This window comes from Tachyglossus aculeatus, chromosome 3 (genome assembly GCF_015852505.1).
Source record: "Tachyglossus aculeatus isolate mTacAcu1 chromosome 3, mTacAcu1.pri, whole genome shotgun sequence".
In the NCBI taxonomy this organism is placed as follows: domain Eukaryota; kingdom Metazoa; phylum Chordata; class Mammalia; order Monotremata; family Tachyglossidae; genus Tachyglossus; species Tachyglossus aculeatus.
Genome location: NC_052068.1, coordinates 93,868,404 through 93,940,492, shown reverse-complemented (window position 1 = coordinate 93,940,492; position 72,089 = coordinate 93,868,404). Strand labels below are relative to the sequence as shown.

At 41.1% G+C, this 72,089-nt stretch overlaps 1 non-coding gene across 1 annotated transcript; it reads right to left on the bottom strand.

Moving 5' to 3' along the window:
• Positions 1-27,718: 27,718 nt before the first annotated feature.
• LOC119925928 lies at positions 27,719-27,841 on the bottom strand. The gene has a single exon (XR_005449855.1). It is a non-coding gene; the product is annotated as a small nucleolar RNA SNORA17 (small nucleolar RNA).
• Positions 27,842-72,089: the final 44,248 nt, after the last annotated feature.

Genomic DNA, 72,089 nt, shown 5'->3' with positions numbered 1-72,089 from the left:
CACCCAAAAATCAGCACCTCCAAAGGCAAGTCTAAGAATTTGAGCCACTGTATAGGTAATTTGGTCCAAAAATCCACTTTTGCCTTTCTCAGAATTGAGATGCCTGTGCTACATAGTGACCTGTACTCTCTCTTTGATCGTTCTTTCCCAAGCACTTAATACAGTGTTCTGCACCCATAAATATGATTGATTTATTGATTCCTAGTCTATGAACCTTTTCCTTGTTACCAAATACCAGGTACAGGTTGCAGGTACTTGCCTGGAGCAACTATCGTTCAGGTAATAGCATGGAAGAGAAGAATAACTTCAGGTAATAGCGTGGAAGAGAAGAATAACTTCTCGCGCTGTTTTTGTGTTTCTCTGCTATCAATCAAATCTTCTCTAACGTTGCGTCATTTATGGATTATTTCAAAAACACAGGAACACTGTGCAATGTTAATGTGATAAAGTCCCAGAAATGAAATTGCAAAGAGTAACCCATTTCTCACTGTTGTTCCCAAGGACCCCTATACTGTGAGTCGCAGCATTGTTTAAGCCTCAGTTCTATATAGGAAAGCTAATCAAATGACACTCAGGAAAATTGACTTGGGTTTTCAATCTAGTTTCAGATCTCTACTGTACTTATTTCAAATGGCATTTGTTATTCTCTGCATATCCTTAGGAACATGCCCTGTCAAGAAATGCCATACAACTTCAAACCATGTTTTTTCTCACCTCTATAACTTTTTACGTATTCCTTTTTTATATTTTATTACAGCATAACATCTAAAAATGAAATAAAGATTATAGGCAATGCTCCAGGACCTGTAGTTCTCCGCCTTACCCTGAATATAAAATCTTGTTGATAGGAACGGCTGTTATACCTCTAAATTGCTCAAATCTCTCTGCTGACCATCACTGTAATTATTTCTGCTTGGAAATGAAAGGTTTGATTGGCAGGGAGGTTATTTTTGTATGTCTACCTTTTTTTTTCCATTCACCTGAACTGCACATTTCGACTTGATGGTGGTTTGGGCAGATTAAATCTGTATTTGTTTACAATTCTTAGCTCTGGAAAAAAAAATATCACACAGAAAGAGGGACAAATAAACAAGCAGTTCCATAACTTTTTGAGTTAGGGTGAGAGCTTGCTGTGTGCAGGGACATTCAAATAAAAGCACTAAGTCAACCCTTCTGTAATTTCCAAATCCACCGGTTTCTGATGCGATGGATCATTTATACCAAGAAGAAACTTTAAAGGATAAAGAATGCTATTTCAACCTCTTTCTCAAGTGAATGCATCATCCACTGACATGATCTGAAGGAGAGGTGATTAAACGGTAATTTCTACCACTTTCTACTGGTTCCAGACTGTACCTAAGAATGGCAACTGCTATCTGCAATCCACCCTGCCCTACATCCAAGATTGCTGTCTTTACCCCTTTTCTCTTAGCTCCCTCTTCCCTTCTCCCAGTTCTCCATTATTGTTCTGTGCAATAGGCTCCAGAGAGGAGATGGTTTCTCTCAGTCACCCGATCTCTGCATTCCCTGAAGAGCTGATTGTTCCTTTCTCTCACCTTCAAGACCTCCTTTTCTCTTTAGCCTCTCCTGTCTGATTATGTCAGTCCCTCATTTGGGGACTGACATTGTTTCTTATTGCAAAACAAAAAGCTTACAAAAAAACAAAGAGCCTTAAGAGGAAAACAGTTCATTATTTTTTTTGTTGTGGTTTTTTTCACAGATCCAACGTATCTACTATCTGCACTAAATCCTTTTAAGGAGGTGCTCAAAAGGGGCAGGGGATGAAAAGGAAATAGAAAGATATTTGGGGAAAAAAGGGTAATAAGGAAGGTTCATTCCATTTTATTTAACAAGGAAAAGGCACTGCTTTATAAAGGTGATTTTGTAAGTTGTTATTTCACATAACCCTCCAAAAAGCCTTATAGGTCAAAAGAAATGTCTCTTTATTTCTTCCCTTTCCTAAACTGGGTTTAATGAGCCCCATCCAGGGGTTTTGACCTCAGAATAACTTTTTTTTTCCAGAGGGTAATGTTTTATGAGTGTGGGGGCCCAAAGACTAATGAGCCCAAGCCTGCAATTGTGGAAGGAGATATTCACTAGAATTTGAATCCCTGAAAAAGAGTTAACTACAATTCTATCAATAGCGTTACTTGTTTTTAAAGAAAAAAAGAATGGAAAGGCTGAAATGGAAGTCTTAGAAGGACATATATTCCCCTGAAACCGAAAATGTATGGGATTTCTCCTGGCTATTAACTGAAAAAAAGAAGAAATCCTATATAATGCAAAAAAGCTTCAGCCAGGATCATTTGACCTGTAAATCCACAGTCTGGGTCTACACAGACAATGAATTGAGAAAAATAGATCAGTAATTTAGAGAGTTTTGTTTTAAAAATGTCTATTAGAGGAAAAAAATGGGGAAGGGAGCATCCCAAATCAATCAATCAATCAATCGTATTTATTGAGCGCTTACTGTGTGCACAGCACTGTACTAAGCGCTTGGAAAGTACAAGCTGGCAACATATAGAGACAGTCCCTACCCAACAGTGGGCTGATACAGATGGTATATCTGTTTATCTCAAATTCATCAATAAATGCACTATGGCAGTGTGCAAATATGTTTGGCTAGTCTAAATAAGAAACAGGTTAAAAAAAAAACTGGTCTAAACTCTGTTTTCTATTTATGCTCTAATTCATTATTATTTTGGGCTATGGAAAAATAATGGATACTGGCATACGTTTCACCGCTAATACGCTATAAAGATTGATGCAGATAAACATCCTGCATTGAAATACTCTTGATGCCTATTCCTAAAGGAGAAAGACTTGTTATCGGGTAAACACTTGGATCTCTAGGAGGAATTATGGGAAAAAAATCCTTCCCTTCATTTCCTTTCCCAAGAGTTAATTTGAATTCAATTTAATTTCATCAGGCCGCGAGGTTGAGGGTCTCAGGGGAGTGAAGTTTGCAGCTTCTATGGAATTGGGTGACCAGATTCAGAAGTCACCAAGTTGGGGTTCAGCAGCTTCCTTCCACAGTCTTGAAGGTGTTTGCCAATCTTATTATGAATGTGAGCTGTGGCTGAGTGACCTAGGGTTTGTATTTTTCTTTCCCCCAAGACTTTACTGTTTAACTGCCATTAGCATTAGATTATTATGGAGTCTAGGGGTGAGGAAAGTGAAGAAAGACAGAGAGTTGGGGATGAATATTAAAGAACAAACCTGTTATTTTATCCTACTGAAATAATAGTAACAATAAATAATAACAATAATAATAATTATGGCATTTGTTAAGCGCTTACTATGTGCAGAACACTATTCTAAGGGCTGGGGGGGCAGGGATACAAAGTCATCACATTGTCCCACGTGGAGCTCACAGTCTTAATCCCCATTTTACAGATGAGGTAGCCGAGGCTCAGAGAAGTTAAGTGACTTGCCCAAGGTCACACAGCAGCCATGTGGAGGAGTTGGGATTAGAACCCATGATCTCTGACTCCCAGCCCAGGCTCTTGCCACTGAGCCACGCTGCTTCTCTCAAAAACCCCATGGCCTCGTGTATAAAGCATGGGCCCGGGACTCAGAAGACCTGGGTTCTAATCCAGCTGTCACTTGCCTGCTGTGTGACCTTGAGCGTTGAACTTCTCTGTGCCTCAGTTTCCTCAACTGCAAAATGGGGATTAAATGCCTATTCTCACTCCTTCTTAAACTGTGAGCCCCATGTGGGACTGTGACTTGATTAACTGGTATTTTCCCCAGCACTTAGAAGGGTGCTGGATGCATAGTAAGCATGTAACAAATACCACATAATAATAATAACCCCGGGAACCAGCTAGCATTTCCCAGATGAAAGGAATCCATACTCACATAAGCACAGTATCACTGCATCACACCGAGCTTAATTGCTCTGGAACAGCACATTTCTCATTTAAGATCATCTCAGTGAAATTCTCCCAGCTGACAGACATCTCTATAGCTGTCCAGGATTTGAAGATGGTGCTACTGATGGTGAGATTTTTTTCATTAGTAGAGGGGTAGTTGATGCAACCAATATTTAACTGATTATTCCTTTCACATCATGAGTCTGAAAAGGTGGGCCTTGCCGTGCTGTTGCATCTGTTGCCCTGTTTCACTTGACACCATTTTCATTTCAGGTTTTTGCAGGGGCAGCTGCTTTTGAAAGCAGAATGGCTTAGTGGATAGAGCAAGGGCCTGAGAGACAGAAGATCGTTGGTTCTGATCACAGCTATGCCACTTGTCTGCTGTGTGACCTTGGGCAAGTCACTTAACTTCCCTGTGCCTCAGTTCCCTCATCTGTAAAATGGGGATTGAGACTGTGAGCCCCACGTGGGACAGGGACTGTGTCCAACCCAATTATCATGCATAGAGCAGCAGCGTGGCTCAGCGGAAAGAGCATGGGCTTGGGAGTCAGAAGTCATGGGTTCTAATTCTGCTTTGGCCACATGTCTACTATGTGACCTTGGGGCAAGTCACTTAACTTCTCTAAGCCTCAGTTCCCTCATCTGTAAAATGGGGATTAAGACTGTGAGCCCCACGTGGGACAACCTGGTCACCTTGTATCCCCCCAGTGCTTAGAACAGTGTTTTGCACATAGTAAACACTTAACAAATGTCATCATTATTATTATCTAACCCAGCACTTAGAACAGGGCCTGGCACCTAGTAAGTGCTTAACAAAATACAGAATTATTATCAGTATATTATTTTGAGAAGCAGCATGTCCTGGTGAATAGAGCATGGACCTGGGGTCAGAAGGACCTGGATTCTTCCATTTACCTGCTGTGTGATCTTGGGCAAGTCACTTCACTTCTCTGGGCCTCAGTTACCTCATCTGTAAAATGGGGACTAAGAGTGTGAGCCCCATTTGGAAGAGGGACTGTGTCGAAGCTGATTTACTCGTAATTTCTCTAGTGCCTAGATCAGTGCTTGGCACATAGTAAGTGTTTAACAAGTACCATTATTATTATTATTATTACAGGTTCATAATTTGATTGAAAAATATTCACTAGGTCCAAATAAGCTTGGGGCAGACCAGGTGTTAGATGACTGTGGTCTGTCCCCATGGAGGAGGGGTGTGTATATAGCTGTGGGGTTGTGTACCATCCATGGTCTTGCCAGGCAAGGGAAAAATGGACCCCATAGAGATCCCAGAACTGGATCTGAACACCCAGAAAAGCCCCTGTTAACATCTGGGGAAGGCCTCACAGGCCACTGCTGAGGGGAGCCCCTTCCAGAGAGCTGAGAGTCATCCGGCGGCTGACGACTTTTAGACTGTGAGCCCACTGTTGGGTAGGGACTGTCTCTATATGTTGACAATTTGTACTTCCCAAGCGCTTAGTACAGTGCTCTGCACATAGTAAGCGCTCAATAAATACGATTGATGATGATGATGATGACTCAATCAGCTCCTCCGTGGGCACAGGGAAAGCCTAGACTGTTCTTCTCCCAGAAAAATCTGGATTACTACCTCAATCAGGAGCAACCCTTGAAGCCATTTAGACTTTCCTGCAAAGACCTGAAACCATAATAGGCAAACAATCAATGGTATTTAACTGGCTGCTTACTGTGTGCAGAGCACTTAGCAATTACGAGGTGTGAATGTGAAGGGTGAGTGCTTCCCTATAAAGGAGGGAAGCAAAGCCAATCATGCTCCCTTGCTCCATCTCCGCCTCCCAAATCCTAGCTGCCCATAGTCCACCAAGGGAGCAGTGGGTCTCTAGCCATGAGACCCACTATCTGGCAACCATCCCTACTTTATACCATCTTTGACAAACTACTAAGTCTGAGTGTTGTGGATCCTCAAATAAATGATGATATGGATGTGTTTTACAGACAGGACATCACTGTTGGAGCTGTGAATCGGTACTCCCACTTTCAAGTCTATCCTAAGTAGCGAAGACAAGCAGTATGAACTGGTGGAAAGAGCACTAGTCTGGGAGCGGCAATACGGGGGTTTGAATCGTGGCTTTGCACTTTCCAGCTCTGTAATCTTGGGATCTCACTTAGTAACAATAATAGTTAATTATTATGATATTTGTTAAGTGCTTACTATGTTCCAAGCACCGTTCTAAGCACTGGGATAGATACAAGGTAATCAAGTTGTCCCAAGTGGGGCTCACCGTCTTATTCCCCATTTTACAGATGAGGTAACTGAGGCACAGAAAAGTTAAGTGGATTGTCTAAGGTCACACAGCAGACAAGCCGCAGAGCTGGGATTAGAACCCACGTCCTCGGACTCTCAAGCCGTGCTCTTTCCACTAAGTCACGCTGCTTCTCCTGACTTCTCTGTGCTTCAGTTCCGTCACTGGAAAGTGGGGATTAAGGTCCTACTCAGACTGTGAGACTCATATGTTGGACAGGGATCAGGGATTGTGATCCATCAAGGTTTTTTTGCTTTTTTGTTTTAAGATCTTTATAAAGTGCTTACTATGTGCCAGGCACTGTACTAAGGGCTGAGGTGCTGAACTAAGGTTACCTGGTATCTATCTACGCCAGCACTTAGTACAGTGCTTGACCCAAAAAAAAAGCCCTTGACAAATATCACAATTATTATTATTAACTTCACAGCAGCAAATCCTTCTTTCTGACAAAGAGCCAGTTGCAGTTCCATCCAATTCCATTGTCAAAATGGGTGACTCCAGGAAAATCTGTGAGTTCAATTTAAACCGCAGTGTAAATTCTGGAATGCCAGTAAATCAGGAAGTAGCTGTCAATGGGCTGGTCATCAGGCCAAATTAGCTCTGGTATTTATTAAACATTTATCACGTGCTCAGCACTGTGTTGAGTCCTACAGTTGATGCGAACATATAAGATCTGACACAGTACCTGTCCCACAAGGGGCTCATAACCAAGGTGTGGAGGGAGCACTTACGAGCACGTGACCCTTCTCCAGACCTCTTCTGCTTACACTATATAATTGGTCCATTTTACTTTCACATATCTATGTTTGTCATTGATTTAGTTGTGTGTACTTCCACTCCTAGCTATGGTCAATGTCTGTTTTCTGATTCTCCCATTAGGCTGTGAACACCCTTTACTTCTGTTCCCAAGGCATTTAGTTCAGTGTTTTGCAATGTATTAGACACTCAAGAAATAATTTTGACGTTCTTTTCCTGCCTTTTTCTGCTGGGTTTCCACAAAAAATACAAAAAAATGTATTTTTTTTAAGTGATTACGATGTGGGAAGTACTGTTCTAAATCTTGGGACACAGTCCCTATCCCACATGGAGTTCACCGTCAGTGAGAGAAAGAACAGGTGAGGAAACTGAGCCACAGAAAAGTTAGTGATTTGCCAAGGTAGCCAGCAGGCAAGTGGAGGATCATCATCAATCATATTTATTGAGCGCTTACTGTGTGCAGAGCACTGTACTAAGCGCTTAATTCTAGGATTAAATCTAGGATTAGAACCCAGATTCTCTGGTTCCCAGGGCCCATGTTCTTTCCACTAAGCCACAATGTATCCACCCCAGCGCTTAGTACAGTTCCCGGCACACAGTGAGTGCTTAACAGATACCGTGATGATTATTATTACAATGATTATTACAGTGAGTGCTTAACAAATACCATGATGATTATTATTACAATGATTACAGAGCAAGCAATGAACAAAATGCTGTTTCCCCCGGGCTTCGCTGCTCATGTGCCACTAGGCCACAATGATCCTAACCCTTGGGGCTGCCCAGCAATGAGTCAGGTACCATTAGTGCCATAAAGACGCAACTTGAATCTGTGATCTTTCTGCAACCTGCTAAGTTTGCCTTGTGTAGACTCAAACTATGAGAAGCCAAGGGCTGACTTTCTTATCTCGTGCTGTAACTACCAGGCTGAAAGCCAAGCGCTTAGCTGAAAACAAGGACATTTAAAAGGGAACAATCTACACTGTAAGCGAGAATACCTGCCAGCACATTGATTTTACTTTGCTTTAGTTAACTTGTGGCGTAAGAATTGTTTTTGATATGCATATCACTACTTCTTGTTCAAGTTAATTTGTTTAAACATTCATGAAGGGGAAGATTTTTTAATAGAAATGTGCCAAATGTTTTTCAATTACAGGCAAACTGGGGTGTTTGCTGATCCATGAACGATGGAAGTATTCTGTTGTGGAGATTTTTACTACTCAGAAGCAAAGTTTTTTCTTCATGTAAAATGCCAAAAAAAAAAAAAGGGAGAATGACAAAGAAATGTGTCCATGTCAGCTTATATGTGAATGAGTCATTTCCAAAAGGTTGCTCTTTTCATTTTCTTGTACTGGAGAGGCAAGAGAGGAGGGTATAAAAGAGGGTTGAGTGGACAACAACACCTAGAAAGAATAATTCTGGCTATTGATCAATTGCAGAGTATACCATGAAATTGGGATATTGTGGACTTTTTTGTGCCTAATGTCAGAGTAGTAACAGGCAAGCATTGGCAAGATGTTCTTTATGAAAACATAGCACAGAAAGCAGCCGTAAGAAGTCACCAGTCCATTCCCCTGCCTCCAGGCAGGATAGCAAAATCTTTCACAGGCTCACACACTCACCTTCAACAGAACCCCTTTCAACCCTCCTTCTTAAGAAAAACCCAACAAAATAAAAAGCCTAAGAATGATCAAAAACTGAACAGTTAGGGGATGTTGTACAGGATATATGTTTGTTTTGTTCTCGTGCTTTCCCAAGCTGTAAAGTGAAGCAGTTGCCTAGTGGATAGAGCACAGACCTGGGAGTTGGAAGAAGTTGGATTTTAATCCCGGCTCTGCCCCTTGTCTGCTGTATGACGTTGGACAAGTCATTTCACTTCTCTGTGCTTCAGTTACCTCATCTGTAAAATGGGAGTTAAGAATGTGAGTCCCATGTGGGACCTGGACTGTGTCCAAAACCTGTATCTACCCCAGCACTTAGTACAGTGCCTGGCGCATAGGAAGCACTTAAATACCATAAAAAGAAGCTGTTGGGCCACAGCATAGAGTAGTTTTCTTGGAATTAGGAAATCTGGGTTCCAGTGCCAGCTTTATCTATAGCTGTCAGCTGTGAACAGAGATCATACATGAACTTCGCTACGCAGTGCATATATGCTTGCTGCACTCATTGTCCAAAGGAAAAACATAGCTGCGATAGATAATAGAATGTGATGGTGCCAACCCACTAATACTACAATTAATTCCTCTGTGTAGGTTTCAGGAATGAATCTCATTTCTGCTCCAAATGGGAGGGTCTATGATTTCATCTTTTTCTCTGCAGTCCCGTATTCCCCCCGCTTTCATAACATCTCTTCCTGAATATCCTGCCAACACCTGAAACCTAACATGTTCAACACATAACTCCTCATCTTCTCCCCCAATCCCTTCCTTCCTCTGACTTTACAATCACTGTAGACAATACTTCCATCTTCCCTATGTCACAAGCCCATAACCTTGGCATGATCTTCAACTCAACTCTATCATTCAACCCACTTAATCTGTCACCAAATCCTGTAGATTCAATGTTTACAACATTAACCATCTACCCTCTCCTCTCTTCCTAAACTGCTACCACATTAATAAAAGAAATTATCCTATCCCACCTTGATCACTGCATCAGCATCCCTGCCTCCTGTCACTCCCCATTCCAATCCATATTTCATTCTGCTGCCTGGATCATTTTTCTACAGAACCATTCAGTCCATGTTTCTCCACTCCTCCAGAACTCCCAGGGGTTCCCCATCCACCTCTGTATCAAACAGAAACTCCTCACCATTGGCTTTAAAGCACTCAGACACCTTGCTCCCTCCAATTTTAACTCTCTGATTTCCTACTACACCCCAGCCTGTACACTTCACTCCTCTACTGCTAACCTACTCAAAGTATCTCAATCTCATCTACTCACTGCTGACATCTTGCCCACATCCTGCCTCTGGCCTAGAACTTCCTCCCATTTCATATCCAATAGACCATCACTCTCCCCACCTTTTTTTTTTCTGATGGCATTTATTAAGTGCTTTCTATGTGCAAAGCACTGTTCTAAGCATTGGGGAGGTTACAAGGTGATCAGGTTGTCCCACGGGGAGCTCACAGTCTTCACCCCCATTTTACAGATGAGGGAACTGAGGCGCAGAGAAGTTAAGTGACTTGCCCAAAGTCACACAGCTGACAGTTAGTGGAGTCGGGATTTGAACCCATGACCTCTGACTCCAAAGCCCATGCTCTTTCCACTGAGCCACGCTGCACCTTCAAAGCCTTGTTAAAAAAATCTCTTTCAAGAGGCCTTCTCTGAATGAAGCCCTCGTTTCTTCTTCTCCCTTTCCCATCATTGTCACCTTTACACTTGGATTTGCACCCTGTATTCACCCTTCCCACAGCCCCACAGCTTTTGTGTACATATCCATAATGTATTCATTAATATTAATGCCTGTCTTCCTCTCCAGGCTATAATTACCTTGTGGGCAGGGAATGTGTCTACCAGCCCTGCTATATTGTACTCTCCCAATCATTTAGTAAATACTTTGACCATAGTATGCACTCAATAAAATACAACTGACTGACTGATCATCACTTTCTTAGGTGTTTTGTGCCGTTCACTGCACTCCGTAGGCATTCAGTAAATACCATTACTAGTCTCCGAGTTCCTGGTGAGTTTTCAACTAGAGAGCCATCTGTTCTTCATTATTTGCTACATTAGTCTACCTCAAAAGATGGAAGGGTGAACCAAATGAATTGAATTTTTTTCAGTTTATCTGACTATTTCTGGGCCGATTTCACTATTCACTAATTCACTATTTCAGTCAATTTCTAGATTCACTGCACAGATAGCCTAGTGGAAAAAGCCTGGGCCTAAGAGTCATAAGACTTTGTTCTAATCCCTGGCCTGCCACTTATTTTTTTCTTAAGGTATTTGTTAAGTACTTACAATGTGCCAGGTACTGTAGTAAGAGCTGGGGTAGATACAAATTAATCAGGTTGGACACAGTTCCTGTCCCTCATGGGGCTCACAGTCTTAATCCCCATTTTACAGATGAAGTAATGAAGCTTAGAGAAGTGAAGTGACTTGCCCAAGGTGACACAGAAGACAAACGGCAGAGCCGGGATTAGAACTCAGCTCCTACTGATTCCCAGGCCTGTGTTCTATCTACTAGGCCATGCTGCTTCTGACCACTTGCCTGCTGTGTGATATTGGGCTAGTTACTTAACTTCTCTGTGCCTCAGTTTCTCATCTGTAAAGTGGGGCTTCAGTTCCTTTCCTCCCTCCTATTTCGACTGTTAGCCCCATCTGAATCAGAGACTGTGTCTGACTTGATTACCACAGTACTTAGCTTAGTGTTTGACACATAATCAGCACTCAACAAATGCCTAATATTATCATTATTATTTTCATTGTTACTTATTGATAAGTTGTATTCTCAAGGAAAGAACCATTAGAGGGAATGGCAGTTACATGAGAAACTCAGAGAAGTGACTCTGGAGCCTTCTATTTAATAAAAATCCCTAAAAATTCAGAGACAATGCCAATTAAAAAAAACAGACTTGCCTTCCCACCCCCACACCCGATTTTTCAGGGAGTCATTTTTGCTATCACCCACCACCCTGGTAGCTGCAATTACTTTACCTGAATGATAAACTTTATCTTTATCTCTTGGGATTAGCAGCAGCTCTGTATTTCAGTCCATTGTACTAAGAAGTTTGAAGTGACAGATGGACTGACCATAAAATCAGTCTTTTTTCCCCCTCCATCCCTGTATTTTTGCTGGCTCTTTAGATGAGATGAGAAAACCTTGATTCCTCACATTCTCATTCTCTCTTCCTTTCTGCTTTTTTTCCCCGGTGCTATAATGTAATGCCAATTATTAGAAAATATAATTCACTATGTCTCACACCATAATTTGTAATATACTGGAGGTTTTTCTTCACATTCTTCACATCCACTGTGTCTGTGAGAATTATAGCCAGAGTGTAGAATACAGGCCTCAGAGTAACTAGAGGTGATAAGAACATTGTTCTTACAGATGCTTTTTGGTTGTGTAGCCATGGGTTTTCGTGATTTCTCTACGATGGTTAGAAAGTTAGTAGTGTAGTTAAGGTTATTTAGACAAGAAATTAATACTAGGCTACTCTAAAGGTTTTCTTTGCCCCTCCCTCCAGTCTGTGTGAGCACAAACTTTCATCAATTCACACTGTAAAGACCAAAGGAAAGGCAATATATATTTTACTGTTCAGAAATGATAACTGGGATACACAGTCAGTTCATAATTCCTCTTTAGATTTGGTTTGTGACCTTGGGCAGATTTGTCCATTTTGTTTATTTTTATTGCAGTGCTTAACCCCCTAGACTTAAATCTTTTTCTAAACACACAAAAGCACCTCTGCACACAAATACACACCTTCTTCAAGAGAGGTAGTTAATGGGAAATTTGAAAAGATAGGTATCAAACCATCCTTCCCTGTCTAACCTCCATATTAGACATCTTGATTCTCTAAGAGTTTTGGATAGAATTTAAGCATATGGAACAAGAAGTGTACCATGGGAAAGGAAGGATGATTAATAGGGAAGGCAAAAAAAACCCCAACAACAAGGAAGAGAGAGACCAAGAGTGAGAGATGAGAAAGAGGAGGGAGTGGAGAAGAAAGAAGAAGCAAAAAAGAGTACTGAATGTAATAGTGGGGATTAAAGTGGAGAAGAAAAGGGAAAGAAAACATGACTGGGAAATATAAGATGGTGGAGCAGGGAGGACAAATTAAGTGGGAGGGGATAACATGAAATTACAAAGAGTTGTTGAGAATGAGGTAATTGTTTCTCCAGGCTACATAATAAGATGAAATGAAAACAGATACAAAACCCCCATGCTTCAGCTGCAACTTCAAAAAGAGTAATGATTCTCCTTTTTATTTTTCTGCATGCTCCACCTATAGTTTGGATCCTTTAATAATTGTGGTATTTGTTAAACACTTTCTATATTCCAAGGACTGCACTAATTACAAAGTGTTTTTTAATGACACTCTCTGTAGAGAGAGAGCTCTTATACAGGAGGGAAGAGAATTCATTCAATAACATTTATGAAGGTTGGAAGTTGTCAAATCAAGAGAAAAGTTGCCTGATTTTGACCTGACTTTGGGATACACAAAACATTTTCATTTGAAAATATTTGTCTTGATTCCGAGTTAACTGAGTATTTAAACTCAAAGAGGATTAAGGCCATTTATAACATCCAGATTCGCACACTGGCATGATGGAAAGATAGGAATAAAGGGCTGGGAGGATACAAAAAGTGAGTGCATCAAAGTAAAAAAAAAAATCTATGCAAGCAGCATTAGATCAGTTGCAAGAAATACTATTAAAGGAAAGAGCAAACTACTGAAGTTTGTGAGGCGAGAAGGAAAAGCCATATAAAAGAAAGAGAGCAAATTAGATAGCAGAATTGTCTCACAAGCGAAGTGGTGGCAGCTTTTTCACTTGAGCTATTTAAACCTGGACAGGAAAAAGGGTAACTGATGGTGGTTCACTAAAATTCACTAAGTCTCCGGTCTTTCCACCATTGACCTTTTGGAAGGTATAAACAGAGTCAATAAATGGATCAATTCTCTTAGTAAAGGTAAGTGAAAACTGAACTAAAGACACAAAACAGGAGTCTTTCCAAGGACTCTGATACTCTGACTTCTGGTGGAGTCTACTTAAAAACAGTGAGAAATCTATTCTCTTTAAACCAGCTGAAATATTCTGATAATAATAATAATAATGATAGCATTTATGAAGCACTTACTATGTGAAAAGCACTGTTCTAAGCATTGGGGAGGTTACAAGGTGATCAGGTTGTCCCACGGGGGGCTCACAGTCTTCATCCCCATTTTACAGATGAGGTAACTGAGGCCCAGAGAAGTTAAGTGACTCACCCAAAGTCACACAGCTGACAATTGGCGGAGCTGGGATTTGAACCCATGACCTCTGACTCCAAAGCCCACGCTCTTTCCACTGAGCCATGCTGCTTCTCCATTCTGATCCTCAAAATCATTGAAATCTTGGATGGAATTTCATTGAAATTACCAATTGATTGTGAACCAATGTGAGATACCTAGAGGATGCCATTCACACTGGTTATGTTGAATATGGTTGAATATGGTTGAATATGGTTGCACTAGAAACTGAGCAATGAAATATTGGGTGAAATTGCAAAATGCCCAATTTGCATCATTCTTTCTTCAACAAATGCACGTCCCTGTTCTGTCCTAGACATCACTTAATCCATAGTGCATTCATAAAATCTTTCATTCTTACTTTCAAAACCCAATACTTTCACACCATATACTGCATTGCACAATTGACTCGGTGCATTATGGGGTGTTCTGCTATCCTCTGGTGCCTCATGTATCACCTTGTGCCTGAGGCAGTCGAAATGCAATGTTGATGGACCAATGGTCTGATCCAATATGGCAAATCCTACCCTCTTGTTTTGGTACAGATGAACAACCTCCGACAGCTTTGCAGACATTCAACAGAATGATAAAAAAAAATACAAATGGAATTTCCTGATCATTGCATTCCATTTTATTTCTGTGTCTCAACTGTAGCAGTGAATTCAATGAATCTAAGAGGCGATTGATAGCTCTGAAACGTTAAAGCCCCAAGTCCATAATTTAAATATCCTATGGACCACTGACTCCTCCTCTGATTACAGACCTGGACTAATATATCTCTAGTTGCACATCATGTGGGGACCCGATGACACTTTTGGGTCTCTATTCACAGAGTCTACACCTGAAAATTATCAGGAAGCCCATCAGTGAAGTGGAAAATTTACACCCTTTTGCCCAAAACATCTGAATAAAAGAACACAATACCTATCTGAGGGTTTGAATACACCAGAGCATTTGTGAATGAAGGGACAGCCATTAGCTCTTCATATATTACCTGCAGCCCTACGACATCTAGCCATGGTTCTAGTTTATGTCACTGTCAGAGTGGCGAAACTGAAATTTCTCTTCAGGAATCATTCAGGAGGCAATAGTCTATCTATCATCATCACTGATAGTATATCATTGATAGCATATCATCATCATCATCATCAGAGAAGCAGTGTGCCTCAGCGGAAAGAGTACGGACTTTGGAGTCAGAAGTCATGGGTTCAAATCCCAGCTCTGCCACTTGTCAGCTTTGTGACTTTGGGTAAGTCACTTAACTTCTCTGCACCTCAGTTACCTCATCTGTAAAATGGGGATTAAGGCTGTGAGACCCCCGTGGGACAACCTGATCACCGTGTAATCTCCCCAGTGCTTAGAACAGTGCTTTGCACATAGCAAACACTTACTAAATGCTATCATTATTATTTATGTTATTGTCATCATGAACCTTATCCTTGTCCATAGAATCTAACAAGAAATCTCATGCCCAAGATTCTGTACAGTGCAGTATTCAAGGATGGTTATAATTCAGTAATTCCTCTCCACTGCAAGCTTGCTTCAATTGAAAATAGACAACATTGACATGGACAGACATATCAAAGCCCAAACAGGGATGCAACCTTGTGCTGATGTACAGAGAGGAGTTGCAGAAGCAATAAACTAAACTAGCTGAATATTAATAGAGCAGACAGATCCTGGAAGGATTCAAACACTGACCTTGGGGTGAAAAGGCTGCTTAGCCCACAACCAATCATTCTATTCTGAAGGGATTAAGTCTCAGAAAATCACTCTCTTTATTCTCATTCATGTTTAACTTACTTTGTAGTGCTGCACATAAAAAATGCAGATAGCTCAGGAGCTTTTTCTCCCATTTTTCATTTCCCTTTACAGATCCATCTATAGTGGTCTTACACAAATCAGGGCTAGGTGAGCTATTTTCACCTTTTGATTATTATGTTTTGTAATAGTCAATACCAGGTTAGTAAGTTTTTAAATGTAAATTACCGGTGAGCAAAAAAGTTATAAAGCAATCTGCTTTAGATAGAAGCACAAGGCTCTAGAAGCCCTGTTCATCTTTTCTACAGCTCAGTATGATTATAAGACCAAATTTAATAAACTTTTTGATACAATTTGTGATATAATGCACACTGAGCTGAGAGCTGAAAGGCATGAGGTGCTCAGTGCTGGCAATGAGGCAAAATGGTCGAAGAGAGGATAACAGAGACTGAGTAGGGATTGCTCTAATATGGATACAGTATTAGAATCTGAGGCCAGATGAATAGTTCCCTGTGGGACTTCAAAGTTTGATTTTCTTCTCCCTTGACAATGGACTGTTATGATTACAAATCCCAAAATGATTGAGAGAAAAAGCTATTATACATAATGGCTATTATGTAGCCCATTTATGCATGCATGTCTGTCTATGTGCACCTCTGTTATCATTAACATATATATAAAAGAGATAGAAAGATTTTATAGGGGTATGGATAGAATTTTCACAGCAAAACCAGTAGCTGATAGGCTATTTGCCACGGAAATATTTCAATATATGTTTGGAAAGTGAAATTGAAATTTGGAGAAAAATAATTGGGCAACATGGGATTGGTAAATTAAACAACAAGGACTTATTTATTGCAACATCAGGTTGCAATCATCAACACAGTTTTCCATTACACGGTAAGAGGAAGACAGTCCTCTAGACTGTAAGTTCTTTGTGGACAGGCATCACGTCTACCCGTTGTGTTGTATTGTACTTTCCCAAGGGCTTAGTGCAGTGCTCTGCACACAGTAAGTGCTCAATCAGCACCCTTGATTGATCAATGTCATAGATGCACAAAAGATATAAGCAGTAGTGTTTGCTGATTATATCATTGTACAACAGAGAGCTGAAGGGGATTTCTATTAATGCTAGTATATTTGATGTCAAATGTTGATGCGATGTGTTCCAAACTTTAACAGTATACCCAGTTTTTCACAGAGTAGCACCCAATTTAAGCATGGAGCTGTAAATCAAACTTCTCAGAAGCAAAAAAAAAGAATACTAAACTTTGTGGGAAAACTGAAACAGCCCCTCTAGAACAAGAAACCCTATTTACCTTCAGCAGGATGTTAAAAGTTTTGTTGTCTCTAAGGACACTATATACTAGTTAACCTTTGATCCTGTGGAGAATTCTAGGAGAAAGTATCAGGAATGGTTGGATTATCATATCAATCAATCAGTGGTACATATTGAGTCCTTATTGTGTGCAATTGCTTGGGAGAGTACATGAGACTGATTCCTGAAATAAATCAAAAAAAGATACCTGTAGCAAAACAACTTCTGTGACAAATGGCATGGATGCTGAAGCCAACACTGGGGAATATAGCACAAATTATGAAGTATTGTGACAAGCAATGAGATGTCAAGGCTGAAGAGATACAAGGCTACACAGACCTAAGTCAATCCAAGTACATGCTCCTGTCATCCTTTGGGAGACTGTTAAGCAGGATATTGTGGCACTGGGTCACTGGGCTTCAGTCCAAACTAGACATCTACCAAGCTGTATTTTTGTCTAGATTTCTCTACAACTTTGAGAACTTCCCCACTCAGGTACCACATCCGGCTCATTGAGCACTTCCAACAGAGTTATTTATTGGCCACACACAATATCAAATGGCCAAAATGGTCATGAAAAATGAAGTTCTGCAATGCCTCCTGATAGATGTGCTCACCTCGAGAGGGATATGCTCGATGGCATATTGGAGGAGAATAAACAGCAGGGTACCCAAAAAGATGTTGTAATTTCAGCTAAAATGGACAGACCAAAAGCAAGGAAGGGAGTGGAAACATTTTAAGGACACAGTGAAACAAAGATTCAATCAATGTCGCATCCCAGCTGAAAACTGGGGTTCAGTAAATGAAGACAGACTAGCATGATGAACTGCAATCAAGAAAGGCGTGACTATTTTCAAGCAGAAACTTCACTGGGAACAATAAGCAAGGAGAAAAGAGAGGAAACAGCACCATGCGCTGCAAATATTAATCAATTGTATTTATTGGATGCTTACTATGTGCAGAGAACTGCACCAAGTGCTTGGGAGAGTACAATAAAACAGAATTAGCAGACATGTTCCCTGCCTATAATGAGCTTAGAAGACAACAAGGGACACAGCAAGACAATATTTATCATTATCATAATCATTATGATCATCAGAATATATCAAGAATCTCCATGCCTACAGAGGATTCTAAACAATGTAGTCATGGAGCACAGTGCGACCACCAGCACTGAAGCAACGTCGCACTTTTTCTGGGTGAATCATATCAGGAAAATGGATGATGATGATGACGTTTATTAAGTGCTTACTATGTGCAAAGCACTGTCCTAAGCTCTGGGGATGTTACAAGGTGATCAGGTTGCCCCACGGGGGGCTCACAGTCTTCAATCCCCATTTTACAGATGAGGTAACTGAGGCCTAGTGAAGTTAAGTGACTTGCCCAAAGCCACACAGCTGACAGCTGACGGAGCTGGGATTTGAACCTGTGACCTCTGACTCCAAAACCCAGGCTCTTTCCATTGAGCCATGCTGCTTCTTTGTGGAAGCAGCAGGATAAGCAAACTGGATAACAATTCATGATGGCTGAAATGGGGTAACCATAGAAATAGTGGCAGATAACATACTTTTAATAAATGAAGAGTAAAATACAAAAGAATGTGGTATGACAGCAAACAGTTGGGACATAACCACAGAAGGCAAGATCAACCTGACATGCTGCTTTCTGAAATCGAGTGTCCATCTTGGAGCAAAGAGAAGAAGCATGACCTAGTGGATAGAGAACAGGCCTGGCAGCCAGAAGAACCTGGGTTCTAATCCCAGCTCTGCCCCTTATCTGCTTTGTGACCTTGGGCAAGTCACTTGATTTCTCTGGGCCTCAGTTACCTCATCTGTAAAATAGGGATTATGACTGCGAACCCCATGTGGGACATGGACTGTGTACAACCTAACGTGTGTCTACCCCAGTGCAGGTCCAGCCAAAGGCAATCTTACAATACATGCGGTGTGGAAGGGATTTCCAGTGACACATTAGCTTTATCAGTCATATCCACACACACTGATACAATCTTCTCGGCAGTAGTATCATCTTCAAAGCTGGAGGGTCATGTATACATTTATACATAGTAAAACATAGCTTAAAAATCAATATTTGCCAAGTTTGAACCTTGAAAGTATTAATGCAAAACTAAAAACAGAAAAGAATGAATTCAAAAGTGAGCAGCCAGTTTTCCTGAAGTCAAAAATGTCCCAGAAGGAAAACAATCAGAGCAGTAATATTCTAGAGCGTATGTTTACTGACGACTTTGTATTGAGGAACTTTCTAAGGGCAGACTATGAAAATGTTTGCATCCAGAAAAAAATGGCAAATTCACCTTTCAAATTCCCAAGCAATTTATGCGTCTCTTTCTAAATATCTAATTAGCAAGTACAGATGCTGGCTTGTGTGCAAAAATGTGGGATTTTACAATCAGAAACCAGATGTGCTCATCAAAGTAGTCCATCTGCAGAGGCCTGCCATGAGTTTGGTTTTGTATACATACAACACACACACACACACACAGGGAAAGTAAAATTTGGTTATGAGTTTTGAGTACTGGCTTTTGAGAATTCTGAGGTTGTACATGTCTGTGTACATCTTTACATTATCATGTATTTTGTAATTGATTCTTATTGAGAGTAGAGGGAACTTCTCAGGCCAGGTCACCCTATGCCCGAAGAATTTTGCTACCTACTTCTGTTGGTAATGGTGACTTCTTATCTCAATGTAGTGCACATTTTCTTTTTTTTTCTTCCTCAGCAGCAAACATCCATCCCAAAATGGAATGTAGGCCAAATTATAGAAACATCTGACAACGTAACAGAAAGGAATAGTTTCTGTAGTTGAGTGATTGATGTAAAGGAAGGGATTTGCTCAGTGGAGCTTTGTGAATGGGGAAGGAAGGAGACTAATCACTCTTGTCCAAAAGAAATAGGAGAGTTTTCAGTTAGTAGAAAACTTTGACTTTGGGAATGGAATGTTCTCATTTGGCAGTCTACTGATGCAAAATCTCCTCTCACCTTTGGGTACTGTAGTCCCATCCAAAGTCTTAGAAAACTCAAAGGGATTTCAGATCTTGAAGATATGATAAGTTCGGGAAAATTATAAAGCTAATGAAGTCAATGTTATACTATTCGATCTCATCTAACTTACCACCAACCCCTTGTCCTTATCCTCCCTCTGGTCTGAAACCTCCTTACCCTTCATATATAACAGACCAACAATTTCACCACCTTCAAAGCCTTCTTCACATTTCTTCCAAAAGACCTTCCACAACTAAGCCCTCATTTCCCCTTCTCCCTCTCCCTTTGGCATCCTGTATGTACCTGAAACTATAGACTGTATTGAAGTTTGAAGGCTCAAAAAGTGTTTAAAGAACTCCAAGAGAAAGGTTAAGAATTTGGAAGATCAAGCAGTGGCTATGAGAAAGGGAGTAAGGATCATCATCATCATCAATAGTTTTTACTGAATATTTACTGTGGGTAGAGTATTGTACTAGGAGAGTACAATATAGCAGAGTTGGTAGATGTGTTCCTTGACCACAGTTCATTCATTCATTAATTCAGTCACATTTATTAAGCACTTAGTGTGCCAAGCACTGTCCTAGTGCTTGGTAAAATACAATACATTAATAAACAGTGACATTCCCTGCCCACAACAAGCTCACAGTCTAGAGGAGGGGAGACAGATATCAATAAAATAAATAAAATTACAGATTTATACATAAGTGCTGTGGGGCTGGGAGTGGGCAAGGGGAAGAACAAAGGGAGCAAGTCAGGGTGACACAGGGAAGAAAGGCATTACTCTAAACAATTTATTAATCAATCCATGGCATTTTTTAAGCACTTACTGTGTGAAGAGCATCATATTTAGTGCTTGGAAGAGGCAGTGCAATAGAGTGGTAGATTCGTTATCACACTGTTTCTCTAAGCATTTTTTGGAAATATACTTGGAAATGGAACCCTGGGCTGAATCACTGCTGGGCTCACCCAGAATGGCAATACTCATGTCCTTATGTTACTATGTTCTTGGGAAGGGAAGATGTTTGTCTTATGGGGACATGGGAAGGCATTCCAGTCAAAGGAAATGTAATGAGTGAAAAAGCTAGGGAACATCAAGTGACTTTCAAGTACCAGGAATAAATGTGTCCAAGGAACACAACACAATTAGAAGACTGGAAAATTGCCAAGAGAGCTGGGTTCAATAACCCCACGATGGTTGAAAGACTGTTTAGTGAATGGGATTCGAGACTGTTTGGAAAGTCTTCTCTCTCTCCTTTTTTTCTAAGCCATCATTAAAATGTGTCTCTGGTACACCATGTGCCTACTATTATGGGTTTTTGAGAGCAACTGTATTGTAGTTTGTTATGTCTGAAGAGTGTTTTGCACAGAAATAAATTACATGCAGTACTGACAGTAGGCAGTCAACTGTGACTGCTATTGTGCACTCAGTAACATGCTTTATGTGGCTCTGAACATTTACATTAGGGTCAATTAGGTTGCCAGAATTCAGTATGGTAGCTGAAAGATGCTTATTGGAGTGCATTTATGTTTCTGCCGACCTCTCACCTGCATCCTGCCTCTGGTCTGGAAAGCCTTCCCTCTTCATAGCCAACAGATAATTACTCTCTCCATTTTCCAAGCTCTATCAAAGGCACCCCCTCTCCTAGAGGCCTTTCCTAAGCCCTCATTTCCTCTTTTCCCACTCCCTTCTGCATCACTGCTATTTGCTCTGTATATTCAACCCTCCCTCAGCCCCACAGCACTGATGTACAAATCCATAATTTATTTAGTTACATCAATGTCTGGCTCCCCCTCTAGACTATGAGCTCATTGTGAACAGGGAATATGTCTACTAACTCTGTTACACTGTACTCTGGCCAAGCATTTAGTAGTGTTCTGCACACACTAAGTGCTCAATAAATACCCTGATAAATAGTAGTTTTGAGTGTCTGTTGCATGCATAACGCTGTACTAAGCACTTGTGAAAGTACAGTATAATAGAGTTGGTAGATGCAATCCCTGTCCACACGGAGCTTACAGTCTACATTAAAATGAATTACAGAAGTGAGTAAAGAGTAGAGTTAAAAGATATGTACGTAAGGGCTTTGGGGCTGGGGTGGGCATCAAAGATGGGGGAAAAAAGGGAATAAGTGTACCAATGGTATCCAGGGAGACACTGGGAATCCAGTGAAAGCTTCCATGATTAGGCCAACCCCACTCCCAACATCTGCCCTATTTTGAGGGTGGTTTTAAGACCCCCACCTAAAATCTAGGGCATCCTTAAGACCATGGATCCTTCGGTGTCATCGCAGGGTTCCAGGTCCTGATAAGAGGACAGTCATAGCTCAGGAATACTGAAAGCAAAATGTTGGCATCAGAATGTTGTGGCAGGAGAAGCAGAATTTCATGGTCTTCACTGCCCAGGATCCACAGACAACTTTGATGATGATGGTACTTAGCGTGGCTCAGGGGAAAGAGCCCAGGCATGGGAGTCAGAGATCATGGGTTCTAATCTTTGCTCTGCCACTTGTCAGCTGTGTGACTTTGGACAAGTCACTTACCTTCTCTGTGCCTCAGTAACCTCATCTGTAAAATGGGGATTAAGGCTGTGAGCCCCAGGTGGGACAACCTGATTACCTTGCACCCGCCACTCCCAGCGCTTAGAACAGTGCTTGGCACATAGTAAGTGCTTAACAAATGCCATTCTTATTCAGTGCTTAGAACAGTGCTTGGCACATAGTAAGTACTTAACAAATGCCATCATTATAATTATTACCTGTTAAAGACTTATCTATGCATCTATCTACCCTAGCACTAAGTACAGTGCCTGGAGCACAATAAGCACTTAAAATACCATTACAAAAAAAAACCCCAACAGCAACACAAAAGAAACTTGGCATACACCAGAACCTGGCAGAGAGGTCCGAGATGGGATCAGAACAACGGCCAAAGTTGTACTCTGGCTCAGAAGGGCATGCATAGCTTTTGCGAGGGTAATGCATAGCTTTTGTTGTATGGCGCAGGTCTTATTATGAAGGATTCTCCCCTTTGAACTATGGTATACTCATTTCACAAGTAGGGGAAAGGAGCCCACTGTTGGGTAGAGACCATCTCTATATGTTGCCAACTTGTACTTCCCAAGCATTTAGTACAGTGCTCTGCACACAGTAAGTGCTCAATAAATACGATTGATTGATTGATTGATCTAGCACCCTGTTATGTGCTATAGTAAACCCAAGGTAATGAGGTTGGACTGATTACCAACCTAATTGGGGCTCACAGTCTTAATCTCCAATTTACAGATGAGGGAAGTGAGGCCCAGAGACGTTAAGTGACTAGCCCAAGGTCACACAATAAACAAGTTGCAGAACTGGGACTAGAACCCAGGTTCTTCTTACTCCCAGGCCCATGCTCTATCCACTTCTCTAGGGCCTCAGTGACTTCTATAGAACTCAATCAATCAATTAATCATTTATTGAGTGTTTATGGTGCACAGAACACTGTACTAAACTCTTGCAAGAGTGTAATACTAGACTTCCTGTCCATAGGAAGCTATAGTCTAGAAGGAGAGACAGACACTAAAATAAATTATGAATAGGTATACAAGTGCTGTGCAGCTGAGAGTGAGGTGAATATCAAGTACCTACAGTATATAAGTCCAGATTCATAGATGATGCAGAAGGGAAAGGGAGGAGAGGAAATGAGGGTTTAGTCAGGGAAGGCTTCTTGCATGAGTTGTGATTTTATTAAGGCTTTGAAGGTGGGAGGAATGGTGGTCTGTCATAGTTAAAGGGTAGGGGGTTCCAGGCCAGAGGGAGGATTAGGGCAAGAGTTTGGCAACGAGACAGATGAGACCGAGTGGGGTGATTTACGTAAGAGGTGGGCAGTGCGTAGGCTGGATCATAGTAGGAAATCGGCCAGGGAATGTAGGTGGGAGCAAGTTAATTGACTGCTTTAAAATCAATGGTAAGGAGTTTTTGTTCAAGGTGGAGGTGAAAGGACAATCACTGGAGGTTCTTGAGGAGTGGGGTGAAGTTGACAATGTTATTTTAGAAAATGATCCAGGCAACAGAATGAAGGATTGGATGGGAAAAGACAGGAGGCAGATGTAGTAGGGTGGGACATGATAAATACTTGGTTCAACATGGTACCCATTTGGATGGAGAGGAAAGGGTGGAACTTAGCATTGTTGTGAAGGTAGAATTGATAGGATTTGGTGACAGACTGAATATGTGGGTTAAATGAGAAAATGAGTAGAGGATAATGCTAAAATTACAAACTTGAGAGACACAGAAAGTAGTGGCAGTGTCTTCAGTGATGCCAAAGTTGGTGGGAGAACAGTGTTTGCATGAGAAGATGAAGAGGTCTGTTTTGTAAATATTTAGTTTGTGGTGTCAGTGGGACGTCCAAGTAGAAATGTCTTGAGGGCAGGAGGAAATGCGAGACTGTAGAGAAGGGAAGAGGTCAGGACTGGAGAGGTAAATTTGGGGGTCAATCACCATGGAAGCTAATGAGCTCTTCAACGGAGTGGGAGTAGATGGAGAATAGAAGGCGCCACAGAACTGAACCTTAGGGAACTCTCACAGTTAGAGAGTGGGAGCCAGAGGAGAAGCCTTTGTAAGAGACTGAGTAGGAGCAGCCAGGGAGCTAGGAGGAGAATCAGGAGAGGTCAGTGTCAGGGAAGTCAAAGTTAAATCATGTTTCCAGAAGGAGGTTGTCCACGGCATTACAGGCAGCTGAGAGGTCAAGGAGGATTAGGTTGGAGTACAGACCAGGGGATTTGGCAAGAAGGAAGTCACTGGAGAGCTGAGAGAGAGGAGTTCCAGTGGAGTGAAGGAGGCAGAGCCAGATTGGTGGGCGAATCAAGGTGAGAATTGGAGGAGAGGAACTGAAGGCTGTTACCACAGCCTTCCTCAGATTTTGAGAAGGCAACACCATGTTGTGACTGCTTTTCTCTGTTCTGCTGGAGTGCTGTAAGACAGGTTGGAATAGAGATTCCTCACTGTCATAGAAGTGCGCCAGTGCAGGCTTCAAGGGCCCTGAGGGCTGTTTAGGGGCCGAGGTGGCAATTATCCCGAGGAGTCATGCAACCATTGGGTGGAGAGATTCAGGACCTGTTTTGTGGCAGTTTAAAAAGACGTGGGCAGCCCACAGTGCATAGGGTATTCTGGGAGCAGAGCCCCTAGAGCCATAGTGGAAAAATGAGAAGCAGCATGGCCCCATGGATAGAGCACAGCCTGGGAGTCAGAAGGATATGGGTTCTAATCTTACCTCCGTTACTTCAATCAATCAATCAATCAATCAATCAATCAATCGTATTTATTGAGCGCTTACTATGTGCAGAGCACTGTCTTAAGCGCTTGGGAAGTACAAATTGGCAACATATAGAGACAGTCCCTACCCAACAGTGGGCTCACAGTCAAAAAGGGGGAGACAGAGAACAAAACCAAACATACTAACAAAATAAAATAAATAGAATAGATATGTACAAGTAAAATAAATAGAGTAATGAATATGTACAAATATATATACATATATACAGGTGCTGTGGGGATGGGAAGGAAGTAAGATGGGGGGATGGAGAGGGGGACAAGGGGGAGAGGAAGGAAGGGGCTCAGTCTGGGAAGGCCTCCTGGAGGAGGTGAGCTCTCAGCAGGGCCTTGAAGGGAGGAAGAGAGCTAGCTTGGCGGATGGGCAGAGGGAGGGCATTCCAGGCCCGGGGGATGACGTGGGCCGGGGGTCGATGGCGGGACAGGCGAGAACGAGGTAAGGTGAGGAGAACGAGGTACGGTGAGGTACCTGTCTGCTATGTGACCTGGTGCAAGTCACTTTACTTCTCCATGGCTTAATTACCTCGTCCATAAAATGGAGCTTCAATATCTGTTCTCCTTCTTACTTAGACTGTGAGCCTGATGACCCAGGCAGCAGCACGGTCTATGGACTAAAGGGGGAAAGGCAGTGACGCTAAGAATCTTGGGTTCCAATCACAAACCCACCACTTGCCTGCTGTATGACCTTGGGCAAGTCCCTTCGCTTCTCTGGGCCTCAGTTACCTCATCTGTAAAATGGGGATTAAGACCGTGAGCCCCATGGGGTACATGAACTGTGTTCAACTTGATTAGCTTGTATCTACCCTAGCACTAAGTACAGTGCCTGGAACACAGTAAGCACTTAAAATACCATTACAAAAAAAAAAACCAACAGCAATGCAAAAGAAACTTGGCATACACCAGAACCTGGCAGAGAGGTCCGAGATGGGATCAGAACAACAGCCAAAGTTGTACTCTGGCTCAGAAGGGCATGTATAGCTTTTGCGAGGGTAATGCATAGCTTTTGTTGTATGGTGCAGGTATTATTATAAAGGATTCTCCCCTTTGAACTATGGTATATTCACTTCACAAGGAGGGGAAAGAAAAGAGAAAAGAAGAGCATATCTGACCTGCCTTTCAGTTTGCCTCCTTTAGTTTGGCAAATCTGGATCTTCCGGTCCTAATACCTTCTTTTTCCTTATTATCTAAGTTTTTTGATTGAATGGTTGTGATAACATTGAGCAGAACTCTCCTCTTTGAACAATGGAATCCACATTTCCTCAGGAAACGCCTTTTAGAGTACCTTCTGTATTTTAGTTTCCAACCACAGTAAAGGAAGTCATGTTTCCAACTAAAGCACAACGATCCATTGGACTATACATTTATACATCCACAGGACCAGGGAGCCAGATAATACAGCTCAGGGCTTCGAGGTGAGCTCATTCTCTGGCCTCATTCCCACCCCTTCAACAATGAACCCTTATTAACTATGCACCAGGACATTATTATCATTATTATTATTATTATTATATTACTTTGGTTTTTGTTAAGTGCTTACTATGTGCCAAGCACTGTTCTAAGTGCTGGCGGAGATACAAGGTAATCAGGGTGTCCCACGTGGGGCTCACAGTCTTAATTCCCATTTTATAGATGAGGTAACTGAGGCACATAGAAGTGAAGTAACTTGCCACCAGGTCTTAATGCTTCTCTAACAAGAATAAATCTCTAATAACTATTATCATTGAATACTATTAATGAATTAATTATTATTAATTAATAATAATAGTTATTAGAGATTTAGAAAAGCAGGATGAGGGTTTTAATCCTGGTTCCACCATTAGTCTGCTGTATTCTAGGTCAGGACAAAGCCCCCTACTACTCCACATCCTGCAGTTGCAACCCAAGATATCACAGCCTCATTGTTTCTCACCCTTATGCATTCATTCATTCATCCAATCGTATTTATTGAGCACTTACTGTGTGCACAGCACTGTACTAAGCATTTGGGAAGTACAAGTTGGCAACATATAAAGACGGTCCCTACCCAAAATCAGGCTCACAGTCTAGAAGGGGGAGACAGTATGGATGTGAGTGTGACAAAGAGCAAGGGCTCAGGCTCAGCTGCACACACAAAGACTGTCCCTTGTGCTGCCTCGTTTGAGGGCTGCAATGCCCGGAGCAATATTAGGAAGTGAGTATTCTTTTCCTCTTTCCCTCCTTGGACCATTTCACAAAAGCATAATTTTTGCAACCTATTCTTTTCTTTCCTCTCCCCTCCTGTCTCCTCTGTTTTTTTACCTTCCTGTCTTCCTTCTGTGTCTTCTCTTCTCCTTCCTTGGTGTCACTTGATGGCAAATATTAGAGACATTATCCTGGAGACCTGGTAAATGATGCTTCACGTTAAGTCAACGTGAAGCTATATTGTTCAAAAGAGGTTTGCTCCTCCCCGAGTTGTAACTTCTGCTCTGAGATAAGCTGAATGTGTTGATCTATTAACTATTCTGAGTGCTCATGGACTGAGCATAGGCGAAGCCACTTCCTTTTTGCCACTCAATGACACAGACACAGAAGAGTAGCCATGCCTGTGACACCTGTAGAGCAGCATTGCATAGGCAAGATAGCTGTAAAGAGCCACAAAGACCCTAAATGTAGGAAAAGGGTGCTTAAGACAGAAGGAACCCTCTCCAGCAACAAAGTCAGGTGGCAAGCTGCATTGGTGTAGTGTGATTCCAGAGGACAGAGACTTCTCAGTGCAGAAATGCAAGAGCACGCTTCGGGTTGATTTTCAAAGCAAATGTAGCCCGTGAAAGTGTGACCTCATGAACCTTCTGACCTTTGGGGATTGATCATGATTAGTATCCAACATTCCCCAATGAGAGAGGCAAAGGCTTTATACTTGGAATTCTTCTTGCCCCTTTATTGAAATATGTTTCACACCTATCATCTCATTTCATCCTCACATTTTTTTTTTTTTTATTAGAAACATTTTCTGGGGTGGCATACACTTTTAGAAAAAAAATTAGTCAAACATTTTAAATATATACAAATTCAATTCTTACCTTCCCACATTATAAGTATTAACACATTTCCATTTTGATTACTGTAATTAGCTTCTATTCTTTCTCTAAAACATTAGATTTCAAAACTCTTCAGTGAAAGAATAACTATGAGCATTGGTTTTTCTAACCTGGCCCTTTCTTCAATTCCTTGAGTGATTCTCTTAATCTTTTTTCTTATTTTTCTCACTTTCCCCTGGTAAAATCTCCTCTCTCCATAATAATTATAATTGCATATTCTGTCCTTTCTGCCAAATCTTTTATATTATCTATCCTGTTTCTAAAGCATTCACCACTGCACTGTATTTCATACCTCAATCAGCTAACCCCATCCCCTCCTTCTGTCTTCCTCATTTTATCTGCCCATTCAATTGAATTCAAATTCAGCTCCTTGTTCTCCAGGAGTCCCTTATCGTTTGCCACTTGTCTGCTGTGTGACCTTGGGAAAGTCATTTCACTTCTCTGGGCCTCAGCTACCTCATCTCTAAAATGGGGATTAAAACTGTGAGCCCCATATAAGACAGGGACTGTGTCCAGCCTGATTACACTGTATCTACCCCCGCACTTAGAACAGCACCTGGTACATAATAACCGTTTAACAACTACTATTATGATTATTATTATTATCTTGTGGCTAGAGAAGCAGCATGGCTCAGTGGAAAGACCACGGGCTTTGGAGTCAGAGGTCATGGGTTCAAATCCTGGCTCTGCCAGTTGTCAGCTGTGTGACTCTGGGCAAGTCACTTCTCTGTGTCTCAGTTACGTCATCTGTAAAATGGAGATTAAAACTGTGAGCTGCCCGTGGGACAACCTGATCACCTTGTAACCTCTCCAGCGCTTAGAACCGTGCTTTGCACATAGGAAGTGCTTAATAAATGTCATTATTATTATTAATAATACTAATATTAATATCTGCAAGGTGTTCACCATCATCTTGTGACCCAGAATCCAACCACCAAGAGTAGTTGAGACCTAGGGCCCATTCCTTTCCTTCTGCTTACCAGTAGTTATTTCTTTGCTATGGCATGCCCCTAACCAAAGCCCTTTGCAATGCTTTACCACACATACCATGATTCCAAGAATGGAAGGTGTAACTGGAAAATTTTCCCCTCATTTAGCCTCTGCCCTTTATTTACTAGCATGGACTCTTGAGCACCTTGGAGGGTGTATGGATCTGGGTGGCATGAGACCTGGATTCTAGTCCTACATGGGCGACTGGCTTTTTTTGTGACCTCAGCTAAATGTTTTGAATAGTCTCTGATCCTATTTCTTCAACTGTAAAATTAGAATTCCCTACCTCACAAGTATGTGGTGAGGATCAAATGGTTCAATTGATGTGACATTGCTTTGAGTAACTTTTTTGAATGAGCCACAGGCCATGCACATTCATGGTATTACTATTACCATTACTCCACTCCAAAGACAAACTTCCTCCATTCCTTCCACCTTCCGTATTGGATGGTAGATATATACTTTCAATAAAATGAGTCTATTATCCCTGAAGAAGCTATAAACATCCTTAACAGCAATATATTTGATGTATAAATGTAGAAATTGGAAAATGAAAGTCCTTTCAGAGCCATATAATTCCAGAGGGGCAACTTACCTCGGAATGAGAAGCAGCGGGGCTCAGTGGAAAGAGCCCGGGCTTGGGAGTCAGAGGTCATGGGTTCGTATCCTGGCTCTGCCACATGTCTGCTGTGTGAACTTGGGCAAGTCACTTAACTTCTAGGAGCCTCAGTGACCTCATCTGTTAAATGGGAATTAAGATTGTGAGCCCCACGTGGGACAACCTGATTACTTTGTATCCCCCCCAGTGCTTAGAACAGTGCTTTGCACATAGTAAGTGCTTAACAAATGCCATCATTATTATTATAATGGTGATAATAATAGTAATAACAATAACAATGATAATAATATTTGTTAAGAGCTTACTGTGTGCCAGGAACTGTACTTAGCGCTAGGGTGGATACAAGTAAATCAAGTTAGACACAGTCCTGGACATAGTCTCAATCCCCATTTTACAGATGAGGTAACTGAAGCCCAGAGAAGTGAAGTGACCTGCCCAGCGTCACACAGCAGGCAAATGATGGAGTCAGGATTAGAACTCATGACCTTCTTACTTCCGGGCTCATACTCTATCCCCTACACTATGTTGCTTCCCGTGATTCTACCTGTTACACATACCTGAGTATCTGATCCTCCATTCCCCTGAAGAAACATTACCATAAATATGTCTTTGCAGGTGGAGCTCCTGGTTAGAATATTTATTCTCCCCTTTATCTGGGAAATTACCAGGAAAAAAATGTAGGGATGATTGCCCTCTGATTGCAAGGGAAGAGCTATGTCAGTCAGTCAAATAATGGTTTTTACGAGTATTTACTGCATGCAGAGCACTGTACTAAGCATTTGGGAGCGTACGAAGCAAACAAGATGGTTTTTAACTTGGCAAGACCACATTTTTTTTCTTTCATTCATTCATTCATTCAATTGTATTTACTGAGCACTTACTGTGTGCAGAGCACTGTACTAAGTGCTTGGGAAGTACAAGTCGACAACATATAGAGACGGTCCCTACCCAACAGCGGGCTCACAGTCTAGAAGGGGGAGACAGACAGCAAAACAAAACATATTAACAAAATAAAATAAATAGAATAGTGAATATGTACAAGTAAAATAGAATAATAAATATGTATAAACATATATATAGGTGCTGTGGGGAGAGGAAGGAGGTAAGGCGGGGGGGATGAGGAGGGGAAGGAGGGGGAGAGGAAGGAGGGGGCTCAGTCTTAGACTACATATCTCATGGAATGATACCTCTTCTGTGTCTAGAAAGTTATAAACTAGAATCAGTATTTAATGTGTGGATGTCAAAACAATCACTTATAGGATGCAACATTCAGGGAAGGAAAAATTTACAAAAACTTAGAAAATGATATGGCATATTTCAAATTTTCCTGAGGGATTCTCTCTGACAAATAACACCTGTTACCAGTTAAAAAGGTTTGTGCCCTTAAAATAACATCTCCAATACTCAGTCTAGGAAACCTCAAAGGCAGTATAAGGCACTAAAAAGATGCAAAAGTTTAAAATAAGAGTTGAGACAGAAAATCTGATTGCAAGAACAAGAGAGGGGAAAGTGCAAAAGAATAAGCAGAAAAGAGAAGCAACCTTAGGAGCAACAAGCTCTGTGTATTGTTTTCCTCTTAAGTCTTCTATCAAAAGGCATCCCATACTTGGAGTTGGTCTGCATTTGAATCTCCACTGAATAGTCAGCTCTGAAAATCTTTGTTTGCATATTCACAAAGGTGAAGCTGTAACCACATTTCCACCAATTTGAAATGTTAAGTGATGAAATATGAAAATAAATACTTTTTTTTTTTTTTTTGCCAGCTGAGGCTGCCCTTTACAATCCTGCATTCTTAGTGTGTCACCAAATCTTCTGGGTCTAGATCAGCTCCGTTTCTGATTGTCGACAGATTCTCTATGGGGAATTTTCCAGTGCTTGATTCAGGTTACATAGCAGAAGGCTCATATGCCCCCAAACTCCTCAGTATTGGCTTCAAAATTCTCCATCACCTTGTCCCTACTTACCTCACCTCCCTTCTCTCCTTCTACATCCCAGCCTGCACACATCACTCCCCTGGTGCTAACCTTCTCATTGCACCTCAATCTCGCCTGTCCCACCATCAACTCCTGGCCCACATCTTACCTCTGGCCTGAAACACACTCCCTCCTCAAAAACCGCCAATAATAATAATAATAATAATGATAATGGCATTTGTTAAGTGCTTACTATGTGCAAAGCACTGTTCTAAGCGCTGGGGAGGATACAAGGTGATCAGGTTGTCCCACGTGGGGCTCACAGTCTTAATCCCCATTTTACAGATGAGGTAACTGAGGCCCAGAGAAGTTAAGTGACTTGCCCGAAGTCACACAGCTGACAAGCGGCAGAGCCGGGATTAAAACCCATGACCTCTGACTCCCAAGCCCGGGCTCTTTCCAAGCCACACTGCTTCTCATTATCTCATCATTATTATCTCATTATTATATGCCAATCACTCTTCCCCCTTCAAAGCCCTCCTGAAGGGGCCTTCCCAGACTAAGCCCCCCTTTCCTTCAGCTCCTACTCCCTTCTGTTTCATCTCAAAGTGCTCCCTTTGCCCTTCCCTGCCCCACAGAACCTATGTAAATATTTGTAATTCTATTTATTTATGTTGATGCCCGATTACTTGCTTTAATGTCTGTCTCTCCCCTTCTACAGTGTAAGCCTAGGAATTTTGTCTCTCTATTGCTGAATTGTACTTTCCAAGCACTTAATACAGTACTTTGCAAAGAGTAAGCGCTCAATAAATACGATTGAATGAATGAATGCCCCCTCCCTGGTGGGTGTGCTCCAGAGAAGCCATCATACATATCCTCAAACTAGCTTTCCTTCCTGAAAAGCCAATTTTGTGTTTTGTTGAATGAGGATAATAGAGAGACCCCTGGATAAGAGAACCTTATGTGATGATTTTCAAAGTCACCCCTCATAAGGCTTTTAGTCAGCAATCACCCATTAAGGGAAATGTGAGCTGTCAAACTGCATCTTCTCTCATTGCTGTAAAACTTCTTGTCTTGGTCCCACATGAAATATAGGAGGAAGCAGTGGAACTGTTTGAAACCAGTGCCTGCTGCTATGAATTATATTCGTCTATATGCCAGACAGAGACATCAAGTGGGTAGCTATTCTTTCATGTCAATGAGTATTTATGATTCTATAACTTATCTGGATTTGGAACGTGAAGGAGTGTAGACAAAAATGAATAAATTACTGTCATGTCCTCCAGCTACAATAATAGGCACCCGGAAAAGAGCTCACCTCCATTTTCCAAAAAATCCCCTGGAATTTCCCCAAACCCTTGCATATAGACAATATAACAATAAACAGATACATTCCCTGACCACAGCAAGCTTATAGTCTAGAGGGGGAGACAGACATTAATATAAATAAATAAATTACAGATGTATGTACATAAGTGGGGTTGGGAGGGGGGGATGAATAATGATAATAATAATAATAGTTGGAGATTGTTAAGCACTTACTATATGTTAGGCACTGCACTAAGCACTGGGGTGGGTACAAGCAAATTGTATTAGACACAATCCCTGTTCCACATGGGGCTCACAGTCTTAATCCCCATTTGACAGATGAGGTAACAAAAGTGAAGTGACTTGCCAGACATCACACAGCAGAAAAGTGGTAGAGCAGGAATTAGAACCTATGACTTTCTGACTCCCAGTCAGGAGATGCATAAGGGAGTGGGAGAAGAGGAAAGGAAGGCTTAGACAGGGAAGGCCTCTTGGAGGAGCTGTGCCTTCAATAAGAGGGTGAACAGGGGAAGAGTAATTGTCTGTCAGATTTGAGAAGGGAGGGCGTTCCAGGCTAGAGGCAGCCCTTGTCAAGTCATTTCCCCATCACCAGGCAAGTAAAGTAGATGTGTGTAATATGGCCAGAGTGGGTCATCCTATTATCCACATGCAAGGACACAGCAAGGACTCAGAAAGCTCATGTCAGAATTTCATCCTGATCTTTAGGGAAATTTTTTCACCTCAACGGGTTGATTGCATCATCAAAAGTCCTTGAATCACTCATACAAGGGCTCCTTTATGCTGATGACTATCCTCTGGAAGCCAACATATTGAAAGTCATAAAGATGACTCAGACACTAAGTTCTCTGAGTCAGAATCGGTAAATTGGTTCAGTCGATTACACTAAGGACAAGGGTTTTTTTGTTATTGTTCACCAGGCAATTCAATCAATCAATAAATCAATCAATCGTATTTATTGAGCGCTTACTATGTGCAGAGCACTGTACTAAGCACTTGGGAAGCACAAATTGGCAACATATAGAGACAGTCCCTACCCAACAGTGGGCTCACAGTCTAAAAATTCCTACACAGAATCTGGAATCTCTGTCTGTGACGTACGGTTGAATGTTTTCACTAAATTTCATTATCAGAGGAGTGCATTTCCCAAAGATGCAATGATAGAGAAGGAAAGAGACACCCAAATCCAGAAAGATTACTGGGTGCCTTCTTGACACACTGAATCAAGATTCAGCCCAAACCGAAAGTAATAAAAGGCAACTGAAGGTTCAAACTTCTTTATATCTATGAAATGTGGACTTACCACAGTTAGCACAGTTGACTTCTAGAAGAGTTCCACCCACATATGTGCAAAATTTAACACCAAGTGGAAAAACAGGATTGCAAACCATACAAATGCAAGAGCGCTGTCAGTTAACAGGCATCAAAACAAATCACATTATATCACACAATTTGCGGGTGGGATGTGAGAAGAATGAATGACCCTAGGATACCCAGGCAGCTACCCAATGCTGTAATGAAATGGGGTAGATGCAAGCATGCTGAACAGAAGAAGCACTTTATAGAACTTCAAATTTAAAGTTAAAGAAACATCAAATGATGCCTGACCAAAACAATTCCCATGGAGAAAATTTCAGTGAGAATAAGCCTTTACTCTTCCTTCACCACCCACATTCACCCCCCACATACATGCATGCGCGCATGGACACACACACACACACACAGAAAATTTACATGTTCCATTATAAAGCATATTTTTAAAAAAATCTTATGGGGCAATTCATATGCAAAAATTTGCAAAGTTTCAGAAATTAGCCAAACCTTACCCTAACCACTTGAACTGTGCCTAACATAATTGTTTTCCATCTTCTCCAGCACTTAGAACAGTGCTTGGTACACAATGTATGATCACTACTATTATTATTATTATTATTGATAGATCTCCTAGGAAGAAAGACACTTGCAAATACATTTGCATTATTATTGTAGTGATATTATTATTATATACTAATGCTTAGGGCTAGAGAAGCAATGGTGTCTAATGGATAGAGCATGGGCCTGTGAGTCGGAAAGTCCTGGTTCTAATCCTGGTTCCACCACTTGTCTGCTGTGTCACCTTGGGCAAGTCACTTCACTTCTTTGTGCTTCCGTTACCTCATCGGCAAAATAGGGATTAAGATTGGGAGCCCCATGTGGGGCAGGGACTGTGTCCATTCCAATTACCTTGTATCTTCCCTAGAACTTAGAACAGTTCCTGGCATATGGTAAATGTTTAACAAATACCATAAAAAAGAGCCAGTCAAGCAGCCACCAAGTATTCCATGAGCATCCACAGGTTGCAGAACACTCTGCTAGGCCTTGTCAATCTGAAGTTATTACTGTTTGAATTTTTCATCACTGTTTTGCACCTTACTGTTTCTTCCCTGATTGCAAATTCTGAAACGATAATCTGTCTCTCAGGCATTTGGCATCTGCAACCCAAACCAGGAAGCATATTAGAGTTTGAAAGTGAAAAAGAGAGTGAGAAGGTTAAGTTGGTCATCTTTCACCTTAAAAAAATGAATTTAGGGTGAGTCTTCAGATGCATTACATTTTAATCCCAACTAGCTCATCTATCAATAATGGGCTGTTAGTTTACACAAACCATCAATTTATTTGCAAGAGGAAGGTAAACAGGATATTCAATTACCTAGCGAGGAGGATGAATGAAGTTTCTTGAAACTTTATTCCACTCAACTGAGAAACTTTTCCATTTCGTAAATTGAAATGAAGATGGTTATTTTTAAATTGCTAGAATTACAGGATAATGTGGAAAAGTTGTTCAAAGTTTTGTAGCTTCCTATAAAACTGTATTTCTCTTTTTCTGAATGGGAGATCCCGTTATATCTGATTCCTAATAGCCCTCAATTGGTTGTCATTTCAAAGCAATTCATCAAGTACAGCATTGGATCTGCCTGAAAAACTGGGGCAGACCAAGTCAAATTCAAGTCCTCTCTCCCGCATCTGTCAAAGATATGTATTCACTTCATGTCAAAGTAGAGTAGTCCATTTGTTCAAAGAAAATGTTGCAGATTGTGGATCTATTTCAATCACTCAATAGTATGTATGAAGTGCTTATTGTGTGAAGAGCACTGAACTAATCACTTGGGTGAATATGATCAAATACCCATGATTCCTGAGGTCAAGGAGCATACATGCATGTGTGTATTTTGAGAGTAGAACTCTTGTTTATTTTCACTCCTTGTCTTTCACAATGTGGGAATGTATCATTTTGGGTCCGTTGACAGTAAGATGGCTATTGCTTAGACACTAAGGTGGAAAAGATATGTACCACCATCAGAGGGACATGCACTGAGGTTGTATCTGAAGCAGATGTGATTATTTCATTCAACACAATTTCATCTGTTCAGCCTGTGCCTAATAATAACTGTGGTGTTTGTTAACCGCTTACTATATGCCATATAGTCTAATATATTCTAGACTGTGAGCCTGTTTCTAGACTGTGAGCCCATTGCTGGTTAGGGACCTTCTCTATGTGTTGCCAATTTGTACTTTCCAAGTGCTTAGTACAGTGCTCTGCACACAGTAAGCACTCAATAAATACGATTGAAAGAATGAAACAGTGTACAAAATGCTGGGATTAGACACAGGATAATCAGATACCACATGGTAGTCATGCAGTAAGTAGGAAGGAGAATAGTTATTGAAGCACCATTTTGCAGACGAAGGAACTGAGACTCGGAGAAGTCACTTGCCCAAGATAACAGAGCAGGTACATGACAGCTGGGATTAGAACCCAGGCCCTCTGAATCTTTAGGCCTGTGCTATTTTCACGAGGTCATGCTGCTGCCTTGTGGCATACACTGAAAGATGGTTTGTAGGGAAAACAAGTGAAATCTGGGGTCTCAGAACAGCACAGCCACTGCACCCTCAACACTTGATATGCCATCACTCAATAGATACTCACAGTGGTTAAGTAAGGATTTGGTGGGTGTTCCTAATAGGCAACCAGAACAATGCTTCACACTCAGTTGGTTCTCTGTACTACACATTCTGGAGACAGCAGACACCCAGAGTAGTACTTTGCAAACAGTAGAACTCCAGGAAGTACAATTGTATGCACCCAGCTGTTCTCACCTCACCACATGTAGCACATACGGACAAAATGTTTAGCACATAATCCATTAAGACACTGACACCGTATCCAGTTTATATTAGTTCTTACCTGAACTGTTTATCATAAACTGTGAAAGAATAAAGTTTGGTTAGAAAATGTGGGTGCCTCTCCTTTCTTGTTTTTGTTCATTAGTTATCTCTGGTGGTGATTTTTTCATGGCTTTATTTAATGTCATGTGTTAAGCACATACTATGTGCCAGTCACTGTACTAAGTACTGAGGTAGATACAAACTAATCACATTGGATACAGTCTCTGTCCCACATGGGGTTCAGTCTTACAGATGAGGTACCTGAGACACCTAGAAATCAAGTGGCTTGCCCAAGATCACACAACAGACAAGTGGTGGAGCTGGGATTAGAACCCAGGTCACCTGATTTCCAGGCCTGTGCTCTATTGTACCACGCTCCTTCTTTATAACACTTCTCTTGAACCCACTATGTGCTTGGATCTTATACATGTGATGTGTGTGTGTGTGTGTGTGTGTGTTGTGTGTGTGTGTGTGTGTATGAGAGAGAGAGAGAGAGAGCGAGAGCACACACATAAGTGTGTCAGTTGTGTGTGATTGTATATTCCAAGCTCAGAAAAGGATTAGAGTGGTGTAGTATCTTGTTGGCTAAACTAAGATGCCTGTCATCCTTCATTAATAAAAATTAACTGTGAATCTTCCTAGTTCCCACAGGAGGGATTTTTAAATATTCCATCAGGGACTGCGGAGGGAAGCTGGCACTGAGTCAGTCAGGAAGCTGCAGGAACCTGCAGTGGAGTTTATACCTTTTTGACTCGTTTATTTATAAATATATTTTTTTCCAGGCATCTGCTAATCCTTGGCATATCCCCTCTCCCTGGTTTAGTCTTTCTTCTGTTCCTATTTCTAGCTACATCCCCCTCCCCTTTCTCTCCCTCTGCCCCCTGCCGTCCCCTGGTGCCAGGAACCTGTGCAATATCATTTTCCACATAATGAAATCTAGAGTGACATTAATATAAGTGTAATTTTATAGTGGGGAATGGGCCTAGCTGATAGTTTCTACCTGCTGTGATCTGATGATAGACATTGGGATGTCACCATCTGTGTAATGAAATTTCACCTCTGTAATGGTACAGATTATCAAACATTCTTCCAAGCTGTCTCTGAGACTTTATTTATTTATTTGTTTATTTATTTATTTGTTTGCTTACAAATAGGGGTCCGAAACTTGCTCCATGAGGAAAGGAAAAATGGAACCAGTCCGAAGGCACTGGAGGGAAGAGGCTAATGTAGAGTGCAGGCTATTCCAGTATTAATCTAAATGAACCAAATCCAAGCCTGCACCTGCTTGGTAGATACCAGAAAAGAAATTCATATTCAAAATGAGAGCTCCAAGCCCTTATTCTTGACTCCTCACTATTGGCTTCAAAGCTCTCCATCACCTTGCCCCCTCTTACCTCACCTCCCTTCTCTCCTTCTACAGCCCAGCCTACACACTCTGCTCCTCTGCTGCTAACCTTCTCACTGTACCTCATTCTTGCCTGTCCCGCCGTCAACCCCTGGTCCCCATCCTACCTCTGGCCTGGAATACTCTCCTTCCTCACATCCATCAAACTAGTACACTTTCCTGCTTCAAAGCCCTATTGAAAACTCACCTCCTCCAGGAGGCTTTCCCAGACTAAGCCCCCCATTTTCCTCTGCTCCGCCTCCCCATTGCTCCGACTCCCTCCCTCTGCTCTACCCCCCTCCCCACCCCACAGCACTTGTGAATATATGTACATATTTATTATATATTTTTATTAATGATGTGTATATATCTATAATTCCATTTATTTATATTGACACTATTGATGCCTTTTTACTTGCTTTGTTCTGTTTTGTTGTCGGACTCTCCTCTTCTAGACTGTGAGCCCGTTCTTGGGTAGGGTTTGTCTCTGTTGCTGAATTGTACTTTCCAAGTGCTCAGTACAGTGCTCTGTACACAGTGAGTGCTCAATAAATATGACTGACTGAATGAATGAATGCATGACTTCATCCTTCCCTTAAACTGAGGAGAGGGGGGAGTCCAGCTAGTAGAGGTAGACTATCTCATTAGTGTTCCTTTAAAAAAACCAGCAGGGGATTCTGGGCAAATGGAGATTCAATACTCATTGTCCTACCTACTTAGACTGTGAGCCCCGTGTTCGACAGAGATTGTGTCTGACCTTATTATCTTGCATCTACCCTAACACTTAGTACAGTGCTTGACACAGAGTAAGCACTTAAATACAATAATAGCAATTATGTAACTTTGGAAACTACCATAGAGAAGCAGCATGGCTTAGTGGAAAGAGCACGGGCTTGGGACTCAGAGGACATGGGTTCTAATCCTGGCTCTGCCATTTGTCTGGTGTGTGACCTAGGGCAAGTCATTTCGCTTCTCTGTGCCTCAGTTACCTCATCTGTAAAATGGGGATTAAAAGCGTGAGCCCCACGTGTGGCAACCTGATTACCCTATTCTACCCCAACGCTTACAGTGCTTGGCACATAATAAGCGATTAACAAATATCATAATAATTATTATTATTACCATCTACAGAACAGTGCTTAGCACAGTACTTGACACCTGTGAGCACTTAAGTATCATAATTAGACAAGCATTCTAGGAACTGTTATTTACAGAAGACTGTGCGCTGACCCTCAAATGATCATTCATTCATTCAATCGTATTTACTGAGTGCTTACAGTGTGCAGAGCACTGTACTAAGCACTCAGAAAGTACAATTCAGCAACAGAGACAATCCCTACCCAACAACGGGAGTCAAACTGCAAATTTGGCATAGCACTTTGGATTAGAAATGAGTCTGAAAAAAAACTGAAGCTACCCGGCAACACCTTGAAAAATATGCATGAAATGAGATTTATATTGGTAGCACAAAGCTTAATGCCATTGCTAAACTCTGCTACCTAGTCAATACTCTAACCAGAATTTTAGAAAATAGAATCAGAAAAGGCTAGCTAGATTTTAGACAGAATGTGGCAACAGGCATGACTCGCTGAAGCTTCACAGAATTACTATGCTATGCAACCTTCTATATGGATGTGACACAAAACCCATTATGAAAGATGCATACTAAAAATGGTGGTATAAAATATAAATGCAGTATCTATATACTTGTATCTACTTCAGTGCTTAGTACTGTGCTTGACACAGAGTTAGCGCTTAAATGACATTAAAATAAATTGTCCAGTCCAAGTCACCCAGTGATACTTCACTAATTTACAATTACAACCCAGCCTGCACACTTAAATCCTCTAATGCCAACCTACTCACTACTTCAAACTCTCATCTGTTGTACTGCCTATACCTTGCCCACTTCCTACCTCTGGTCTTGAACTCCCCCCTCCTCCCTTCATATGACAAAAGATAACCACTCTCTCCATCTTCAAGTCCCTCCTCAAATCACATGTCCTCCAAAGCATCTTCCCCATCTAAGCTCTCATTTCCCCTCCTCTCTCTCCCTTATGTTCATTCAGTCATATCTATTGAGTGCTTATTGTGTGCAGAGCACTGTACTAAGCACTTGGGAAGTACAAGTTGGCAACATCAATGTATTCTCTTCAGCCCACTTTCAGCCCTTCAGCACTTACATACTTATCCAAAGTGTTCTGTGCTCAGTAAGCGCTCAATAAATATGATTGAAAGAATGAACGAAAATGTAGTCAGCCAGTCGGTCAATTGTATTTAATGAGTGTCTACTGTGTGCAGAGCACTATACTAAGAGCTTGGGAGAGTACAGTATAACACTCCAGGCGTACTACAAGCTTACAGTCTAGAAGAGGAGACAGACATTAATATAAGTAAATTACAGATATGAACATAAGCGCTGTGGAGTTTGGAGGGGGGAATCAATAAAGGGAACAAGTCAGGGCAATGCAGAAGAAATTGGGAGAAGAGGAAAGGAGGGCTTACTTAGGAAGGCCTCTTGGAGAAGCTGTACCTTGAAGAGGGGTGGGGATGGGAGACTAATTGTCGGACGCATAAGAGGAGGGAGGATGTTCAAGACCAGAGGCAGGATGTGGGTGAGAGGTCAGTGCCTAGATAGTTCGAGGTACAATGAGAAAGGTGTCATCAGATGAGCGAAGTTTGCAGTCTGAGTTGTAGTAAGAGATTAGCAAGATGAAGTTGGAGGGGGCAAGGTGATTGAGTCTTTAAAGCCACTGGTGAGGTTCAACTATGTTTACTATGTTTGGTTTTGTTCTCTGTCTCCCCCTTTTAGACTGTGAGCCCACTGTTGCGTAGGGACTGTCTCTGTATGTTGCCAATTTGTACTTCCCAACCGATTAGTACAGTGCTCTGCACACAGTAAGCGCTCAATAAATACGATTGATGATGATGATGGGCATACTCAACTCTGGGTAGAGGCAACTCACCACAGTGTGACAGAGTTCTAAACTACGACTTTAATGTCTGTCTCCCCTCTAGACTGTAAGATCTTTGTGGGCAGGGATCCTGTTTATCAACTCTGTGGTATTGTACTACCCCAAGTGCTTACTACAGTGCTCTGCACACAAGCACTGAATAAATACAGTTGATTAATTGATTGACTCTGTGTCCTGTTCTAATGATACCCAAAGCCACCACTGAATCCAAATGCAGTTTTAAGCTGTGCAGTGAGAATGTCAATATTTCCTTCTCCCCTCATGCTTAAATTTACTCATTTTACCAGTCCCCTGGGGAAGAAATCCATAACATTTAATGCTCAGCTACTACTTTACAATGCTTTTCCACCCACTCTCTGAGTCTTTTCTGTTGATTTTGCATTAGCAAAGATCTACATTAGTGCCTTTCCTGGATCTGAGAAGAACAGAGTGTCCCCTGAGAGTCATGGCCTCTTTGAAAATAACCTACACCATTCACAGCCCTAGAGAAAGAAAAACCTGTTTATATTGACTGTTGATAACCATCAACATTAGTGTTTTACGTCAAGGCATTATATAACCTTCCCAATTCTCAAGGTGAGCACAATGAGGTCTGGGTTTCTAGACTGTGAGCCCACTGTTGGGTAGGGACCGTCTCTATAGGTTGCCAACTTGTACTTCCTAAGTGCTTAGTACAGTGCTCTGCACACAGTAAGCACTCAATAAATACAATTGAATGAATGAATACGTTGCCAACTTGTACTTTCCAAGCACTTAGTACAGTGCTCTGCACACAGTAAGTGCTCAATAAATATGATTAAATGAAAGAATGAATGAATGGGATCAAAGATGGCACTATTGAAGATGATCGTCATTTCTGGGTGTAGATGGAGACTGGATTGTTACCAATTTTTTTTCTCAGACTCTTCACAAATGTAACTTGTCAATCAGTCAAGGGCATTTATTGACCACTTACTATATGCAGAGCACTGTACTAAGCTCTACTAAGCTCTTGGGAGAGTTAAATACAACAGAATTAGGCAACATGTCCCCTGACCATAACAGCTTACAGTCTAGAATGGGGGATGGATATTAACATGGGATGGGGCAAACATCAAATATCCTATATTGTCCTATATTCTCTGGTTACAGCTGCACAGCCTGAATGTGTGGTGTGCTCTTTGTCTTCCACTCATGATTGGTCCAAAGCCTCATATACCAAGATAACGGATAACCACCCATCCCCGCTATGTGTTCCCAGTAAGCCATATCTATGACCCACTCATGTGGGTTTGGAAAAAAAACAACTAGCAGGTATGTCATGCGCATTAGTAAGTCATTACTGCCTTCCGTGTGTAAAGTGGCATTTCCCATCATATTATACTCAATCATATTTACTGAGTGTTTTCTGTTTGCAAAACCCTGCACTAAGCACTTGGAAAAGTACAATTCAAGTTGGTAGATATGATTCCTGCCCACAAGAAGCTTAAAAATCTAGAGGACAAAATCAACATTACAATTAATTACAGATAGGGGAAATGACAAAGAATAAATAGCAGCATGGCCTAGAACTCAGAAGGACTTGGGTTCTAATCCCACATTTTCCACTAATCAGCTGTGTGACCTTGGACAAGTCACTAATCTGTGCCTTAGTTAACTCATCTGTAAAACAGGTATCAAGTCTGATTAGTTTGTATCTATCCTAGTGCTTATCACAGTGTCTGGCAAATTGTAAGTGCTTAACAAACACTGTCAAATAAAGACAGATGGATAGTTTTCATTGTAAGTGCTGTGGGACTGAAGGGTGAAAATCAAACGCTTAAGGGCAGAGAACTAAGTGCATATGTGATGCAGAAGGGAGAGTGAGTAGTGTAAATGAGAGTTTAGTTGAGGATTATGGTAGTCGCTAAGGATTTACTGTGTACCAAGAACTGTGCTGCATTAGGGCAGGTGTAGGATAATCAGATTGGGACTGGAGAATCATAGAGGGCAGTGTACTTTACTGGATATGGTGCAAATTTGCAGACAACTATAAGTGGCAGGGACTGACCTTGGGGGAGAGGTTTGTCAAATCTTGAGATTAGCTAGTATAACCTAGATGCACAGGTACACAGGAATATGGGCCAGAAGAGGCCAAACTAAAGTGATAGCAAGGCTATCCTCTAAGGTGGGTGTTTAGTGAGGCATGTCCTTCTATGGGTCTTCTTCCATGGGAAGTAAGCACCGTGAAATTCTTGGCCTAGCATGATTCAGTTATATTCCCTGGTTCTCTGACCTGAGTGAACTGGGTTGCTTTGGCCATATATGCACAGTTGGACATTCAAATTTTCTTGGGTCCTTAGAGATGGGTGGAAATGAACCTGCCTTGAGGGGAGATTGGCATAATTATGAAATTTACTTCCCTGACTGGAATCACAGGTGTTAGTTTTTTCATTTATTTCATACGGGGGTAGAAAGAGGGCAAGGATTTTAGAAGGGAATGGGGACTAGGAGATGACAGGATTCAAAGAGCTGATGGTCAAAAATCCATGACCAGCTCTCTTTTCTTTTCAGCAATTAGACATTCATCCCAGCCTCACAGCACTCATGTACATACTGTTTATATTTTATTTTCCCAGCTGTAATTTATTTTAATGTCTGTCTTCCCCTGTAGAGTGTAAACTTCTTTTGGGCAGGAATCACAACTACCAACTCTATTGCATTGTACCTTCCCAAGTGCTTAGTTGAAGGTGCTCTGCACACAATAAGCACTCAATGAATGATACTGACTGGAAAGCCTCAACTTTTCTCAGTGACCTGAAATGAACAAGGGTGAAAGTTCAACTTAAACAGCAGTTGGGGGGTGAGTTGTCATCACACTTACTGCCCTTCATGGAGTTAGCATTTATGCATGTGAGTGTTCTTCATTATCTGCTTCACTAGAAATCATATTTTTCCTCCATCTGAATTCAACTAAAACCCATATCCTTCAAGAAAACTTTCCTTTCTAACTCCAGGTACTCTCCTCTCTTTAACTCCCTTCCCCTTCTTATCCATGGAGATTGCTTGGATTTGAACCTGATGTTTCATTCAAATTGGATTTTAAGATCATTGAAAGTAGAAACTGCATCTTTTATTTCATTTGAAGAACTCTGCACCTAGAAGGTGTTCAATGAATGCTGTTGATACTGATATGTTGCCAACTTGTACTTCCCAAGAGCTTAGTACAGTGCTCTGCACACAGTAAGTGCTCAATAAATATGATTGATTGATTGATTGATATTTATGTATATCTTTTGTCTTCTAGGACTCTGTATATGTGCTAGAGAAACAGCATGATCTCTAGTGGACAGAGCACAGGCTTGGGAGTCAAATGACCTGGGTTTCAATCCCAGCTCCACCACTTGCTTGCTGTATGGCCTTGGGCAAATCATTTAATTTCTTGTGTCTCAGTTCTCTCATCTGGAAAACAGAGATACAATACCTGTTCACCCTCCTCAGACGGGGAACCCCTAAAGGGACAGGGACATTGTCCAACCTGATTATCTTTTATCTACCCCGTGCTTAGTACTTTGGCATATAGTAAGCACTTAAAAAATTCCACAATTATTATTATTGTGCTCACTATCTACTGGCACATTTATGAATTTATTTCTTCCGTGTCTCCCTCATTATATTGTCAGCAGCTCAAGGGAAGTGACTGTTTCTTATCTTTCTACATGGATAATCCCCCTTAATAGACAGGACAGAGATCTGGACCATAGCAGTGCTCAATAAATGCCACTCATTGACTGACTGCCTCCAGGCTTTCCATGAAGTACCCTTTCTGTGTTTTTATGCTAAACAGAAGAACAGAAGTACAAGGAATAGTGCAGATATATTTTCCTGTTTTTCTCTTTTTGGATTTAGAAGTACAGTCTACGATAAAATACAAGTGTATATTTACAGAAAATAAATCACAGGATATTTCTTGTATATAAAACAGCAAACCTATCATGACTACTGTAAATCTGTCCCACAATCTCAGAATTCTTCATACAATACCATTCTTTTCTATAAAGGGGCAAAGTGATCTAATCTGCACTTCTAAAACTTCCTTTTTGCCAAATGTGGATTATTGAAATTTATAGAATGTGCCACAGTGAACTGGCATTTGTTTTCTCTGAGTCAAAATGAAATAAAATATACAATTCTTGTTGGATTTTGCTTTCATGACAAATAGGCACTGACAAATACATGTTACATTACCATCCTTGATTGCTCTGATGGAACTCATTTTCATCTTGTGTTCCTCTAATTACATGAAAATTGCATACTTTTTATGCATGACACATTTTCCTCAGCTTTAGAAAAAGGTTGTGAAGGGAAAGGAAAAAAAAAAACCAAACAGAATATTTATCAGCTTTTGTCCCTCTCCTCCACCCCGCCACCTTCCACCCCTTTCTCAACAGCAATTGATCATCTTCCTAGTGGTCAATCTAGTTTTATGGGCTACTTTTCTCCACAACTGTTGCAACCAACTGACAATGGAAAGGGAACAGCAGAAGAAATATGGTGGGTTTTGTTTTGGATTTGTTTGGTATTTTTGTAAAAGTGTTTTTCTCAGTTTTTTTGAGGAGAGATTTAGGATGAAGGCTTTGGTCCCTTGTTTTCCTCTGCTGCCCTGGGTACCCCTTTCCCTTCTACTCAGCTTCCCAAACCAGGATGTGAGAATACGCAAGGTTAAGCAAAAGAGACTAACCGAAAAAATTCCACCCCTATTCATTTTCCTTTCCCATTTCCTTTTAATAGATGAAGACTAGGGATTGAGGTTCTGGTATTGCACATCAAAAAAGGCGTAAATAGAATAAATCAACAGCAAACACAGGGACAAATTGCATGCCAGATCTCGAATGGTGGGGTGCTTTTGCTTCTTCGATGAAATCACCAAAGGGAGTCTCATTTAAATTTGCAGTAAGTTTAGCAGCACTGTACTTAACTTGAAAGGGATTGAGGAAGACACATCTCATTTCTTTAAAATAATAACAAATTATGTCATTTTTGTTTTATCTCAATAGATTTAAAAGGACTAGGGAATAGCTGCCTGGCATTTGATATTCCATGTGTGGAGTTTGGCTGCAAGCAAGAAAGAGCAGCTTTGCCCAGTTCTAGTTAAGAGTTTCCCTTTTGCAGAGCACCTGATCAACTATGGGAGGAAACAAAAGCTTTCCAACACAAAGAAACTGAGCACATCTGTAGAATTGGAAAGTAGAAAAAAGAGCCTTCTAAAACTTTGGTGTTCTTTGGTGATCACCTGGAAATAGATCAATTTAAAGAGGGACTTGCAGATAAGGTGGACTCTCAATTATATCCAATTTAAATGTCCCTCCTTGCTCTCCTCTTCTTGCTTTATCATTTCTGTCACCTTGATTGTTAGGTTGTTTGGGCTTGCCAAGAGAAATATTTTCTTGCTCTTTCTCTTTGCTCTTTATCTGATCTTTAGAGTACTGTCTTATTTCTGATTCTGTCGGATGGGGTCATTTCCATGGCATAATTTGTTGGGGTCAGAAGGACCAGATTACCATTTTTACAGAGACAAAGCAAAAGGGAGGACATTTATAACACAGAATTCAGAGAAAGGCATTCAGAATGCCAAAGGAATCGCAAACCTTCCTGGATGCTTACATTTTCATGTTTCCTTCATTTGTTCATTGATGTGCACAATTATTAGATGCACTGATTTTTGATTTTCATCCAAGTGCTGAAACAATATAGCAAAGGATCATCTCAGAGATGATCTCAGAAATCACTTATGAACTGTGGTGTCTCCTTATTCTACTTAGGGTAAATACTAGATAAGGTTAATTGTATGCTAACTGAGGAAACAACCAAGGGCTGCTTCCAAATCCTGAGCAAATGGATGCCCAACCCCTGAATTACATTGAATTAACAAATAAATTTGAGGAAAAAATGGCTTGAAAGTGCCTGATGCTAATACTCTAAGCTGGCTTGTCTTTTACAGGAGTACAAAGGGAGGATTGAAAAAGGTTGTGGTTAATTTAGGCTGTGCAAACAAATAATATTGAGACTTATTTATATTTTTCTTGATGGTGAGGTTCTCTGAGTTGCATAGATTACCTGAAGAGAAAGTTAAGCCCAAGGCTGGGCACCTAGGAAAAGAGAATTTTATTATTATTATTTTATTATTATTATTTTATTATTATTATTATTATTATTTTATTATTTTATTTTGTTGGTATGTTTGGTTCTGTTCTCTGTCTCCCCCTTTTAGACTGTGAGCCACTGTTGGGTAGGGACTGTCTCTATGTGTTGCCAATTTGTACTTCCCAAGTGCTTAGTACAGTGCTCTGCACATAGTAAGCGCTCAATAAATACGATTGATTGATTGATTGATTGATTGAATTATCAGAGTAATGCTGTAGTTATAGTGGGCCTGGAATCACTGGAGTAAGAGTTTGTCACTGTCCCCTGGTGACAAGTAACTTCACTCCCTCTGGCACCTTGCATTATGCTTTAAAACCATCCACCACTCCCTCCTCATCATGGTTTTCAACACTGTTTTCCCATTTTCTCATGTTCCTCCAGCTCCCACAGAAATACAGCTTTTCCCCAGCACATAAACTTCAACTTTCTAGGAAAATCGGACATTTAGCCCACTGTTGGGTAGGGACTGTCTTTATATGTTGCCAATTTGTACTTCCCAAGTGCTTAGTACAGTGCTCTGCACATAGTAAGCGCTCAATAAATACGATTGATGATGATGATGATGATGATGATGATGATGACAAAGATGTATGCATGGCACGTGCTTGTTTCTTTTGGTTTAGAATTTCTTCTATTTTATGCTACTCATTAAGAGCTTACTGGGTGCCAGGCCCTGTACTGAGCACTGTGATAGATACATTAAGAAAAGCAGCATGGTGTAGTGGATATAGCATGGGCCTAGGAGCCAGAGGGTCATGGTTCTAATCCCATCTCCACCACTTGTCTGCTGTGTGGACTTGGGCAAGTTGCTTAACTTCTCTGTGCCTCAGTTACCTCATCTGTGAAAAATGGGGATTAAGAGTGTGAGCCCAATGTGGGACAAGGACTGTGTCAAACCTGATTAACTTGTATCTGCCCCAGCACTTAGAACAGTGCTTGCCACATAGTAAGTGCTTAACAAGTACCATAATTACTGTACAAGTTAATAAGATTGGTCACAGTCCCAATACCCATTTTACAGATAAGGTAACTGAGGCACAGAGACGTCACATAGCAGACAAGGGGCAGAGCCAGAGTTAGAATCCAGGTCCTTCTGATTCCCAGGCCTGTGCTCTATCCACTAGGCTACACTGCCTCTCCAGGTTGTTCTGTTGGATGTTGTAAAATATCTGTGTGAATAGACCCCACAAACTCTACTGTCATCCAATGTACCTGGAGACTCAGGAGAAATCTGGAAATTCGATGGTGGAGGTGGTGAAGACAGCTCTTTCTAGGACCACCTACATCTTTGCATTTTTAACAAAACCCTAATTTGGGGCTGTCTCTAGGAATATCATAAAGGTGATGATCCCCAAGTTACCTCAGCTGTTTACGCCACTTCCTCTCAATTCCAGAGGACTTAACATTTCTTGACAACTTCTCTTTAAAGACTGCTAAAGAGAGTTGAACAAACATATACATATAAAAGCCCTAAGCAAATAATTGAAATCAGGAGTGCAGACCTCAGTCAGGGTAGACCTAAGAGATCTGGCATTTCCCTAGGTAATTTTCAGGCAGGAGAATGTTCAGAGGGCTGAACTGTTATACTAATTTCCTTGAGGATTTGCGGCTAGTTAGGGGATGGGTCTGGATGTCCTCAGACCCCTGGAATCAGGGCCATCCTGTGTGGGGTAGAGAACCCAGGTGCAATACCATCCCTTCCAGTTAAGTTCCAAAGGAGGGAGTAGATGAGGAGCTGAATTATTTACCTGGGAAATGGTTACACTCCTACAACCTTGATGCGAGATTGTGCCCTCTTAGTTGTAGTATCTACATAGTCCCATGTAGCAAGATTATCTCAGCACGTACAGCTCTGCTGCCGTAGCAGGAAGAGGTAATTTCCCCTCTAAAATAGAAGGTCTGGAGAAATTGCCTCAACTATCCCTTTTAGAGTTTAAGCTCCTTGTGGGCAGGGATTGCATCTACAACCCTAGTTTGCCACTGATTTATAGGGATGATTGGCAGGAATTCATTCATTCAATCGCATTTATTGAGCGCTTACTGTGTGCAGAGCACTGTACAAAGCACTTGGTAAGTACAAGTTGGCAACATATAGAGACAGTCCCTACCCATCAACGGGCTCACAGTCTAGAAGGGGGAGACAGACAATAAAACAAAAATGTGAACAGGTGTCATCAGAATAAATAGAAGTAAAGCTAGATGCACATCATTAACAAAATAAAATAAATAGAATAGTAAATATGTACAAGTAAAATAGAGTAATAAATCTGTACAAACATATATACAGGTGCTGTGGGGAGGGGAAGGAGGTAGGGCGGGGGGGATGGGGAGGGGGAGAGGAAGGAGGGGTTCAGCCTGGGAAGGCCTCCTGGAGGAGGTGAGCTCCCAGTCGGGCTTTGAAGAGAGGAAGAGAGCTAGCTTGGCGGATGTGCGGAGGGAGGGCTTTCCAGGCCAGGGGGAGGATGTGGGCCGGGGGGCGACGGCGGGACAGGCGAGAATGAGGCACAGTGAGGAGGTTAGTGACAGAGGAGTGGAGGGTGCGGGGTGGGTTGTAGAAGGAAAGAAGGGAGGTGAGGTGGGGGGGGCAGGCGAGGTGATGGACAGCCTTGAAGCCGAGAGTGAGGAGTTTTTGCCTGATGCGTAGGTTGACTGGTAGCCACTGGATATTTTTGAGGAAGGGAGTAACATGCCCAGAGCGTTTCTGCACAAAGATAATCCGGGCAGTGGTGTGAGGTATAGACTGAAGTGGGGAGCGACAGGAAGATGGGAGATCAGAGAGGAGGCTGATGCAGTAATCCAGTCAGAATAGGATGAGAGATTGAACCAGCAAGGTAGTGGTTTGGATGGAGAGGAAAGGGCAGATCTTGGCGATGTTGTGAAAGTGAAACCGGCAGGTTTTGGTGATGGACTGGATGTGAGGGGTGAACAAGAGAGCAGAGTCGAGGATGACACCAACATTGCAGGCTTGTGAGACAGGAAGGATGGTAGTGCCATCTACAGTGATGGGAAAGTCAGGGAGAGGGCAGGGTTTGGGAGGGAAGATAAGGAGTTCAGTCTTGGACATACTGAGGAACTACCATTTAAATAAAGGACCACCTTCAAGAGGGCAGAGAACGGCGTCTTTTTCTTCTAATGTATATTCCCAAACAGGGCTGTCAAACTTTTCTATGAATCAGTCAGAAATGGGGAGGGGGAGGAAGGGAAGAAGTAAGGGGGATAGCAGGCTTTCCCAGGAGGGAAGAAGGTGCTGGCAACTATTTAAAAGGCAGCAGCCGGCCAAACTCTCACACCAAATCCTATTTGTACAAATCAGTCTGAGCAGTTACACTTTCCATTTTAAATTAGGAGGTGGATGAAGCAAGGATGCCCCTAGGATTTGACCTGCTGCTACTGTGGTAGGGCTGGATTTACAGACATCCAAATATTTTAACAGGTTTTATGGACATGATTAATTTTTGCTCATTTTAACCCACTATCCGTGAATTTACATACAGTTGACAACTCTAGTCCTAAATGTCTATTATAGATCTCTGCCAAAAGGAAAATAATTTTGGTAATTGTTAAGTGCTTACTATGCACCAGAAACTACTAAGTGCTGGTTGTATACAAGCAAATAGGGTCATACAGTTCCTGTAACACAGGTCACTGTACCCCACAGAGTCTTAATCCCCATTTTACAGGTGAGGTAACTGAGGCACAGAAAAGTGAAGTGACTTGCCCAAGATTACCCAGCAGACAAGAAGCAGAGCCAGGATTGGAACCCAAGTCCTTCTGACTCCCAGGGCCTTACTCTATCCACTATGCCATGCTGCTTCTCTTCACAGAAGTAACTCCTTCCACTGATTGGCCTATGGCCCTGGGATGGAAAGCAGGCACAGAGAAGTTATGTGACTTGCCCAGAGTCACACAGCTGACAATTGGTGGGGCTGGGATTTGAACCCATGACCTCTGACTCCAAAGCGAATGCTCTTTCCACTGAGCCACGCTGCTTCTCTGATGCTGATGACACCCAAATCTACATCTCCACTCCTGTACTCTCTCCCTCCTTCCAGGCTCGTATCTCCTCCTGCCTTCAGGACATCTCTTTCTGCAGTCTGCCCGCCATCTAAAACTCAACATGTCCAAGACTGAGCTCCTTATCTTCCCTCCCAAACCCTGTCCTCTCCATGACTTTTCCGTCACTGTAGACGGCACTACCATTCTTCCCATCTCACAAGCCCACAATCTTTGTGTCATCCTTGACTCTGCTCTCTCATTCATCCCCCAAATCCAATACATTACCAAAACCTGCCGGTCTCACCTCCACAACATTGCCAAGATCTGCCCTTTCCTCTCCTTCCAAACCCCTACCTTGCTGGTTCAATCTCTCATCCTATCCTGACTGGATTACTGAACCAGCCTCCTTTCTGATCTCCCATCCTCCTGTCTCTCCCTACTTCAATCTGTACTTCACTCTGCTGCCCAGATTATCTTTATACAGAAATGCTCTGGGCACGTCACTCCCCTCCTAAAAAATCTCCAGTGGTTGCCTATCAACCTTCAAATCAAGCAAAAACTCCTCACTCTCAGCTACATGGCTCTCCATCATCTCACCCCCTCCTTCCTCACCTCCCTTCTCTCCTTCTACAGCCCAGAAGGAGCTGCTGCTAACCTCCTCACAGAGCTTTGTTCTCACCTGTCCCCTCATCGACCCCTGGCCCATGTCTTACCTCTGGTGTGGAATGCCCTCCCTCCACACATCGGCCAAACCAGCTCTCTTCCTCCTTTCGAAGCCCTACTGGGAGCTCACCTCCTCCAGAAGGCCTTCCCAGACTTAGCACCCCCTTTTTTCCTCTCCTCCTCATCACCCCCCCACCCTACCTCCTTCTCCTCCCCACACCAGTTGTGTATATTTGTACATATTTATTACTCTTTTGATTTCATTAATGATGTGTATTTAGCTATTATTCTATTTATTCTGATGGTATTGACACCTGTTTACTTGTTTTGTTTTGTTGTCTGTCTCCTCCTTCTAGAATGTGAGCCTGCTGTTGGGTAGGGACCATCTCTGTTGCCGATTTGTACTTCCCCAGTGCTTAGTACAGTGCTCTGCACACAGTAAGCACTCAATAAATATGATTGAATGAATGAATGAATGAAAGGCCACAGGCCTTGGGAGTCAGAGGACATGAGTTCTAGTTACTTGTCTTATGTATGACCTTGGATAAGTTATTTAACTTCTCTGTGCTTCAGCTTCCTCACTTGCAAAATGGGGATTCAATGCCTGTTACCCCCCAACTTAGATTGGGAGCTCCATGTGGGGCCTGTTTATCTTGTATCTACCCCAGCGCTTAGTACCATGCTCGACACATACTAACTAAAGTAGAGTTGTAAAATGTGATCCCAGCCCCCAAAGAGCTTACAGTTTACAAGGAGAGGCAGATATTAAAATACAGACTGAGAATATTCCATATATGTGCTCATACATTCTGGGGCTGCTCTAAAATCTAGCTGGATTTGAATCTGATTACCAGGCTGGCCCTTAGCTAGGCAAGCATTCAGGAAGAAAGGGTAGGAAGCAGGGAATCAATGATCCATAGTTTCTTCTGGTTAGAGTCACTTTGGTAATCTCACCGGAAGACAAATAGATACACCAGCTAAAAATGACATGAGATATGAGACAAAAGGGTGGTCTGTGTTTGAGAAAGTCACAGATCTAAGTGATGACACTGGTTCCATGGATTTGTGGGGGATGAAAGTCTGTTTAGAAGTTTATTACCCTGGGCTTTTGCTTATGCAAGTACCATTGACAATAAATAAGCACACAGAAAAAACAAAAAACAAAAAAAGGCACTTAACACGGAGTAGATGTGTTTGAATGTGACTGTTCCAGATCTGCACAAAAGTCACTGGCCCATTAAATGAATGTGTAGAGTTGCTTCTTAATGCTTTAGCCAAGTAATCAATTTCTGAAAATACCAAATAATTTAAAAATAGCCCCATCTGACCTCAACCGCCATTGGCACTGGACCAGCCATTGATTGCTTAGGTGCCGACCAACTCTTTTAATCAATCAGTTCTGACATTTTCATTTTTTTCCTTCGTTCCATTCCCTTGGCAGAATTAAGTGGTCAGCTGGCCCCCAAGGATAAGACTCCAGAGCCTGTTTTAATGTTTACTAGGTTTCAGCTTTCGTTGGAACATAGATGTGGGAATTTAAAAGCTGCTGGTGCAAGGTAAGGTGTTTCAGTTCCTTCATTGGCCGTTGATTTCTAGTTATTGTCAGAAGGATTGAGGTACTCCAGGGTCAGAGTGGCCCCTCTTAACATTAAATGGGCAGGAGAGCAATAAGGTCAGTCTATCATCATCATCAATTAATATATGTTCAAGCTCAATTATCCAGTACATGTGCAGGCAGATGCAAGAAACTCCTACTGAGCAAGAGACACAGCATGGCTTAGTGGAAAAAACAAGGCCTTGGGTGTCAAAAGGACCGGAGTTCTAATCCCACCTCTGTTCTATGTCTGCTGTGGGACCTCAGGCAAGTCGATTAACTTCCCTGTGCCTTAGGTACCTCATCTGTAATTTGGGGATTAAGACGGTGAGTCCTATATGGGAAAGGGACTGTGTCCAACCCGATTATCTTGTGTTTACAGTGCCTGGAACATAAAGAGTGCATAAATACCATTAAAAAAATAAGGGGAAAATTCTACTTGCCTCAATCCCTTTACTCTCTCCCCATCTCCTTCCCTCTGTAGTTTCCATGAAGGGAAGAATCTAGCCTCCAGAATCTCTGTGGCAACTGGCAAAATATGAAACAAAAGTTCCTTCTTATGGAGTACGGATGGAGTTTGTGCAGTTGGCTTCAATGCTTCCAGTGTTTGACCACTGCCTATGCCCTGGCCCATGCCCTCCTTTGGTCTTTTGTGGCTAAGGACTCCTGGTAGTAAGTGTGACTTGGTGGAAAGTAATGGGACCAGGAGTCAGTATAATAGGGTTAAGGCCCTGCTCCGACACTAGCTTACTTTATAACCTCAGGTAGGACACCTAACCTGAACTTCACTTTCCTCACTTGTAAAATCATGGATAAGAACAGATGTCTATCCCTGTTTCTCAGAGACGATGTTACAATGAGACTACTGTTGTAAAAAGTACTTTAAAACCCTTGACAAATTCAATTTATTATTAGTACTATCATTATGATCTCCAACCAACAGTAGAAATGCAGGGGAGGAAAAGGGGTGTGGCAAGGGTGAGAGATAGGAGGCAAGGAGAGAAATGGAGGTAACTATGCCCCCATGTGACCTTAGCTGTGATTCTGAGAATATATGACTGAATTTACTTATACATGTTTTTCTGCCTGAATTGGGACAATAGTGGAATCTACCTGATTTGTTTTGTGTTTGGCAGACCCAGATTGAAGACTGTTCTGTCCAGGAAAAAATGAGAGTTGAGATGGTGATCCACTTATTTCAGGAAGTGTAGACAGCCAAAACAGATCATTCTGTCCTCTTCAAAATACTCTACTAGAGGGCCTGAATTATGTGTGTGATCTCCCTTGATCAAATTTGGTCAAAACTGACCAAACTCTCAATAGGGTAAGGTAGACAGAGATTCGTCCCTGTGTTTTGATCTACCATTTTTCTACTTTTGCTTTTTGTATATTTTGTTTTCCACCATTTCCCTTTATTTCTCCCTTTTCCAGTTGCTAAGCAGTCCCTCGTTGCTAAGTAGGGTATGAGCACTTAATTTACTACATTCTTTTTTCTCATACCAGATTTTAGAAATTGCAGATCCTGTTTAATCAATGTGTAAATGCAATGCTTTTGATGTATTTTTCCTAAGAGCAATATTTTGATCATTCTTAATGATACTTAATGAAGTCACCGCATGATTTCTGATTGTACCTAATTGAAGCTTGTGACTTGCATTTCAATATTATCATCTTACACTTTTAGGTCTATCAGAAGAAATTTTACAAGGGCCCAAAGAAATTAGGAAATATGCAGAATTGATGAGTGCCTTGCTACTAGATCTTCTGGAAATATATATTTTTAATTAAATTCAAGGAAAAGATTATTTCACCCGAGATGTACTGTATATTGTGGTTACCAAGGGCCCTTAGGGGTGTGCCGATTGAGTTGTTGAGGTAAGTTAATTCCATTGAGAAATCCAAAGGGGGTCTATTTTAAAGCCTTTTATTTTATTTAATAAATACTGTGTTAAAAGAACTATTCCATAGTAGCAACAACAAAACTGTTCAGTGGAAATAACTTTAGTTACTGCTCCCCTAAGACCTCAAGGTGCCTTGTCTACACCTCTTTGTCTTCATAGGGTTTCTGGGAAGGGTGAAGATAACAGGTTTTCAGATTCGCCTTTTATTGAAGGAAGAGAGAGACCCAAAATGGAGCTGTTATTTGCTTACAGATTTCTTGATTCCTATAAAGTGGAAAGGATGTAGTTACTTCAGGAACTTAGTCTCTTCTTTGACCTACTCTTGGTTCTTTGCCAAAGAATGAACTGAATATGGTCTTGGATGAGTCCCCTAAATGAAGCACTCTTTTCCCCACAGAACCTATGTACATATCTGTAATTTATTTCTGTATATTGCCTTTATAGTCTTTATATTGACTGTAAGCTTGTTGTGGGCAGGGAGTCTGTCTTTATTCTTATATTGTACTCACCCAAACACTTACTGTGTGCAGAGCACTGTTCTAAGTGCTCAATATGATTGAATGAAGGAAAGATTTTGCTACTTAATCATGGAATTTTCTAAGTGTAAAAAACTGAATGTTTTTACCCTAAATAACTTTCTCTCAGAGTGTAATTCTCTGAAGAATCGGTATGATATTTTAAGTTTTACTTTAGTAATACTTTAAAGTGTCATGCCCCTGAATCTCATGATTAAGATCTTCCCTTGCATTCTTATAACATGCAAGTTCTTTATATTGCTGACCAGTGTGAAATCACTGTGAGTAGTATAACAAAAGGGAAGCAGTGTGGCCTAGCACAAAAAACACAAGCCCTGGAGTCAAAAAGGACCTGCTTCACCACTTATCTGCTGGGTGACCTTGAGCAAGTCACTTCACTTCTGTATACTTCAGTTACCTCATATACAAAATTGGGATTGACTGTGAGCTCCAGGTGGGATGTGGACTGTATCTAAACTAATTACCTACTATCTACCCCAGTGTTTAGTACAGTGCCTAGTTCATAGTAAGTGCTTAAACACCATAAAAAGACAATGTATAAAGGGAACTGGCATAATAACAATTGTGGTATTTGTTAGAAGCTTAATATCAGCTAGGCACTGTTCTAAGCACTGAGGTAGATACAAGATAATCAGGTTGGACACAGTTCCTGTCCCACATAAGATTTACAGTCATAATCCCCCCATTCAAAACCTTATCGAAGGCACACCTTTTCCAAGAGGCCTTCCCTGCCTAAGCCCTCCTTTCCTCTTCTCCCACTCTATTCTGCATCACCCTGACTTGTTCCCTTTGCTATACCCCAGCCTCACAGCACTTATGAATATATATGTAATTCATTCATTTATTTATATTAATGTCTGTCTCCTCATTTAGACTATAAGATCATTATGGGCAGGGAACATGTCTGTTATATTGTACTCTCCAAAGCACTTAGTACAGCAGTCTGCACATAGTAAGTGCTCCATACAATCAAAGGAGTGAATGAATAATCCCCATTTTACAGATGAGGGAACTGAAGCACAGAGAAATGACTTGTCCAAGGTCACACAGCATAAAAATGGCAGAACTGGCATTAGAACCCAGGTCCTAGGACCAAATTGGAGTTCTGGGTTTCTTTACCCATAGATCATTAAATGATTTCATTGTTTTTTGTTTGGTATTGCTGAGACACTTTTATTGTTTTCCTGTTGGAATTCAGTGAGTTCAGCATAACAGTATCTCTAAAAATTGTAGAGGTGAAAATCACTCAGGAAGAAATTAGTCAGTCATATTTATCGAGCACTTACTGTGTGCAGACCACTGTACTAAGCACTTGGGAGAGTACACTATAACAATAGACACACATTCCCAGCCCAGTGAGCTTAGAGTCTCGAGAAAGTCAGGTATCATAGCAGGAAAGGGACCAGGTTAGGGAAATGTAAGTGGCACAAGAAAAAAGTTTTCAAATGCCTCCTCTACTACAGCCATTACCAAACAGCTGGTTATAGGCCACTATGGTCTATAATGAGGAGGAATCTTCCTCTTTTCCCTAGGTCCTCTCGTCCTTTTCTCTCCTGCTTGAGAATCAGTTCTACACCAAGCTTCCTACAAGTCTGGGAATTTTCTGTAGTAAGATTAGGATTTTGAGTCTAACAATTGCTTAATAAATCACAGATTTTCTTTTGTCCATAGACAGAATCACCAACTCCTTATTCATTTCAGCAAGGTTTTTGATAGTATTACATTTTATGCAGTCTGGTGGTAATAGCTAATTTGGCATCACCAAAGATACTATATAGATCTTAAGAGGTATTCTTATGGTACATATATTGCTCACTGGGTAATTCATACTGGGTGGATGAGCAATATCTTTAAGAGGAGGATGACAAACTTTATACCAAAATTGTATGACAAGTAGAGTAATCCCATAATATATGATGGCTGTAAATCAATGGCATATATAAGACTGTTCCGGAAGATGGAGAATGTTCACATTGTGGACACACAGCTATTTAGTTAGGGATGTAGATATTTTTTCCATATATAATTTCAATGTTCCTTTATGTAATATTCAGATCAATTCTTTCTTACCTTCCAGGCAATGTGTGTTTCCCAGGAATAGGGAAAATCTTCTGCATCCTGCTCTGAAATTCTCTAGCTGCACTGGTTTTTTTTTTTTCCATCAGCTGGAACTAAAACTCTTTGTAACACCATCTGAAGTCTCTAAAGGTGAAAGGAGAGAGAGCAGAGCCTACTATTAGGTGTTTTTCACATTAACAGCGATGACCAGAAATTATTTTTTTCTATAAAACCAGAAGAATATAGTGCCATCCCCACTCTCAAAAGCCTGCAGTGTTTGCCTGTTCATCTATGCATCACACAAAAGCTCTTCACCATTGGTTTTAAGCCACACACTCAGCTGTTTTTATTTATCCTCACTCCTCATCCATTAAACCCAGCCTGAACCCTCCACTCCTCTAATGCCAATCTACTCACCATGCCTTTTTTTCTCCTCAAATGATAGCAAACTCTTGCTGAAACTCTCCTTCCTGCCTGGAACTCTCTCCCACTTCATCTCAAGTAGCATATCACTAATATTCACATCTTCAAAACCCTGCTAAAATGAAATCTCCTCCAGGAGGACTTCTCTATTTAATCTCCAAGCTTTCCCACCTATTTCCCCCTTTATTGAATCACCTATGCTCTTAAATCCTTACTTCCAAACACTTAAGTACTTCTCCTTCCCCAATACCCAATAACAGTTGTGTACACATGTTTAGACTCTGTTGCTTTCTTTTATCCATAATTTTCATGATTGCCTCACTCCATTAGCTCCTTCAGATCAGGGATCATGACTAATAATGCTACTGGACTCACCCAAGTACATTATCTCTGTGGTCAGTGTTGTACACACAATAAACACTCAAATACCATCAACAGATTGACAGATTGATGAGAGCACAGCCAAGCTTTAGATGTCTGTCAGATATTTGGAGTCACATGACACCTCTAATCTGTAACTTCTCTTCCTTTTGCCCCAACGAAACACTTAGCACATTTCTCAGCATACAGCAATAATTATAATAATAATATTTGTTAAGTGCTTACTATGTGCAAAGCACTGTTCTAAGTGCTGGGGAGGATATAAGGTGATCAGGTTGTCCCAAGAGGGGGCTCACAGTCTTAATATCCATTTTGCAGATGAGGGAAGTAAGGCACAGAGAAGTGAAGTGACTTGCCCAAGGCCACACAGCTGACAATTGGTGGAGTTGGGATTTTAACCCATGACCTCTGACTCCCAAGCCTGTGCTCTTTCCATTGAGCCATGCTGCTTCTCTAAGCACTTGGTAAGCATTCAATAAATGCCACTGATTGATTCCTTACCCTTGACCTCCTAGTCACATTTGGATTTGAAACCTGTTCATTTGGGTGTTTTGGCAAGAAACTCACCTATGATAAAACTGCTTTTGTTTGAGATTCCTAAACTTCTAGAGAACACATTATACTCACAGTAGCTAGAGAAGAGACCAAATGAAAATGTTGTACTATAACTTTAGAAATTCTATTTTGAATCTCAGCTGAAAGATGTGGCTTAGAAATATCTCTTGGGCTATCCCAAAGACTACTACCTTCTTCTATTCCAAATCCCTCTCTCTTATCTCCAGGCCACTCCTCCCCCCAAAATGATCTCATTCTCAGTATTTGCAGGCTCTATATCTGTTTTCTTGGCTCAACTCTACAGCCCCTCTTTGGCTCTTTTCTAGGAAGTGTCCATCTGTTCTCTCTCCCTCTCCAACAACATTTCTTTCCCTGACCCCAACTCTCTCTCCTCCATGCCCCTCCTCCACTCAATTTCAAACTCCTCCTCACATGACTTGTTTCTCTAATTGCTCCCCCAACACCTCAGGTGTGGTCATCAGCTCTTAAGCTTGCAAAGAGCTGTTTCCATTGCTTTTTTTCCCCCCTCATCCCTCCTCTTGGTCTGGCCCTGCTCATCTCTCCCATGCCATTAGATTGGCTAGGAAGGGCTAGGAGCATAAATGATCAGTTAAACCCTCTTATGACTGCCAGGCAGAGTTGGAGGGAATAAGGCCAAATGGAAACTCAGATGTCCAAAGACTTCTGTTCTGCCAATAGATGTTAAACCCACCATGTACAAGTGGCTTTGAAACTCCCTTAGAATGTGAAGTCATAGACACTAATGACAACCATCACCCTGAACAGAGGACCCAGCAGGCATCTGCAAAAATTAATCCATTACGTAAGACAAAAATAAGCTATACTTCTAAGCTGTCGACTTGTTACTGACTCAGTAGGCAATATCCCCTACAGAATTTTGTATTTCAATTAGAAAAAAAGAAAGAAAAGGAAAAAAAAGTTTGAAACCTTAGGAGATTTCAAGTAATAATAGACTTTTACCCTACTAGCCTGTCTAATTTTCAGGAACTTTATCACCTCCACAATCTGTCAGTCCCGTTTTTCTTTCCCTTATTTCCCTTTAACAATTACAGGAAACAAGCCTGGGATGCCAGTGAATAAAAGGCAGGAAAACACCTTGAGCCTGGAGTTCTGTGTTTGTTGTCAAGCACTGGGCAAATGTTTCAATCTTCATACTCATTAACTTATGAGCCTTTTTAAAGACAGACTGTGCCAAATGTATGCCTGACTCATAATGAAGACAAATGTCCACTTGGAGCTGAGTTCAGACCATGGAATTCATTTTGCAATGGAACTTTTATTGCCTTCTAATTAAGTGACATTTGGTCAGTCTCGTTAGATCTGGAATCAAACCAGGGACTTGGAGAGAAATACCCATACATTTTTCCCCTGAATCTGAGAGTCATGTTGTACTGTCAAGGTCTTCACATTATTATTATTATTATTGATACTATCATTATTAGTAGTCATATTAGTAGTAGTAGTAGTATAAGTATTATTACTATTACCACAGTAGTCATTACTAGACCATCTCAGAATTATAATCTCCTACTGGGCTAAGGTTTATGGCATGGTGATCAAAAAAGGCACTCTTCCTCTAATTTGTCAGGTGATAGATGCCAGATGGGGATAGCCTTACTCAAGGCCTATCAATCGAACAATGGTCTTTACTGAGCACTTACTGTGTGCAGAGCACTGTACTAAGTACTTTGGAGAGTACAATAGAACAGAGTTGATAGACATGTTCCCTGCCCACAAGGAGCCTACAATCTAGAGGAAAATCCTTTGAGAATTCATAGTTATTTGGGATTTTGTGGGGAGTCCTCTTTTCCAAATATTCTGACAGAATTTGGCTTGATAAAATGTGATATCCAGACAATTGAACGTTTTCTTCCAGGCTAAAAATTCATAAAACCTGAAGTTGAGAACCTGCATGTATCATAGCCACTGGGATATTTGCAACTCTTTTAAAGTCAAAGTGTGTCCCCAAGAGAAATCACATATTTTTGCTTTTGGTCCATTTCTTTATAAGTAAAATTCAACAGATCCTGAATAAAGCCTAACCCTGACAGAGGTGAGACTCTCATAATTGCAAGAGAAACCAGCATGGCTCATGCTACTGTTTATTTTCACTAAGAGAAGAAAAACCCCAATGTTTCACTTCAGTAATTATAATTTTGGCAGTGGAAGATAGTCCTCCATCATCACCGTCAAAAGCATCCCTATCTTTAAAAAGCATCATCTGTGTGTGGTACTGTCACTGGCACTGAAGAAAGCAAATTATGCACGGCCCCTGCACTCCAGATACTTTTAATCTAAGGTAGACCAGTGACATAAACAAACATAAAAAGGCATAGGAACACCCACCCAGTTGAACAAACAATGAAACCATTACTCCAGACATTCATGAAATAAGATTAAAAAGATAAAGTATTTACATTATGTAAATGTTTTCAGAAGAAATACTCCCTGGGGCCTCAACCAACCATTGTCCAGAACTTTTGTTTTTTAAACTGTAGCATTCGGAACTAAGTCCCAAATTGATTTGTGTTGGGCCCCAAAATGTATGCTAGCTATACTACTGTTCAGAGACCATGGGAATCACCATCAGATTATTTATTTATTTATTATTCATAAATTCTTTCTACAATAAAAAAAATGGAACACAAGAGTCAAGATGAACTCAGGGACTCCAAATGTATTTTCATGCTAAACCAGAAAGCCTTGCATAGAAATAAAGACCTAGCTGAGTACCCAGAACACCACAACATAAATACTCACATCTGGTATAAATAAACATCAAGATACATTGTTTTACAATTAATGCCCAGCTCATGAATAAGTGCACACAATGGAGATAGAAATATTTAATTTGGGGTTGTAGAACATAATTAGAAATTATTAAACAAAATAGGAACACAGTAGAGACTTCTTAAAATGCACAGGCTCTGCGTGCGGCTGGGTTGTTTTGGAACAGGTTTCATCTTCCATCTGATGTTAAAAGGGAAATGATAAACAGAAGCTGCATCTTTGGTGTTTCATTAAGTAATCTGCATTTCTCTTCTTGGAATTTTTTTCACTTCCTTCTGGGAATTAAATTCATTGTGAGAAGATAAATATCCACCTTTTAATGATGATCACATCATATTAAATGTCTCACCCTGTTACTGATAACACGAGATGATGAAAGATGAAAAAATATGACTCTTTCCCAATGTTGCAGTTTACTTTTAGCGTTTCCCACAGCTTAAGACTATGGAACTACATCACTTCATTCCTCTAGTTTCATATTAGTTCCATTCTGACATCACACATTCAATTTCCATGTAGTGTCTATTTTCCTACAGCTTCAATTGAAACTCTTTGTCTTAAATTTGACCATATACAACATTGGCTTGGAAGTATAAGAAAAATCACACATTCACTTAAAAGTGTAGGAGAAATTTAAGATTATAAAAATAAATAATTGGGTCAAGAGCAAGACCTGCTCTAAGTTCTGATTTCTTACCACTTTAGGGTTAGGAAGAGGGGCAATAGATGGGCCTCATGTTTGACTTCATAAACACAGGCCCGAAACATTTTATTTTCATGAAAGATTTCCATGAGAATTGTTCTTTATGTTCACAGAGGACTAAACAGGAAGAAATAGAACTGCATTGAAACCTGAGAGATTTTGGTCAGACATAAGCAATAACTTCTAGGCTGTCAGTGTGATCGAACCCAGGGACAAGCTATGTGGGAGGTTGGGGTGTCATTAACCCAGACACATTTTTAAAAGAAGAATATAAGAATCTTTCCAGGATCATTTAGTTTTTTACCTGCCCGGCAGTAGGGAATTGGACCAAATGATCTCTCAAGGTCTCCTGCAGATACAGAGATTCTATGATTCATGGAACAAGAAAGACTGGGAGGAGAGAGGAAGAAGAAGGGAGGGTCAAGCAATCAAGCTGAAAGGGCATTATGATAGACAGATCCAACCTAGTAATAGGTCTGTGATTGTCTAATGTTTGCTTTATGACACTACAGGGGTCGATGTTAATGGTTTGCCAATGGAGCAAATATTCCTTTTTATAGACAGAATCCTTAGTTACCTTCAAGGTACTGTCCCTTTACCAGACTTTCTTTGGAAATAAACTCTTCTTGTCATTGGAGGTATTTTCTCTCTTTCTTGGGAGACAAAGGTATAGGAGTTTTAAACATATGTATATACGTACCACAACTCCATTTTGTTTAGAAAATTAGTCAATTCTCACGGTATTGCCTTCACTGGCTATTCATTCTGCTGACCTATGGGGGAAACTAAAATTGGTGCTGCAAATTTGCTCCTTTAGCAGGTTTGTTATTGCATTATTCCTTTATGGGGGCTTCTACGTAATTATACCAAATGATGTTATAAATCCCACCGGAAGCGCCTAATGTGTGATGTCTAGAGGACACTTTGCAGTGTATATCTCCCCCATCTGCCATTAGCATGCCAACATGTTCCTCTTGTTGTATTAGAGGACAAAGTGAACAGGGGACAAGGACTAAATGATCCAAATGTAGAAAGAAAGAGAGAGAGAGAGAGAGAGAGAGAGAGAGAGAGAGAGAGAGAGAGAGAGAGAGAGAAAGGGAGAGGGAGAGATTTGAAAATAAGCCAACCAGCATTTACAGCAAAAATAACTACCAGCAAAACATTTCCTTCACCACAAAGGTTGAATCAAAACCTTATTCCCCCAGCATATGAATTAGAAGAACAATTGTCTGATTATGATTAAAAAAAGAGCATTACATTTTATGTTCAGCCATAATTGGTATTTATGACAATTTATGTAAACAGTAATGAAGCCTATGTGATTTTTGCGGAGAAATTGCATTATGACACCAATGATCGTTACTGTTAATTTTCCTGAAGATGATGGCAATCAGCAGGCATAGTTTCATTGTAAATAGGTTAATTTAAAATTCAAACACTGCTAGTATTTCAAAATGAGTTCACATTTGATTTCTGAAAGCTTTGGCCCAGGCTGTCATAATGTCAGAATAAAAAAGCAAGGCTGATTTGTGTCAAAGTCTACAAATGTTTGTTTAGGGAATGTGTGTGCATGTGCAGTGTTAGATATACATTTGTACATGTGTGTGTGTGTGTGTGTGTGTGTGTGTGTATGGTCTCTATGTGTTTACATAATATTGCATGTATATCTTCAGACCTCGACTTGACTTTTTTTGTAAGTATAATTGAACTTCCAAAAGTAGGATGGCTCAGACCAACATAATACTAAAACACAATCTTAAGAAGCTGCAGAATTGCAGACTAATTTACTTCCTAGAATAGTGGAGAAATAACATATAGGTAGAGTCTTTTTCACTGAAAATAATCTAAACTGAGTCTTTTAAACTGGACACTTTTTTATAAAATATGTTACGTATCTTTAGTGACCTTAGATTTTCTACTAAAACCAACATGCAATGTACCAGCTGTCAGTATAGGTACAAAATGTTTCTAGAACATTTTTCCTTCAAAAAATACTCTCATTAACATTTAGAGTTGCCCTCCCAAATTTTTCCATGTAAAGTGAAGTGTCAAACTGTACCTTTTTGACAGTTGTCTAAAAAAAGGTTAACATGCTGGGATTTCTGCCTCAGTGACTTCTTTCAAAGGTTTTCATCAGACAAAATGGAAAATTTTGCAAAAACATGAAATCACCATTGCCAAATATGATACCAGAAGCAATGTACATATGCTTGCTTTATGCAAAATGATATAGTTAATTATTCAATTACCCAGCAATTCCATGAGGCCCTACCAGATATCCATGCTAAATACTATGAAATGACTTCCAATTTCAGATTTATGCTGTTATATCCCATTTGTCCAATCATGAACAAAATGCAGGGTTATGGAAATTATAGGACCATTCTGTGGATTATTTTAGGCTTAGGATATGGATTTATTTATTCAAATTTAAACAACATTTTTTATATTCCTTCATGAAAAGACACTGGGTCCCTATGCTTGTAGAACTATGGATTCACCCACAGAAGTGGCTCTCCCTAGAGTGCCTCTTGGCACATATAAGATTAACTTTGCTCTAGATATTTGTAAAGTTTTCTGTTTTATCATGACCCTCACTCAATCCTATCATTGCAGAAAGTCTTCCCAACTAAGTAGAGTCATGAGAATTCTGCATCCCTCAGCAAGTGCTCCTCTAGTGTGGCCAACTATTCAAAAATATTTTCATTCAATCGTATTTACTGAGTGCTTACTGTGTGCAGAGCACTGTACTAAGCCCTTAGGAAGTACAAGTTGGCAACGTATAGAGACAGTCCCTACCCAACAGTGGGCTCACAGTCTAGAAGATGACTCCTCACCCCGCAACAAGGAAAACTATAGCAAACCTTAAATATGATCACCATATGGGCTTTGACCTACATTATATATGTACGCATACATTAAGGGATTAAGACTGTGAGCCCCATGTGGGGCAGGGAGTGTGTCCAACTTGAATAGCTTGTATCTATCCCAGCACTTAGTACAGTGCCCGGTGCAAAGTAAGTGCTTAATAAATATCATTTAAAAATTGGACAGTCAATATTATTTATTGAGCACTTACTCTGGGCAGACGACTGTACTCAGTACTTGGGGAAGTTCAGTAGAATAAAACTGGCAGATAAAATCCTTGCCCTCAAGGATTTTACAATCTAGTGGGGGACTCGGGCATTAAATAATTCACAGAAAGGAGAAAGCAAATACAGCGTAAAGATTTGTACATAAGTGCAACAGGTAAGGTGAGGGGTGGGGTGAGTATCCAAAGCTTAAGTGATATGGCAGTACTGAAGTGGGAGCTGTAGGGCAAATAGGATGGGGAGATGAGATTAATCAGGGAAGGCCTCCTGGGGGAAATCTGATTTCAGAAAGGCCTTGAAAATGAGGACACTAGTGGTATGTTGGATGTGTAGGAGAAGGGAGTTCCAGGCAGAGGGATGAGCATGAGCAGGGTGGGGAGTAATGGGATCAAGGATAGGTAAGGGGGAGAAAGATGATGGAGTGCTTTAAAGAAGCAGCATGGCTTAGTGGAAAGAGCATGAGCTTGGGAGTCAGAGTTTGTGGGTTCTAAACCCAGCTCTGCCACTTATAAGCAGTGTGAGTTTGGACAAGTCACTTAACTTCTCTATGCCTCAGTTCCCTCATCTGTAAAATGGGAATTAGGACTGTGAACCCCACGTAGGACAACCTGATTACCTTGAATCTACTCCAGCACTTTGAACAGTGCTTGGAACATAGTAAGCGCTTAACAAATACCATTATTACGATTATTGTTATTAGTATCAATACCAATGGTCAGGGGTTTCTTCTTGGTGTAGAGAGGAACGAGCAATGAATGGAGAGAATGATATTTGAGAAAAATGACAAAAGAAACAGAACTGGAGTGGAGAAACACTGGAAGCAGAGAGGTCTGTGAGAAGGTTGCTTCAGGGTAGGGATATGATAGGTGCACCACCATAGTATTTTAGGTGGGCAGGAAAGGGTGGATTCTGGAGATGTCGGAGTGGAAGGATGGACAGGGTGATTTTGTAAGCGCTCAATAAATATGATTGATTGATTGATTGATTGATTGTGACAGGCTGTATATGGGCATTGAAAGAGAAGTCAAAGATAATGCCGAGGTTATGAGTGGTGTCACCCAGAAAATTTAGTGTTTCATTATCTATCAGTCAAATGATCAATGAAAAATTAAATAGCTACTTTGCATCATCTTTTTTTCTTCACGAAAGCAGTAAGAAGAGCAAAAGGCAGAAGAATTAATATGGAAGCTACTGATTGTGGAGCTTGGTGCTGGCATGGATGATGGGTCCCATATCAACAGTCATTACAACTACAACTGCAACTACACTTGGAGTCAAGTGTATAGAAACTATCGCAAAAAGATCACTGATGTTATTTAGTGGATTATTTTCTTATCTTCGAATTTCCAACAAATTACTTCCAACAGACATCTGCAACTTTTTCATTGAGGAGACAAATAAAATGAGACCTTAAAATGAAGAGACAAAAGATATAATTTAAACACAAGAGTGGGGAAGAAATGGGTAAGATAAATGGAGAAGACAGAAAGAGAAGAATGAAAGAAGGTGCCAGAGGTGCTAAAGTGGAAAAATGACAAAGCATCCTATCACCCTCACCCTTTCCTTTTTCTCATGTGCGGCTGCTGCCACAACTCTAGACCTGGCTCAAACCCTGTAGACTGTAACCTCCTTGTGGGCATGGAACACATCTACTAACTCTGTTGTATTGAACTCTCCTAAGCACTTAGTACAGTACTTGGCACACTCTAAGCGCTCAGTAAATACCATTGATTGATTGATGGATTACTGGATTCAGTCATTCATTCATTCAATCATATTTATTGAGCGCTTACTGTTTGCAGAGCACTGTACTAAGCGCTTGGGAAGTACAAGTTTGCAACATATAGAGATGGTCCCTACCCAACAGCGGGCTCAGTCTAGAACGGGGAGACAGACAACAAAACAAAACATATAAACCAAATAAAATAAATAGAATAAATATGTACAAGTAAAATAGAGTAATAAATATGTACAAACATATATATAGATATATATACAGGTGCTGTGGAGAGGGGAGGAGGTAAGGCACGGAGATAGGGAGGGGGAGTACGGGGAGAGAAAGGAGGGGGCTCAGTCTGGGAAGGCCTACTGGAGGAGATGAGCTCTCAGTAGGGCTTTGAAGGGAGGAAGAGAGCTAGCTTGGCGGATGTGTGGAGGGAGGGCATTCCAGGCCCGGGGGATGACATGGGCCAGGGGTCGACGGCGGGACAGGCGAGAACGAGGCACGGTGAGGAGGTTAGCAGCGGCAGAGGAGTGGAGGGTGCGGGCTGGGCTGTAGAAGGAGAGAAGGGAGGTGAGGTAGGAGGGGGCGAGGTGATGGACAGCCTTGAAGCCCAGGGTGAGGCGTTTCTGCCTGATGCGTAGGTTGATTGGTGGCCACTGGAGATTTTTGAGGAGGGGAGTAACATGCCCAGAGCGTTTCTGCACAAAGACAATCTGGGTAGCGGCGTGAAGTATAGACTGAAGTGGGGAGAGACAGGAGGATGGGAGATAAGAGAGGAGGCTGATGCAGTACTGGATTGATGGTGATCCCTGTCGACACCTTTCTGGAATAAAGCAGAAAGTAGTCTGCCCAGGATATTGTGAGGGAGGAGGTAATGTCTTAAACTGCATGGTGCCGAGTCCACCCACAGAGTGTATGCCATTGCTCAAAATTCACATCTGGGATCTTACAGAGACAGATCTGGTTCAGGAGGCGTAGGTTTTCGACCCTGATTTAGATTGCAGTATGGGCTAAGATAAGAACCAATAAATCCTATGCGATAAATCAAGAACATTTCTATAGTATCTAAGGTCAAGCCATTAATCCTCCTTAGCCCCACAGAACTTATGTACACATGTATAAATTATTGATTTATATTAATATATGTCTCCCTCTAGATTGTAAGCTTGCTGTGGGCAGGGATCACTAAGTCTGTTGTACTGTATACTCCAAACACTTAACACAATTCTCTGCACACAGTCAGCACTTAGTAAATTCCATTGAGTGATTTATTGATTGATCCAGGGTTGGGAATTTCATGATGTAAAATCCTCACAGGATTTTTGCACTGACATCTCCACACCTATTGGTGATGCTCTTGCTGGTGAAAATAACTCCTAACTAAAGAACTCACTTGCTTCCTGAGTCTTTGCAAATGAACATGGAAAATATATTGCTGAATGTGATTTCGGGGCTGAAAAGGCATTTCCCCAGAATTTTTCTGTTGGGCATGTTCAAAATGTGATCCTACTTTGAAAAGAACATTCTCTCCATTTAGTTTCCAAGGTTTCAATTCTGTAGAATGCTATAAATTTCTTGAATGAAATTAATCACTCATCATAGGGAGCCGAGGTGGGAAATATTAACAGAAACTGATTAATGTTAATTTATTTCACTTTTTATTTTGTTTCATAATGCTTATTTCTGTCTTTAGAAATTTCCTTTTTCTTGGCTCTGTTGTCTGAGTTCTGCCTCCTTTCAAAATGGTAACAATGAAAGCAGGAGAGAAAATTCATCATACCCTATCCCATTGAACTTCTTTTTTGAAATTTTTCAATCATGAACCACAACCTGTCTCTCTCGGTCAGCTTGTTGCACTCATAATTTCCTTTCTTATGAAAAGGCCCTCAAATGGCATTTCTTGACTTTTTCTTAACATTTAGGGATTTGAATCAGCAAAAAATAGATACATTGTGTGATGGATTATTCAGGATTTGGAGTCTATTCCTTTTTATGTATTTCTGAGTCAAGACCAAAGCCCAAAGCCACCCAGTCCTGAAGAGTTCCTACAATAATTAGCCCCTTATTTGGGAATTGGGAGCCTGATGAGTTTGTTTTTGATTCATTTTGCTTTTTTTTCATTTTGGGGAGTGAGGTAGAGATTCAAAATATTCAATCCAGATGTATCTCTCTGGGGACACCCAGGAGCACAACTCTATACTGAGTTTAAGATGTAGATAGCTGATATAAGTTACTGGGCTTTGTATGCACAGGCAGAGGCAAATAAACTGAGCAGCTATCCAGTTCGAGTTAATAATGTGATAGTATATCTGGATCATTAGAGCCAATAGAATAGTGGGAGAAGAGAGTGAATAACTATGAAAGGGAGCCGATTGAGTGCATGGAAGTCACTGGTTAGGAGTTTCTGCTTGAAACAGAGAGGAATGAATAGCAATTGGAGATTTTGAAGGAGTAGGAGGATGAGTTCAGAATATTTTAGAAAGTGATCTAGGCAGCACTATGAGGACTGGAGGCAGGAAAAGCAATGAGGATAGGGAGATTGGCGTTGTCAAATGTGAGGAGAATGTTAGGTAGAGAAGATTTGGGCAGGAAGACGAGGAGTTCAGTTTGGTGTTGTTGATCTTGAGGCCCCAGCAGGACAGCCATGTCAAAATGTCCTAGAGGCATGAAGAATTGTGATTTACAGGGAAGGTTAGGGGAGACCAGGGCTACCAAGTTAGTCTAGAAGAGGTGCTAGTTCAAGCCATGAGCGCAGATGAGCTCTACAAAGGAGTGCATTTAGAGGGTGAAGAAAAGGGGATGCAGAACAGAGCCTGAAGGATCATTCACAGTGAGGGGTTGGAAGGCAGAAGAAGAGCAGGAGATGAAGATAGAGAGGAATCAGCCAGAGATAGGAGGAGAACCAGAAAACCAATGTTAGATATTGTTGCAAGCAGAAGGGAATGAGCCACAGAATTGAAAGCAATCAATCAATCATATTTATTGAGCGCTTACGGTGTGCAGAGCACTGTACTAAGCGCTTGGGAAGTACAAGTTGTCAACATATAGAGACAGTCCCTACCCAACAGTGGGATCACAGTCTAAAAGCAGCTGAGAGCAAGGATTCATATTGAGACCATTTGATCTGGAAAGAAGGAGGTGGTTGGTTGGTGATGTAGGAAAGTACAGACTCAATGGAACAAAAGCAGAATGAAGTGAATCAAATAGGAAATGGAAGTGATAATCATGATAATAATAATTGTGGTATATGTTAAGCACTTACTCTGTGCTGAAAACTGTATTAAGCACTGGGATAGCTACAAGATTTAGGTAGGACACAACCCCTGTCCCTCATGGAGATCACAGTCTAAGTAGGAGGAAGAAAAGGTATTTAATCCCCATTTTACAGATGAGGAAAATGAGGCACAGAGAAGTTAAGTGACTTGCCTAAGGTCACACAGAAGGCAAGTGGGATTGGAGCCCAGGACCTTTGGCTTTCAGGCCCATGCTCTTTCCGCTAGGCCATGTTGCTTCACAGTGGAAGAGGCCATTGTAAACAATAATACATTCAAGGAGTTTGACCAGAAATGGGGCAAAGCTGGGGCAAAAGCTGGAGTGTAAAGTTGAAAAGGAAGAAGGGTTAGAGATAGAGATAGGGGAGGTGAGTGTCTTTGAAGGAAAAGGAGACGTCATCAGCAAGTGAGTGGTTTAAGATGGTAAGGAGGGAAAAAGAGTGGTTTTAGAAAGTGAGAATGATTTGTGTGAGAGGTACAGGCAAAGAGGT